The 60,154-nt window shown below is 34.3% G+C and overlaps 1 protein-coding gene, 2 long non-coding RNA genes and 1 pseudogene across 3 annotated transcripts; all 4 read right to left on the minus strand.

Moving 5' to 3' along the window:
- Positions 1-16,973: 16,973 nt before the first annotated feature.
- Positions 16,974-18,184, minus strand: LOC120260335. The gene is made up of 3 exons (XR_005536385.1): positions 18,143-18,184; positions 17,752-17,916; positions 16,974-17,123 (listed from the first exon to the last, which is right to left on the minus strand). It is a non-coding gene; the product is annotated as an uncharacterized LOC120260335 (long non-coding RNA).
- A 2,237-nt stretch (positions 18,185-20,421) lies between these two features.
- LOC120262436 lies at positions 20,422-21,171 on the minus strand. The gene is made up of 2 exons (XR_005536777.1): positions 21,051-21,171; positions 20,422-20,954 (listed from the first exon to the last, which is right to left on the minus strand). It is a non-coding gene; the product is annotated as an uncharacterized LOC120262436 (long non-coding RNA).
- Positions 21,172-24,534: 3,363 nt separating this feature from the next.
- LOC120260633 (uncharacterized protein At2g34160-like) lies at positions 24,535-26,552 on the minus strand. Its single transcript, XM_039268162.1, has 5 exons — positions 26,352-26,552; positions 26,020-26,068; positions 25,162-25,224; positions 24,922-24,986; positions 24,535-24,841 (listed from the first exon to the last, which is right to left on the minus strand). Exons 1-5 carry the CDS (start codon positions 26,466-26,468, stop codon positions 24,746-24,748), a joined length of 390 nt encoding a protein of 129 aa, XP_039124096.1. The 5' UTR covers positions 26,469-26,552; the 3' UTR covers positions 24,535-24,745.
- Positions 26,553-49,161: 22,609 nt separating this feature from the next.
- LOC120261914 lies at positions 49,162-53,453 on the minus strand (annotated as a pseudogene).
- Positions 53,454-60,154: the final 6,701 nt, after the last annotated feature.

Below are 60,154 nucleotides of genomic sequence, written 5' to 3' on the forward strand. Positions count from 1 at the left end.
CAGTTACGTATTGCTGATTTTTTTTGTCTTATTTATTAGATTTAATGATATTGTCAACTATAAATATAAATTTTATGAGACTTATGCATTATTTTCACATATGCATCAATTTTAAAACAAGCGTTGCATCTCATAACTAGCGTATCTGCAACAGTTTTAAAAATTCTGTCGCCTTACATAACCACAAGGTTGTCAGGGCGCGGCCCAGTGCATTGATCCGGACAAAGGCAAGGGTCAAGGAGCCAATAGGCTCGGCCACGGCTCAAACCGGGATCAATAAGTAAAGTTATTTACATATATATATGATACCTTATAAAATAAAAATATAAACTCTATTTTTAATAAATAAAAAGCATAGTGACTCAATTTGATATTTAAAATTTTAATTTTATATAATCATTAATTATCTAAAACTATAAAATATAAATGAAAATATAAAACATCGTGTATCTACTCTCAGGATTGACAAAAAAAAAATTTAAAATAAAAATAAAATAATTTCTCATGAATCGTGAATCTCAAAAGTGTCTTTCCCCCGTTGTTTCACCCTCACAAAAGCCTCTCTTTTCACCCGTTGTTTCACTTCTCCTACGGCCCGTCGTTGACCACTCCTGTGTTAATGTCACCTCTCTATCACCTATAGAGGTCGCCCGCTTTCGGTTCTTATCCGGGTTTTAAAATGTCCCAGTTGAAGAGGATGAGCGGATCGCCCTCATGGCTTCGCCGGGTCGACTGGCATGGAACTAGTGCAGTGCAGGGCCGGTCCTGATCTTGATGACCTGATCGTAACACATAAGAAGCTATTGTCAAAAATCACTACATGAACTCCTAAGTATATAGTGTGGTTATTAAGAATCAACGTAGACAGGATGGCATATGCACGTTACGTCATCGTTGCATCTAACATTTTCGACAATTGTATAAACCGGCATGTGACATATATATCTTAATATGTAGCAGCGTTTTGTAGCAACGTAATTGAGTCAGTGTATTACTTACTTGAAAAATTGCTTTCTGCAACTAGAGATGACAAAATCCCTAGATCTGACACGTGGTTTCGACCCGATACACCTTAACGGAGCTTATAATGAAAATTAGGAGGCGGGCAGGTTTAGTAATACCTTCCCTGCCACCCCTCTATTGTATATATACCCCTATATATTAATATATACATATAATGTTAAAATTGCTCATTTTATAAATCAAAATAAATAAAATTATATTTACTAGTTATGTATTTTGATTAAATTTATCTATTAATGTTTTAATTACAAAAAATACATTACTTGAAAAATAACATGAATAAAATTACATTCTTGTAAAGGCGGGGCGTGCGGACGAGTGTAAAAATCCGTGAGTTGGTTATGGTATTGAAAATTTTTAAAAATAGTGGGCAGCGAGCAGGCATGGGTGGCAGGCGGGGCGCCTGCCCTCATTGCTATTCCTACCACAACGCATATAAAATCGCTACAAAATCTAGTTATAATATATAGCCTATTATAGTAATTTTTAATTTTTATAATCATTGAGGATAACTCTGCATAAATGCAGTTACGTAATAATGTCACGTGTTATGTAACTTAAAATGGTACACTTGTAAATCCCATGCTGCAGACAGAAGTATGGAGTTAGCTTCTCTCATCATTGCAAGCTTGTGAATACTTCCAATAGTGATTCATGGAAGGCCTTTTTGAATCCCATTGTTGAACTCTAATAACCTGGGGGTCAATGGGTGAATAGGATGATGCATGGAGTAGTGGAGAAGCAATGAGGGTGATCCTCCCAAATGGCAACCCTCACTGCAGAGCGCAGTAAAAAATAACGCCAATGGGTTACAACAAGGATTTGTTTTTCAAATTCACGCCATGCTACAGCTCTATTAGGAAGCATTCATGAAGTCGTTATAATCTTTGGGGTTGTTATTTCCCTGAGTCTTGATGGATGTTGTGAGTGGCTGGATGATTGGATGAGGACTAGAGCGATGCCAAGGAAATGTTTGAAGGAATATATATAAAGAGACATTTCTCAATGGAAGCTCAACTCACTACAGAAAAAGAAGCTAAAATTGGACAATTTAGAAATAATTGGCACAGGAAAAACGTGATAAATTAATTTGGCACAACATTTGATATAGAACTAACAAATTGTGTTAAAATATATAATTTTTTTAAAATATATTTCTCGTCAAATACCATGTCAAATATATAAATTTAATAATTTTACAAAACAGTACAAATGTAGTACCAAATGTAGTACCAAATGTATTTTTTTAAAATAATTTATTAATATCATCACTATGCCATGCCAAAAGTACAAATTTAATAATTTTATAAAACAATGCCAAATGCATTGACAAATATTTTTTTTAAAAAAATAATTTATTAATAAACTGAAAAATACCATGCCAAAAACACAAATATAATAATATATTAATGTTGTGTCAAATACAGTGCCAAAAATACAAATATAATAATATATTAACACCGTGTCAAATGCGATGCCAAAAATATAAATATAATAATATATTAAGACGATGCTAAATATCATACCAAAAATATAAATATAATAATATATTAATATGTTGTTAAATACCATGCTAAAAGTGCAAATATAAAAATATATTAACACTGTGTCAAAAATATAAATATAAAAATATATTAACACTGTATAAAAAAGGGTGCTAAAAATATAAATATAATAATATATTAATACCATATTAAAACACAAATATTTAATATTTTATAATCAATTTTCAAATATTTTATTTTTCAAAACCCTAATATCTCCTTCCCGCACCTCGGGCTTCTCTTCCTCAACTCCACCCTACTCTATCCTTCTATCGTCCGCCGCATCTCCTCCCAGATCCCCCAACACGACCTCTTTATTTTCAGCGTCGAACGTCGCAGCATCTACATCCGAACTGTACTCCCCTTCCTCTCTTCCTCCGCCTCCTTCCCCTTCCACAATGTTTTTCACGTCTCCAACCTAAAGAAATGTAGAGGTGACCCTTTGCTTCAACAAGCTCCATTACCAGATGTCTTCATGGGTCGCGATCACTTTTTACAACCCGTCAGTATTCTTAACACCGCTCATATCCTTCAACAAGGGTAGTCCACACCACGAGCCTTAGTTCAGGTGGGAGAACCAACTGACGTCTAATGCAACATGGGAAGATTTGCGCTCCTTACGACAGGAATTTCCTCATCTACACCTTGAAGACAAGGTGGTTCTTGTAGGGCAGGCGAACGATGCAGAAACACCCGACAAAAGTGCGCCAACATCAAGCCTCGTGACTGCAAACTCACGTGGCACAGTAGCGCTAGTGGGAGCGTGATCAATGTTCGAGGCAGAGACCACACAAGTTCCATGACTTTATAATGGACTCGATCAATCGGCTCATAATTTACATATTATAATGTTCTATCTAAGAGACAAATGGTAGTGGAATGCCGGTGGCGGGCTATGTATGGCATGAATGTTATAACCATCTTATTATATGCCAATGAATTGCATGGGAGCTCAGGGCATGATGAAGCAACCCTTCTTCTTAATTCTCTACTCTCTCTCCCTCTATCCCACTCTCTCGATTCAGATCTCCAAGATCACAACGTCCCAGCAGCCTCAAGGACAAGCGAGAGCACGACCGGTTTGGGTCTTCAATTGGAGATTGGCGAGTGATATGAATGTTGTTTAAATTTAGGTTTAAATTTTGCGAATGGTTTTGTGGGATTTTAGTTCCAGTCAATGTTAAATTTGAGATTAGCTTGGTCTCATCGAAATTTGGAAAACCTGTCAGTAGCCTTTGAAATATTGTCGCTAATGTTCTCAAGTCTTTGTTGCTGATTTTTGTTGATAGGCTTTCTCTCAATTTTAAAACTGTTCAATATTGTACTTCTATTTGTGTTTAGGATGCCTGTTAAGTGTTAGTGTGAGTTTACGTTTGAGATTAGTTTGGTCTTGTGAAGATTGGACAACTGTGGCAGCCTTTTAATTTTGCAGCAACTTTTATGTTCTTAAGAGCCCTGGGTGAGATATTGATCCATTGCAACCCAAAAATGTGTTTTTCTGGTTTCAAATTGTACAGTGATAATGTATATGTAACCCTACAAAGAGTTATGAGTAATTGCAATAGAGAGGTTAAATTTAGTGTGCTACTCAAGTCTTTTCGTAGTAAGAATGACAAATGTGAATTTTATGTATGTGTGGAGCTGATAACTCACTTGCATAGCTTTTAGGTTATGAAAGTTACACTGATTTTGGTTTTTTTTCTTCTTTTTCAAGTCTTAGGTTATAGGCTTGTGCCTTTGTTTCCTATAAATTGTGTTCAATTTTAAATATTCTTGATATTCTCAAAAGTTCTGCTGATTGTTATAGGTGCTAAGTTTTATGAAAACAGAGGACTTTGTCCTGAAACAGTCAAGCAGTCAGCATACTTATTCAAAAGTTTCTTTACAGCTATAAAGACTCCTTTACAGTTGTACAACAGAGATATATAATTGTACAAACTTATTGTAAAAATGTGTATTGAATCAAATGAACATTTTGCAGCTTTCTCTCATAAAATTTCTTTGTTGTTTCTATGATCAGCTTCATCAGATTTCAGATTAGCACAAAAATCAACATGGTATCAGAGCGTGTTTGTTGATTTTCAGGTTTCATTCTTATTTCCATCAATTCCTGGTTTTCTTTTCTTTGTTCTCCTTGCAGTTTTCTTGAGTTCTAATGGCTGGAACAAGCCAAGAAATGACTGCAAGGTCTAGTGGATCGATCATGGATCCCTCTAGCCCTCTTTACTTGAATCCTTCGATAATCCGCACCGTTCTTGCTTTCTAAGTGCTTTGATGGAACTGGATTTGGACCATGGAGGCGTGCCATGGTGATTGCCTTATCGGCAAAGAATAAATTAGGTTTTGTAGATGGATCATGTGCAAAACCTAATTCAGACTCAGGCGAGCTCCAACGCATTGGATTCGATGCAATAATATGGTCATATCCTGGCTGCTAAATTCCTTGGCAAAAGAGATATCCGAAAGTGTGCTTTATTCGAATACTGCCTCAGAAATATGGAAAGAACTGGAGGAGAGGTATGGACAATCAAATGGTGCTCAGTTGTATGAAATTGAGAAGGAATTATCTCAAGTTTCTCAAGGAGCGAATAGTATAGCTACTTACTATACTAAGATCAAGAAACTATGGGATAGGATTCAGTCTTTGAGATCCTTACCATCTTGTTCTTGTGGAAAAATCTCGTGGATTGGCGGTAAGTTTCGAGGAAGAACATGAGGCTAATACAGTTCTTAATGGGGTTGAATGAACAATATAGTTACTGTCGTGGAATTTTTCTGATGATGAAGCCATTGCCTTCAGTGACCCAAGTTTACTCACTCCTAATTCAAGAAGAGAAACAAAGAGAGATCTAATCAGCCTCTATGGCAGTTGGGAATTCTTATAATGCTGAATGGGGAATTATCTTTCAAAAAAAGGAAAAACAAGATGCAAGAAGGACTAATATGTTTTTGTGACTCACTGCAAGAAACCGGACATGTGAGAGATAAGTGTTTCAAACCGCATGGATATCCTACTAATTACAAGAATGTAAGGGAGAAGAAAAATTGTAGCTCAAGTACAAACAGAGGTTTCAAGTCCTAATCCATCAAGCCAAATCTCTGAAGTCACACACATTCCTGAGCTAACCAAGGCGCAGATGATACCACATTGCTGCATTTGCTAAATCAGAAAATGGAGATAGGACCATCTACTGGAGTCTCAAATATTTCAGCTGAAACTTCTACTGGAGCCTCCATCAATTTTGCGGGTATGATTACTGAAATCTCTTCTAATTCATGCTCTCTCAGTAATACTTGTTTGCAACCTCTTCCTATACACACAACTTGGATATTAGACACAGGAGCAACTGACCACATTTGTCACGACATTAAATTCTTCCTCAGTCACAATTCTTTACAAAAACCTTTCCATATAACCTTACCCAATGGAAATACAGTAGAAGTCAATCAAATTGGGACTGTGAAAATTGGAGCCAATCTATTGTTGAAAGATGTTCTGTTTGTACCTAGTTTTCATTACAACCTTGTTTCCATTGGAAAACTTACCAAACAAATGAATTGCAAAGTATACTTCACACATGATTATTGTTTCTGCGAGGGCCCTTACGTGAAGATGCTACGATGCAATTGGTAGACTTCACAAAAGGACTCTATCTCGCAAGAGAATGTGTTTTGTCCTCTTCCTGGTTCAAATGGAACTTTGTTCTCCTTGTCTCTCAATTCTGGTCCAGGTCATAGGAGTTGTAATTTAGTCTCTGTAATGACATGGCATAATAGACTTGGTCATTTGCCTTTGTATAAATTGCAACAATTGTCTTTTGTTAATTGCAATGATGAAACTTCTTTCTCTTCATTGTGTACTATTTGCCCTCAAGCTAGACAACATAAAAGGCCTTTTCCTCAAAGTCATATACACACAAGTTCAATATTTGAACTAATTCACATAGACACATGGGGACCTTACCATACTTCTACATATCAAAGGGTACAAATATTTCTTAACTATAGTAGATGACTATAGCGTAGGGCAACATGGACACATCTTTTGAGCTCAAAGAGTAATGCCTTAACAATTTTGAAAAGCCTTCATACAAATGAGCTGAGACACAATTTTGGTTTTGAAGGTTAAAACAATAAGATCAGACAATGCATTAGAATTAGGTTCTAGCCTAGAAGCTAAAACTTACTTTGCAGACAAAGGAATTTTACACCAAACAACTTGTGTTTACACCCTCACAACGGAATGGAGTTGTAGAGAGAAAGCACAAGCATTTATTAGAGACCTCTCGAGCACTCTTGTTTCAATCAAAAATTACCTATGAGATATTGGGGTGAATGTGTTCTAACAGCAACTTACCTCATAAACAGATTTCCTTCAAAAAAATCATAGGTAATAAAAACTCCTTATGAAAATTCTATTTGGTGCTAAACCTAATTACTCACATCTAAAAGGTGTTTGGTTGCCTCCGCTATATGTCACCGTAGGTAAGAATTTAGATAAATTGCAACCTAGAGTCTGTCCCTCATGTGTTTGTAGGCTACCCTTTTGGTAAGAAAGGGTACTTGCTTCTTGATCTCAAAAAGTCATGAAATACATGTTTCTAGGAATGTTGTATTCCATGAAGATATATTTCCTTTTGATAAGTCTACTTATTCAGATGACATTGTCCTTCCAGTTTCCTCTTCAGAAACCTTCATTCCCACAGATTCCATTACTCATTCTCAAAAATGAAATTCCACAAAACTCATCACTGTCCCTATTCTCGAGTTAGTTCCTATGATTAGGAGGAGTTCAAGGCCACATTCTCAACCTTCTTACTTGCAGGATTACATTTGTTCAAATGTGGCAGGATGCAAAGATAACATTTCTGCAAATTCATTTTTTTCCCACATTGTCCTCACACCTTAACAAATGCTTGTCCTACTCAAAACCATCTTTTGTTTTAATATCCCTGTCCACCAAAAAGCCAAAGGTTGCTCACAACTATTACTGAGGCATATGAGCCAACATCATACAAAGAAGCGATATTATTCTTGCATGGAAAGAAGCAATGCAAAAGGAATTCAGTGCTTTAGAAGCAAATAAAACTTGGGAGATAGTGAAATTACCTCCAGGAAAGAAGCCAATAAGCTGCAAATGGGTGTACAAAATCAAACATAAAGCTGATGGCACAATAGAAAGGTTTAAAGCCAGGTTAGTGGTAAAGGGGTTTACACAAAAACAAGGCATTGATTTCACTGAAACTTTTTCACCAGCTTGTAAAGATTACAACAGGTGAGATGTCTCGATTGCAGAGCAATCAAAAGAGGCTGACCACTTTCTCAACTAGATGTGAATAATGCTTTTTACATGGAGATTTAAATGAAGAAATTTATATGAAGATACCCGAGAGGGACTACATGTTACTGATTCACAAGTTGTTTGCAAAGTTTGAACAAATCCTTATATGGTGCTGAAACAAGCTTCAAGGCAATGGTACTCTAAACTTTCAAAATGCCTTAAGATCAAGGGGATATAAAAATTCCAAGAATGACTACTCTTTATTCTATAAAAGGACAGAGAACTCGGTAGTATTTCTAGCAGTTTATGTTGATGATGTCCTTGTAATGGGAACAGACACAAGTGAAATAGATTCGCTGAAGAATTTTTTGAATGCTCAATTTAAGATTAAAGATCTAGGTGAGCTTCATTATTTTCTGGGAATAGAAGCAATCAAGGAGCCTGGTGGAATGATCTTGACTCAAAGAAAGTATGCTTTGGATCTTATCAAGGAGTTCAAATGTGAGTTACAAACTACTTTTCTTAGCCCTTTACCAGCAGGAGTAAAATTGAGTGCAAATGAAGGAAAACTCATTAATGATCCAAGTGTATACAGACGTTTGGTTGGAAAACTAAACTATTTGTCTCACACTAGACTTGATATAGCATATGCAGTGCAATATTTAAGCCAATTTATGTCATCTCCAAGGCAACCCCATATGGAAGCAGCTTTGCATACACTAAGGTACATCAATCATAACCCAACCTCGTGGGACTCTTGATGAATTCTCGAACCGATTTCAACTCGACCGCATATTGTGACTCTGATTGGGCTTCATGCCCCAACACTAGACACTCAGTGAGTGGTTTCTACATCTCACTTGGGAACAGTCCTTTATCTTGGAAGTCTAAAAAATAGCATACAGTGGCACTTTCTTCAATAGAGGCTGAATATCGCCTCCTGAGAAGAATATGTGCAGAAATAGCATGGTTGACAAGGTTACTTAATGAATTAACTGTGATCAATGTCATCCCAGTTGCAGTGAAATGTGATAATCAAGCTGCAATACATATAGCCAAGAATCCAGTTTTTCATGAGAGAACCAAACATATTGAGCTTGATTGTCATTATGTGAGGGAACAATTACAAGCAGGGGTAATAAGTGTTCATTATGTTCCTACTCAAAGGCAACTAGCTGATGTGTTCACGAAAAGCTTATCAGGACCTCAACACCAACTGCAGATTTCCAAGTTGGGGGTGTCCAATCCATCTTCACACCTTCCAACTTGAGGGGGGGTGTTATAGGTGCAAAGTTTTATGTTATAGGTGCTAAGTTTTATGAAAACAGAGGACTTTGTCCTGAAACAGTCAAGCAGTCAGCATGCTTATTCAAAAGTTTCTTTACAGCTATAAAGACTCCTTTACAGTTGTACAACAGAGATATATAATTGTACAAACTTATTGTAAAAATGTGTATTGAATCAAATGAACATTTTGCAGCTTTCTCTCATAAAATTTCTTTGCTGTTTCTATGATCAGCTTCATCAGATTTCAGATTAGCACAAAAATCAACACTGACTAATACCATAATTTGACAAACTGTCATATATCCCTCTGATGTATGGGTTTTTTTTTGTAGGTTCCTGCATATTTAGATGGCTATGTGAAGGTCTACCAGTCATTGGACCCATTAGAATTGAACTAGTGGCAATTGTAGGTTTGTCAATTGTAAATCTTATGAAGTGAAACTTTATCTTTCCTTTTTGGTCTTGAGCCTTCAATTTTATAGATACTTTCTGGAGGAAAATTTGTGTAAACTGCATATCCACTCAAATCTCTTAGAGCATTGATCTCGAGCCTAGAATTGTTTATATTCTTTCCGATTGGAATATTTACATAACTTCAATAGCAGAGCAATGGAAGAACTATTGAGTTCCTTCTTTAATCTTTAGGGCAATGAACTATGATTCCTATTATCTTAAATTGCTATTTTATTTCCTGAGAATAACTCGGCGATGCCCAAATTTTCTAGAGAAGGAAAAAAAATTGGTTTCATTCATATCTCTTAGAACATTGGTCATTTATGACTCATTGCTTTGATGAAAGGTATTTTTCAGTCAAGCTGGGGAAAGACCCACTTCGGCTTGAGTGATACTTGTGAAATGATAATTTAACCGAAGAGAGTTAAGATCCTGAAGAACAAGTTTCTTATTTAAAGAAACCTTCAAAACTCATTCACTTGACCAGGAAAAATCACACAAGCTCAAAGGAAGCAGAAAATCAGTAAAACATAAATCAGCTTCACTGAAATAAAGATACTAGTTTTTGTATAACTCTGTTCCTTCTGAAAATCAACACAAAGAATTGAGATCATGAACAACAACTTTCTTATAAAAAGTTAGGATCAAAACTCACTCAGTCAAGCAAGAAAAATCATACAAGAAGAGACTTCACAGAGAAACATAATCAGAAAAAACCAAGGTTGTCAGACCCGGCCCGGGTAATGACCCGGCTAACCCCAGGGGTCAGGGGTCAATGGGTTCAACCGGGTCGAACCGGGGTTGAACCGGGGTCAATAATTAAATGTAAAAAAATATTATAATAATTAATAATAAGCAAATATAATACTAAATCCATAATTATATTATAAAAACCTACTCAAATTTGATATTTAAATTGATAAATGACCTTATATACAGTAGAGTTTTCTAATTTTGTCATTTATTTTTACATTTTTTTAAATATTTACAAATTTAATATATTAATATATAATTATCAAATTTCTCTCGTGTTATTTATTTATTTATTTGTTTATTGGTTGATTTTTGTTAAAAATAAATAAGAAAATTTAATTCACTAATTTTTTTATATCTCAATTGAGTTTTTTTTATTTTGTTTTTAAATTTTTCTTATATTTTTTTATTTAATTAGAATACTTTTAATTTTATATTTTTTTATAATAAAAATTACACTCATTTATTGTTTTTATTTTTCTCAATAAATTAAATTTTTTTAGAAAAGTATTTACATAATACATTAATATATTTTTATTTTTTTAAATGTTAATTTTTGTTGGTATATATATATATTGTAATTCTATTTATTGATTATAAATTATAAATTAATATTAATAAATATACACGATTTTGTGGTTTTTAATGAGAAAATAATAATAAATTATTAAATATTGTAAAAAAAAATTAAACATTGTGACCCGATTGATCCGGCTGGGTCAACCGGTTCCCGGTTGAACCGCCCGGGTCGCCGGGTTAACACGGGGTTTTTTAATACCCGGGTCAATGGGGTATACCCGGGCCGGCCACATGGCCGGTTCCCGGTTTTTCCGGTTGAACAGGCCGGGCCGGTCCGAGTCTGACAACATTGGAAAAAAACTCATAGAACTTAAAAAAACAATTAAACCATCCTTTTATCAAATTTCGGTGACTGAAAAGAAACAGGTTAGTCATAACCCACGCGTCTGAACCGGATCAACTTGACCGTCTAAGCCTCTTTGCCTCGAACTTAAGCCAAAACCTTGATCAGACAATCCTGGCCATTGATCAGACTGATTCATCTCTTCTCTAGACTGCCTCAAACTTACTCTCCATCCATGATCATATCAAACTCGGCCACTGATTTTTTTTCAGCCATATCTGCTAACGATTTAATTGAAATTTAAACACTTGAAAAGACACAAACACCCTTTAAATCAAAAGTTATACCACCAGGACAATTCCAGCTTCTTCTCTGCATCTCTTCAATTCTTCGATCATAACCAACATGAAATGGAATCAAAATGATTTTGGTGGTACTAAAGAGAATGGATGAGAGAGATGATTCTTTGGAGTTACAAATATATAGTTTTGATACGTATGCACAATACTTACAATTTGGTAAATAACTCTTTGCAGGCAGAGTTTCAAAATGTGATCGATTCAGTCTCCAGATTTGGAAAGCCATCATGCATGTCTACTTCCATTGCATGGAGTCCACGCAGAGGTGAAAGCCAGCAGTCGAGTTTTGTCCTGGGTTACAACTCTTTTCTTTCACAGTTCAACACACCCAAGGTTTGTTGGGTTATTCCATGCATTCGTCTTTCCACAACTTTGTTCTTATATGGTCCAATAATAGTATTCTAGTCCAATATAATGCTAAAACAAGAAGGCCCGGAAACTAACTTATTGTTTATTTGAGTGATTTTTCTCTCTAGTGTGACGGGAACCATTTTTCATTGCTGGCATCTGAACTTGAAGTAGTCTTTACTTAATCATATAACCTATTCTTCCCCCAAGGTCAAATAATGATATTATCTTAGACTTCTAATTTTACAAAATAACATGAAGTCAATTATCTTAAATTTATTGAATACAAAGGGTTTTTTTTTATCATTAGAAAATAATTTTTTTTATTAATAATAAAATTTGTGAAATTAGATTTCTTTTTTCATAAACCATGATATAATGAAGCAAAGAAGATAACAGATAGCTAATATAGAACTTTATAAAGGGACATGTTTGTATTGAAGTGAAGTCCTACCACTGAGACCAAAAAAACAAAGGGTCCTTAATAAACCTAATTTTTTCTTTGAAAGCTATAGTTTGAGTCAACAGGAGACAATAAGCTACTCTTTTGGGTCAAAGGATCTCATCTTCAAGATTGATATATATATACATATATATATATATAGCCTTTGTTTAAGCTGGTTCATTTAGCCTAGTTAAAGTTAAACCGCGTTGGAATCAAGTTAGGTGGTCAAGAGAGTATACACACATTCAAATCTACTATTTTGCAATGCGTTTTATAGACTTTAAGACGAACTCACTCTAACTTATAAAATAATACTTTGTTCAAGGGTATGAAGTTAATCAATAATGCTAAGCAAGCCAAATATTGTTTATGTTAAATAATTCATAGAATATTTTAACAGAGAATAGGGCAAATAGATGTTATATTTTAATGATACTTAAATGTTTTTCTGACCGAGTTTCATTGTTTTTATTTAAAATAGACATTTAATTGTTATTATATTTATTTTTTTAAAAAAATAGACATGAAATTATTTTTTTGCTAAAGAGAAAAAATTGACTTCTAAGTTTACAACATAACATGAAGTTAATTGTCTTAAATTTATTGAATACAAAGAGTCTTTTTGTTATCATTAGAAAAGAATTTTTTTATTAATAATAAAATTTGTGAAATTAGATTTTTTTTTTAATAAACCATTTTGTCCTCTCTAGTGTAAATTTCTTGAATGCTTGTAAGAGTTTAGGTTTGAATACTCTAAACTATGATTACAAAATTGGAATTTTATGCATAATTTAGTATTTTTTGTTGTTATATATCATGAAATGCACGCAAGACATGGACATGCATGAACATGACTGATTTTATTATCCCAACAAGATAAATTTTGTCAGTCATGAATACTGCAGATAACTTCATGCAGGTTCTGTTTTAGCCTTGGATTGCAACTGTGCTTGTGTTCTGTGATTGTGTTGTTATGGGTAGTACTGTAGTAAAATATCATGATATTCTTCAAGATTATTGTTTGTGGTGTTGTCTCATTTAATTTTTTTTCTTTTATCACTTTAACATAGGCACTTAAATGTTTTTCTGACCGATTGTTATGTTCACATTTTTTTCATCACCCATTTGTTTTGTTAGCTAATATCCACGTTTTAACACAACCATATGTTTTGATTCATTATTAATCTAACACTGAATTTAACTGATGTGTCAATTAATCTTACCATATCTCTTTGTCAGGTGAAACCATGCATCAGCCACTCATAATAATTTATCATTTTAAGACTGATGTGTCAATTAATCTTACCTGATCTCTTTGTCAGTTGAAACAATGCATCAGCCAGATCTCTACACGAAGGAGTGGGGTAAGACTTAACATGGATGGGTTTGCTTGAAGATTGCTCCAAACATACCAGCAAAGAATTTCATGCATTGACTAGTGTTGGTTATGATTGAAGAATTGAAGAGATGCAGAGAAGTTGAAATTGTCCTCGTGGTATAACTTTTGATTTAAAGGGTATGTGTGTCTTTTCAAGTGTTTAAATTTCAGTTAAATCCGTTAGCAGATGGCTGGAAAGAAACCAACGGCTGAGATTGATTTGATCATGGATGGAGAGTAAGTTCGAGGCAGTCTAGAGAAGAGATGGATCAGTTTGATCAATGGCCAAGATTGTTTGATCAAGAGTTTGGCATAAGTTCAAGGCAAAATAGTTGACTGGATGAAGAGCGGTGGAGTTGATCTGGTTCAGACGCGTGGGTTATGACTAACCTGTTTCTTTTCAGTCACTGAATTTTGTATAAAGGATGGTATACTAGTTTTTTCCAGTTGTGTGAGTTTTTTCTGATTATGTTTTTCTGTGAAGTCTCATCTTGTATGATTTTTCCTGCTTGACTGAGTGAGTTTTGATCCTAACTTTGTATAAGAAAGTTGTTGTTAATGATCTCAACTCTTTGTGTGTTGATTTTCAGAAGGAACAGAGTTATACAAAAACTGGTATCTTTATTTTAGTAAAGTTGATCTATGTTTTACTGATTTTCTGGTTCCTTGGAGCTTGTGTGATTTTTCCTGGTCAAGTGAATGAGTTTTGAAGGTATCTTTCAATAAGAAACTTGTTCTTCAGGATCTTAACTCTCTTCGGTTAAATTATCAACTAGGTTAGATGAAAATAGAGCCAAATGGCAAGTTTATAAATATGCACATTTGTTTACTCTATGTTTATAGATCTTGAAACATGATCATATGAATTACTAATGATCACAATATACTGCAGCTAGCCCTGAAAGCAGGTGTATATTGTGATCAAGTGTCTAATGCTACTATGTGGGGAAACCATTCGACAAATCAGGTTTAACTTTAAAAATTTTTTTATAATTGTAATTACAAATGTATAGTGGAAACATAGAACAGATAAGCTCTAATCTTTCTAATATGGTCCTCTGTTTTTATTCCCATAGGTTCCTGATTTTTTAAACGCTAAAATTCGATGGCCGGCTCGTTATTATAAAGATGTTATAATGCTACTTTACTAGCAACGTGGAGGCGTGCTTATCAAAAATTGGGGTAGGTCTTCGGCTTCATCAACTGCTGTTTCAGTAGTCGGGTATTTTACGATCTACCGGATTAACCATTCTGTATTTTAAGATCTACCGAATGCCAAAATGAAATTAGCCCAAAAAAAAAAACAAGAAAATTAAATCTAAAATCATTGAGGCCTTTTAACAAATAAAATGATAAAATTAACCAAATAGATTATATTCTATTTAAAAAGGAAAAAAAATCAAAACATTGTGTTTTAATTGAGAATTGAAAAGCTGATCAAATATTAGATTTAAATTCAAGAAGATCCATCTAAACAAGGATCACAGAAAAACTAAACCAGTGTTACGTTGAAGAACAAGAATAAACCATAATGTCCGAGAAAAACAGTCAAGTCAAAAAAAATTAAGCTAACCTTGATCACAATAATTAAAGAATTAAAGAACTATATCAGTATGGAGATGAAGAAGAGGGTAAAGGGTATTGGGCTACTCACGAGGATGGGAATGATGATGCTGATGGAGATGATGCAGAGCCCTTGTCATGGGTTGGGGTCGATTGTGTTGGCAGGGCTACAGAAGAGGATGACAGAACTTGGACCTCTGTGGCTGGCGGCGCGGTGCAACTCTGGTTCTGGTGAAGGTTGACAGAACCTGCACCTCTGTGTTTTAAATGAGAATTAGAACACGTTTAAGAACAAGAATATACCAGAATATATGTTCAAGAAAAACAGTAAGTCAAAGAGAATTAAGCTAAACATCATCACAGTAATTAAAGAAATTAAAAAACTATATCAGTATTGAAGGAGATTCGCAGAAGAATGACCAAGAAAATTAGCATGCAAAACAAGGATTACTTAGCGGGTAAAGGGTGTTGGGCTACTCACGAGGATGGGATTGATGATGCTGATGGAGATGATGCAGAGCCCTTGTCATGGGTTGGGGTCGATTGTGTTGGCATGGCTACAGAAGAGGATGACAGAACTTGGACCTCGGGGTCAGGGCGGGCGTGGTGCAACTCTGGTTCTGGTGAAGGTTGACAGAACCTGCACCTCTGTGTTTTAAATGAGAATTAGAACACGTTTAAGAACAAGAATATACCATAATATATGTTCAAGAAAAAAAGCAAATGAAGTCAAAGAGAATTAAGCTAAACATCATCATATTAATTAAAGAATTAAAAAACTATATCAGTATTGAAGGAGATTCGCAGAAGAATGACCAAGAAAATTAGCATGCAAAACAAGGATTACTAAGCGGGTAAAGGGTGTTGGGCTACTCACGAGGATGGGATTGATGATGCTGATGGAGATGATGCAGAGCCCTTGTCATGGGTTGGGGTCGATTGTGTTGGCAGGGCTACAGAAGAGGATGACAGAACTTGGACCTCTGGGGCTGGCGGCGCGGTGCAACTATGGTTCTGGTGAAGGTTGACAGAACCAGCACCTCTGTGTTTTAAATGAGAATTAGAACACGTTTAAGAACAAGAATATACCAGAATATATGTTCAAGAAAAACAGTAAGTCAAAGAGAATTAAGCTAAACATCATCATATTAATTAAAGAATTAAAAAACTATATCAGTATTGAAGGAGATTCGCAGAAGAATGACCAAGAAAATTAGCATGCAAAACAAGGATTACTAAGCGGGTAAAGGGTGTTGGGCTACTCACGAGGATGGGATTGATGATGCTGATGGAGATGATGCAGAGCCCTTGTCATGGGTTGGGGTCGATTGTGTTGGCAGGGCTACAGAAGAGGATGACAGAACTTGGACCTCCGGGAAATGGCGGCGCGGTGCAACTCCGGGTTCCGTGAAGGTTGACGTAACCCGCACCTCCGTGTTTTTAAAATGAGAATTAGAACACGTTTAAGAACAAGAATATACCAGAATATATGTTCAAGAAAAACAGTAAGTCAAAGAGAATTAAGCTAAACATCATCATATTAATTAAAGAAATTAAAAAACTATATCAGTATTGAAGGAGATTCGCAGAAGAATGACCAAGAAAAATTAGCATGCAAAAACAAGGATTACTAAGCGGGTAAAGGGTGTTGGGACTACTCACGAGGATGGGATTGATGATGCTGATGGAGATGATGCAGAGCCCTTGTCATGGGTTGGGGTCGATTGTGTTGGCAGGGCTACAGAAGAGGATGACAGAACTTGGACCTCTGGGGCTGGCGGCGCGGTGCAACTATGGTTCTGGTGAAGGTTGACAGAACCAGCACCTCTGTGTTTTAAATGAGAATTAGAACACGTTTAAGAACAAGAATATACCAGAATATATGTTCAAGAAAAAACAAGAAGTCAAAGAGAATTTAAGCTAAACATCATCATATTAATTAAAGAAATTAAAAAAACTATATCAAGTATTGAAGGAGATTCGCAGAAGAATGACCAAGAAAAATTAGCATGCAAAAACAAGGATTACTTAGCGGGTAAAGGGTGTTGGGCTACTCACGAGGATGGGATTGATGATGCTGATGGAGATGATCATGAGCCCTTGTCATGGGTTGGGGGTCGATTGTGTTGGCGTGGGCTACAGTAAGAGGATGACGGGAACTTGGACCTCTGGGGTCGGGCGCGGTGCAACTATGGTTCCGTGAAGGTTGATGTAACCACGCACCTCCGTGTTTTTAAAATGAGAATTAGAACACGTTTAAGAACAAGAATATACCGTAATATATGTTCAAGAAAAAAACAAGAAGTCAAAGAGAATTAAGCTAAACATCATCATATTAATTAAAGAATTAAAAAAACTATATCGATGATTGAAGGAGATTCGCGAAGAATGACCAAGAAAAATTAGCATGCAAAACAAGGATTACTAAGCGGGTAAAAGGTGTTGGGCTACTCACGAGGATGGGATTGATGATGCTGATGGAGATGATACAGAGCCCTTGTCATGGGTTGGGGTCGATTGTGTTGGAAGGGCTACAGAAGAGGATGACAGAACTTGGACCTCTAGGGCTGGTGGCGCGGTGCAACTCTGGTTCTGGTGAAGGTTGACAGAACCAGCACCTCTGTGTTTTAAATGAGAATTAGAACACGTTTAAGAACAAGAATATACCAGAATATATGTTCAAGAAAAACAGTAAGTCAAAGAGAATTAAGCTAAACATCATCACAGTAATTAAAGAAAATTAAAAAACTATATCAGTATTGAAGGAGATTCGCAGAAGAATGACCAAGAAAATTAGCATGCAAAACAAGGATTACTTAGCGGGTAAAGGGTGTTGGGCTACTCACGAGGATGGGAATGATGATGCTGATGGAGATGATCGAGAGCCCTTTGTCATGGGTTGGGGTCGATTGTGTTGGCGGTGGCTACGTAAGAGGATGATGTAACTTGGACCTCTCAGGGGTGGCGGGCGCAGGTGCAACTCTGGTTCCGGTGAAGGTTGACGTAACCCCGCACCTCGTGTTTTTAAATGAGAATTAGAACACGCTTTAAGAACAAGAATATACCAGAATATATGTTCAAGAAAAACAGTAAGTCAAAGAGAATTAAGCTAAACATCATCATATTAATTAAAGAATTAAAAAACTATATCAGTATTGAAGGAGATTCGCAGAAGAATGACCAAGAAAATTAGCATGCAAAACAAGGATTACTAAGCGGGTAAAGGGTGGTGGACTACTCACGAGGATGGGATTGATGATGCTGATGGAGATGATGCAGAGCCCTTGTCATGGGTTGGGGTCGATTGTGTTGGCAGGGCTACAGAAGAGGATGGCAGAACTTGGACCTCTAGGGCTGGCGGCGCGGTGCAACTCTGGTTTTGGTGAAGGTTGACAGAACCAGCACCTCTGTGTTTTAAATGAGAATTAGAACACGTTTAAAAACAAGAATATACCAGAATATATGTTCAAGAAAAACAGTAAGTCATAGAGAATTAAGCTAAACATCATCACATTAATTAAAGAATTAAAAAACTATATCAGTATTGAAGGAGATTCGCAGAAGAATGACCAAGAAAATTAGCATGCAAAACAAGGATTACTAAGCGGGTAAAGGGTGTTGGACTACTCACGAGGATGGGATTGATGATGCTGATGGAGATGATGCAGAGCCCTTGTCATGGGTTGGGGTCGATTGTATTGGCAGGGCTACAGAAGAGGATGACAGAACTTGGACCTCTAGGGCTGGCGGCGCGGTGCAACATTTCGAGCAATGCTACTTTTCTTCACTATTTGGAAAGAACTTCTCCAGCAAATGGGTTGTGGCCGCCACTGCAATCCCCGCTGCCACTCCCTCTGCGATTCTCATCAATAGGATTTGTTTCTTGATTGAGAGAAGTAAACGAAAGTCAGCAAAATTAGAAAATAATCCATAATCAAATAAAAACAATAAGAACTTAAACAAATGTCAAACCATTTTGCCAAATTACTGGGGTTCACCAGCAGCAAGCGTTCAATCTTAATACCCTACAATAAAGAAACAAATATTCAGGTTAAAGAGATCAATATCAATAAAGCACGAAGATCGCATCAAGGAAGCTTACTTTTGCCCTTAAAGAGAGACGTTAATGACCACAGCCTTCAATCCATGCATGTATATATATATATATATATATATTTACTCCGACCTTGCGCCGTTTATTTTAATAAACGCCGCAAACTTCGGCCTTCTGGCACAATCAATTTGCCGGCGGTTTTTACTATAAACGCTGCAAATTAGCCCTACTACTACAATGAATTTTCCGGCGTTTTTGTGAAAAACGCCGCGAATCTGATCTTCTACTACGATCAATATGCCGGCGTTTTATTATGGTAAACGCCGCAAACGTGGTCCTGCTTCTACAGTCAACATGCCGGCATTTTGTGATGATAAACGCCGCAAGCGTGATCCTGCTACTACAATCAGCATGGCAGTGTTTTCTTAACTAGCGCCTCAAAACAGTGAGGTTTGCATCAGATCTCTTAATTAAATAAGTCATCAAAGAATGGAGGCTTGTCCATATTCAATACTGGAACAATAATTAATTTGTGTAAATAGTTAATGTTCCTTTGAACATTCGTAGATAGTATGACTATGATCTCCAAATGCAACAAAAGAAACAACTATCAAAGCCAATTACAGGAGTATTACTTATATATTAAAGATCTACTACTTAAGCTATTAGTTAATACCCTTTCAATCAGCTAATCATCTATTTCTTTTTTGCAGCAAAGCCCAACTTGTTTGGAATATTCTGAAAGCTAATTTGGGCCTTAGCATTTCATTTCCTGATAACATTAGCTCTGGTGCTTGGATCAGTGACTATAATCTCCCCATGTACTCTGTTTCCATTATTACTGCAACCATTTGGTTTCTGTTGAAACCCCGCTGTGATGCTATTTTCAAAAATGTCACTCCTGATTACTCTCTTATTGTTAATAGAGCTATTGCTCATGTTAAGGAATTCCTTCTGGAGAATGCTAAGCTTAGAGGAAGACGTTCTCCCCAACAATTTCTCCCAAACTGATGGCCTTTTCCTCTTCCCTGTAGCAAATTGGAATTGCACTAATAAGGTAAGTCATCTTGGTTTTTATCTCAAATGTTAACTACTCTATAATATATCTATTGCAGGCTGCTGTGTTTCCACTGTTGAGTCATGTGCTGCTGCTGAGATTCAAGCCTTGGATGCTGCCTTACGGGTAGCCACTGACAAACGCTTGAGCATTCGCTACATTTTCACGAGCTGCCAGGAGATCTTCCAAGTACTAAAGCTTAACAACAATCCAGTTACTTGGCGCCTCTCTCCTGCAATTACCAACGTCAAGCATCTTGTCGATAATGCGGGCAATCCCAAACTTATTGAAATTCCCAGAAGCTGGATAACCTTTGCCTTCACCCTTGCTGTCTTTGGAGCCAATCTACACGACTTCAATCTCTTCCTCTCCGGACGCGACCTCCCTCGATGGGTTATGAAGAGCTTTGCTGAAGAGGGATTTTCCTTTTAATTTTTGTTCTTTTGTTTTCCTTTCTTGGTTCCTTCTTCTGAGCCTTTCTCTTAGATCTTGTATTTCTCTAACTCTTTGCATCAGTTTTTCATCCAATAAATCAGCCCTTTGTGTTCTTTTTTTCCCAAAATGTAAATATTCCAGTTCCAGCAAGTTTAGTACAGAAAATAACAAAAAAGATATGAAATTTCAGTCCTTATGTCACTCTCACCAGGATTCTGAATCCTTTCAGATAAAATCACAAGCCAATTCCTATCAGGATCTTCATTTATTGGCTTGATGTGGGCTTATCTAGCATGTATTTAAAGAAAAGGAATTCAATCCATAGCAAAGGACCATGCACAATGGCTAGCATTTCAATTCCAATTCCACCTAACAATAAGAATGGATTTTATAGGCTCATTCGTATATGTGAAACAATAAAAATAAAGATTTTCCGAGAAGGTCCATTTCTTGAAGTACTTTCAAAGCTAGTTCATTTAGTTCGTACGTGTAAAAGATGAAAGCAAGAATTATACTAAGCGTAGGACCTAAGAGGAAGCATCAACCAACAAGATTTCATCAGGGAAAGACAAGCTCAAAGCACCAAATCAAGGAAAACTCAAAGTGGAAAGGAACAGGATACTCCGAAAGAAAGTGGGAGACGGATTTGCAGTGTTCACATGCCCAGAGTGATGCAATACCCATATATTACACCTTGGTGCATGCCCTATAACTGCACTAAGCCTCGTCCATTGCATTGATAGCAAGTCCCAATTGCACACATGATCCCAAAAGACCGGTCTTCTAGCCTGCGATAACACAAGAAGTACTTCTTGGCCACTCATATCATTTTTGGGTGCATTGACGATAGCTTCTTTCAACTGTCGAAATGCTGCAATGCTTTCTTCATCCCACTTGAAGATATTCTTCTTCAACAAATTTGTAAGCGGTATAGAGATAGCCTCATACCCTTTAATAAACCTCTTATAATAGCCCAATCCTCCACCATTTTAAAAGTTGGCCATGCTTGGATGAATTCTACCTTATGTTGATCCATCTCCACCCCTCCTTGTTGATTATGTGCCCAAGTAGTCTATCCGTCGAATTGCAAAAGATCACTTGCTCTTCTTCTCAAAGAACCGTTATTACCGCAGCACTGGCATAACTATATCCAAGTGCTCCAAGTGCTCTTCCCATGACCTGCTGTACATGAGAATATCATTTAAAAAAACTTACGCGAACCTCCTGAGATGTAGTCAAAACATGTCATTAATCAAGCTCTGGAAAGTTATCGGCGCATTGGTCAAGCCAAAGAGCATGACCATGAACTCGTAATGGCTGTCATGGGATATGAACGTTGTCTTGCCGATATCCTCATCCTTCATTCTGATCTACTGATACCCTTATTTTTAATCTAGTTTTGAGAAATAATCAGCCTCATGGAGTCACCTAATAGTTCTTCAATATGGGGAATGAGGAATTTATCCTTTATTGTTTTGTCATTCACAGAGACCGGTAATCTACAGATAACCGCCATACTTTATCTTTCTTCCTTACCAGCACTTCTAGAGATGAGAACGTGCTACTAATTGATCAAATGATCACTTTGCTCAACATATCTTTGATCAACCATGATATTTTTCTGGTATACGGTTTACCTATAAGGGCGTACATTGATTGGGTTCGTACCATCTTGTAGTGGGATGTGATGATCATGAGAACTGTGTGGGGGCAATTCTTGTCTCTCGTTGAATACTTCATCATATTTGGCAAGTGAAATCTCTAATTGATCTTTGACCCGAAATGCACTAAGTTCGTGATAGAGGATCGGTCTTTGCAAGTGGGTTATGGTGAGAGCTTTTTTGATTGTTGGGACTCAATCCTTAGCCTACCATTCTCAAATTGACTGTCAAATTGATGTTGTCAATCATTGCTTGGAACAGTATCTATACTGCATAAGTGGAGATAAGCTTCGAGAGTGGACGAGGTTGTTACCACTTGCAGAATGGTGGTACACTACAAGCTTTTATTCCTCCATTAAGGCCAACCCTATGAAGTGGTATATGGACAAGGTCCTTCCATGCACATAGCCTATAGCAGAGGGAGTTCCAAGTTCAACATGCTGGACAGAAGCTTGTTGGTACTGGTGTCTATCTTAAAGTCACTCAAGGAGAACTTGGCGTAAGCTTAAAACCGAATGAAACAACTAGCTGACAAAGGAAGAGTCGACAAAGAATTCCAAGTGGGTGATTTAGTTTTCATCATATATTACAACCCTACAAGCAAAGTACAGTGGTGTCACCAGCGAACCATAAGATGGCAGCCCGTTTCTTTGATCCGTTTAATGTTGAGGACGGATAGGTAAGGTGGCATACCGGATTAAGCTACCAACCAAAGCCAAGATCCATAACGTATTCCATGTATCACAACTAAAACAAATAAAATCCCAACTTTTATCTTCCACCCTTCCTATTGTGCTGCAAGCGGTTGAGGAGCCCAATAGATGCCCTGAGGCAATTCTCGAGCACTAGTTAACCAAGCAATTAAATAGGGCGGACTTCAGGGTACTAGTCAAATGGGCAAGAGTACCAAGGGAGGAAGCCACCTGGGAATATTTTGATGATATGCAGAAACGGTATCTGGATTTTTCCATGAATCCTTCAAGACAAGGATTAAGCTAAGGGGGAGGGAGTGATACAATTAAAAAGTGGAGATGACTGAATTGCTCAAATATGATGGCTTGAGGGAGGAGGGCTCTTAATGTCTTTTGAAGCAATGAGTTTGGAAGATCGTTTTGTTCTTTAGAAATTGAGAAGGGAGCCAATGGGTGATCGACAACAAGAAGAAAAGCCGTGTGGTGGCACCCGAATGGGAGATCTGGTCTTAAGAACAATCCCGATTTGAGAAAAGAACAAGCTTTTGTATCTGAAACCCTATCTTATCTCTGAGAATTTCTCTGTTACATGTTGGGTAGTCACCAGGATAGTGTATAGTGTATCCTCTGGCTCCCTCATTGCAATCCTTTCGGGAGAATCTTATCTTATCTAAGCACTATATTGTCGGAGACGTTGTTTGGTCTGTAGTTTTAGTGCAGGGTTGCAGGACTAGCTAGTGGACTTGCATCACATGGCTGCAGATGCACATCAAAGTTTTGCTCTCATCCACCATCATCATCTGTCATGGCACTAGGCCTCCTTCCATTCAATCTCCGGTTCGTAACTAGGGTTTTTGTGGATATATCCAGGATCATCCTGTATACTTTAGCTCCCGCGACTGTCCCAGCCCTCATCTGTCCAGTGGGCTGATACTTGATAAACATCAACCAGTCTATTTTAAGAAAAACTAGCATCACGTGAAACGTCACAAGCGAAAAACATATGAACACCCTAATTTAACAGGGCTACTCATGTAATTTCATTAGTTGATTACAAAGTAAATTTAACCTTTTTACCGCTTCAAATACAAAAACACTTATGTTAGTTAATATTTAATTATGCATATGGTCCAAATTTCTACTGGATCAGGTAGGTAATCATTAAACAAATAATCAACACAGCGTCAGGTTTGACGCTGAATTTTGCCAAAATCTACAATGAACCCAAAAAAATTAACTTAGATTTTTTTTTTTTTTGGTAATTAGCACAGATACAACAAGAAAGCTGATTACATAATAAAACCAGCTAGAATATAAGTTGCAGCAAAGAAAAATATATGATATAAAAAAATAATAATTAAAACACACATACATCTTGATTTCACAGGACTCGCACCAACTTGGGGATATAATCAGAACATGAGATTAAATGAACTCAATGAAAGTAACTGTATCAACTCACTACAAATGCAGGCTAGGCTGATTCAACACAAATAATCAGTCAATATCAGAGACAAGACATATCTAATGCTAAGTAAAAATCCCAACCATCAATTTTGCTCCCCACCATTGGCCCCTTCCCTCTCCTCTGCAGCAGCAGCCATTAATTCATCAAAATTCTCCGTCTTCCCCAGCAATATCTCAATCTGAATAAATGTAATCATGCCAGTGTTCAGTGCATTTAACTAGTGTATCAGTATAGGTGTGTGACGAACATAAACCATACCTTAGCTTTTTGGATAGGCCGACCCCTCGACTCATCCTTCATATCGACAGTTGAGGTCATTATCTCTGCAACAAACATTATAATAATCATCTAGAATCAGATGCCAATTGGATTTTGTTTGGTTATCATTTAAATACATGGATAATCCTTCAATTATTTAACAATGAAATGGATGTGTACACCAACAGTTGTTTACTTAAAAATTGAATTGTATGCGAGATTAAAAGCTATGGATCTTACTCTTCTCTACAGCAAGCCCATTGTTCTTCAAGATCTCAGCTATAGTCACAACAGTTGCAATAGCTGGATAAAACACAACAAAATAAGTACAAAAAAAATAAATATATTATACAATTAACAACGTATCTAAGAAGATACAAGATTAAAATAACAATTAAAATCACATGCCATGTTTTGTTAGGCACAATCCACCTAATTAAAATTAGCAAGTTCGTATGTGACAAAAGAGTAACCATTAGTACAAGAGAACAAGAAATAGTAAACATCAAGCCAATACAGGTCCAAGCCAAACAGCGCTTTCCACATCCAGGCTCTATATTTCATAAATGTCCCACTAGATAAGAAAACTTCTCTACAACAAAAAGTGATCAATACTGCATAACATGGATAATATAATCCAAGTAGACAGCTTGCATGGAATCAGGCTGAACTATAATGACAGGGAACCTGAACAAAAATATTATATATGAAAAAAAACAGTATGCTTGCAAGTCTACTGAACTAGATCCATATACAACCATCATGATCCTAAAGGTACATTGAACACAGATCTCCTAGACACACCAAACCTAATTCCAAAGCAATCAAAACACAAAGTATGAGGTGCACTAGATCCCCAACAGTTTGAGATTCTAAAATTGACCATACATTAGTAACATGCTAACAGTACAATTTCTAAACATCACAATTAGCATAAAGGTGATATTTTAACAGTAATTGGATTGCTGAACAATCATAGATTTACCACCAATAGTAAACTAACTGAAACTGAAACGTTTCATCAACAAATCACTATGAAAATCAATTAAATCAAGCCCTCATAAACAAAATTGATCGAGAAAGGAGAAGAAAGGGTACCCATCCCAAGCGCAGATAGTTCCACTTCGTCGTGCTGCTGCATATACCTCTGCACATGAAAACACAGCATCGCATCACCATCATCATCAAATTAAGCAATCAAACAAGATAAGACTATAAAATCTAAATCTAAAGACTATAACAAGAACAATTTAGAACACCAGAACAGCAACAAAAACCCTAATTTAAACAAAAAAAAAATTAAAACCAACATCACAAAAGCTTAAACTTTAGGATTTCATTTTGGCATTGCTTTCAAGCAAAAGATATAGAAATCGTGGAACAAGAACTGATGAACAAGCCCTAGATTGATAACTCGAAGATGAGAGTACCTTGGCGAGATTAACGTAGAAGAAGAGGGGCTTCTTGGTGTTGGAGACCTGGATCCTGTTTTTCTTGTGAGAATCACTCACGCTGAGATTGTTCACACCTTCGGTGATCTCCTCCATGAATTGGAAACCCTAACCCTAACCCTAATTCGAACGGTCGCCGCAGAGAACTCGATCTGTCAGTGAAAGACACCCCAACCCACATGTTATAAGCCGCAGTTAAGATATGGGGAGTTAATCTAAGCTCACTACGACCGTTCGATCACTGTACCATTGAATCTAACGATCTAAATTGAAAATGGATATTTTGGATTTGTTTCGAACTTTGATTGGATTGGGAATTTAGGGCTTTTAAGTGCTTTCAAAATTACAAAATTAGAGTACTTGATAACATTATCAGAATATTGTCTTGTCTCAGCAGCAGAAACACTTTTTTTTTATTTAGATATTATTATTAATTATATTTAATATTAAATAAAAATTTCTCAATTTTAGAAAAATCATCAATTTAAGTTTTTATTTCGCTTAAGTGAGTTATAAGATAGGACTAAAAAAGGAATTATGAGATAGAGATAAATAATAACAAGATCATAATGGAAAAAGTATATAAAAAAAAAAATCTTGCCCAGATTTGTCATCGTTATAAAGCCATTAACGATATTAACTTAAATGGGTAAAATCGTCATTTCATTTAAAAACTAACTTATATGACATAAAAATATATTTATATTTTTTAAAGTTGATTTATCTCTTCCCAAATTCTACTAATTAAAAAACTTAAATTCAAAAAAAATCATTTTTTATACCATACGGTGATTTTTGCATGAATAACAATTTTGTCCTTATAAAAAAGTGAAAATTGCCAAAAACACCCTCTAAGTTTGCAATATGTACAAATTGTCCCTCTAAATTTGATTATTCATAAAAAACCCCTACTTTCGAATATAATGAATTTGAAAACCCCCCAACATGTAATAGAGTTAGTTTTGAATTTTTTGGACAAAATTTTCCCTTGCATGGGAAGTTGTGGCAAATGAGACCCTTTGCTGCAATAATTTTTCCTCTTCAAGAGGAAGCAGTTTTTTTTCTTGGTTAATCCCCAGAGAACACCATTATTGGTACCGGGTTTTCTTTTTTTCTTTGTTCATCTCTTCGCTTTTTTTCCTTTTTTTAAAGTTGTCGCTGCTCGGACATCTTCTCGTATGATCGACCATCGCCTCGAAGGAGAACTCCCCGCCAACTCTTTCGACGATTTCATTAGTTTGCGCCCAAGGTATTGAGGCGAGGTGGACGTCGTTGAAGATATTGTGCAGTTTCCTTTTGTTTTGATATTCTGTGGATTTCTTTCTGGTTTGATTTGTAAAGTAATCTTTGCTAGATCGACGATTGTGTCCGCACTCGTGGTAGTGAAGTAAGTTTTTTAAATGGTTAGTGCCAACAAAATGTTGTCGACATGCAATGACAAAACTTAAAAATGATCTAAAGCGGAAGGAAGGCCTACTAAACTGTCATGATGGCCCTGAGGTGAAACGGATACGCTCGTACAATCCGAATACCTACTAAAATTATTTCTGTTTAAACAGAAACTGGATAAATTTAAACAGAGACATAACATTTTAAACAAAAACTTGATAAATTTAAACAGAAACATTTTTGTTTAAACAAAAAACTGTATAATTTTAAATGGAAACAGTACATGACAAGGATAGCTGAGAAAAAACATAAGTTTTAAGCGAAAACTGAGATAATTAATCAATAGTTAACTTGTACAACTATGTTTCTGTTTAAATATTATCGTTTCGTTTTAAATTTGCATTTATTCATGGAAACGATTTTCATAAATAACGAGCAAAATGTACAATAATATGCGATAGTTTGTGGCAAACATATGTAACGAATATAAGTTGTCCTCTATGCTTAGTTGGCGACAGTTTCTTTCCAAGATCTACGATTGTGTCCTCACTCGTGGTAGTAAAGTGAGTTTTTTAAATGGTTAGCGCCTACAAAACGTTGTCTGACATGCAATGACAAAACTTCAAATTGATCTAACGAGTAAGGAAGGCCTACTAAACTGTCATGATGGCTCTGAGGTGGAACGGATACGCTCGTACAATCCGAATACCTACTAAAATCATTTCTGTTTAAACAGAAACTTGATAAATTTAAACAGAGACATAACATTTTAAACAGAAACTTGATAAATTTAAATGGAAACATTTCTTTTTAAACAAAAAAACCAAAAAGAACGTAAAAATGTATGCAAAATGGTTAACATGATGTGATTGGGCAGTTGTTTTCTCACCATTTTTAAGGGCAAGGATGGAATTTCATAACATAGAATCAGTCCTAGTAACCTGCAGGGGGCAAATAGGAAGTAAAACAATAAAGGAAGGACTGTCTGAGGTATTCAAAACTCACAGGGGCTGTTTGAAAAGTTTTAAAATTGTTGAGGGGTAAACAGTAATTTTTCCTATAAAAAACAACATATATAACATCGTTGATTGTTTTTTACAACCGGTAAAATCACACATCATATAATTGAAAAAAAACACATTCTTTATTTTGTTTGTTTGTTTTTTTTTTCCAAGAAAACAGGAAAAAAAACATCAAGAAACAAACGAAACAATAATAATAGAAGGTAATCATCCGAGTTTAAACTCTCTTGGACAAAATAAAAGGGGTGAATGGTCGGGGAAAAAAGTTGAACTGTTAATGTCCAACGTGAGATAATAATGCATCTATTTATAACTTTACAAAAATAAATGGGGAATTGAATTTACATAAAGGAAAACGTGTGTGCCTGGGCTAACATTGCAGGCTTTATGAAAGTTTTTTTAAAAAATTTTCTCTTCAATTTTAATAATGCATGAATTGTGGAGTAGAAGAATAACTGAAACTAAACTCATGTATTTTTAGTGTTTATAAATGTGAATCAAGTATTAAAAAAAATATACACTTAATTTTTCAAGCTTAGATGTTCAGATATCATATATATATATATATATATATATATATATATATACATATACGGCTGAAGTCTACATCCAATTCAATATAATTGGAAGCAACCACTATATCAAGGTTCTATTGATTACAATATATATACCTACATACAGTGACGATGAAGGGGGTGCTTAACTCAACGAACTAAAAACAAATTTTGAAAGTTCTCTCTAAAAAAAATTGATATATATATATATATATATATAAATTGGTCAAATGACATGTCATTATTATTTAATCCATCTAATTTAACAAAATAAAATAAGGGCTATAGACATACAATTATAATTTTTTTTAATCGGCAAAATTAAAAGTCAAACAAATAAACAATATATTTTTATAAATAATTTAAAAAAATATATTTTTTTATATGATATATCATAGTTTATAAAAGTTGGGGTCAAATAATAAATTTTAACAAAAATTTCCCAAAAATATAATTTTTATATTGTATAAATTAATTTGTAAAAAAATGCTAAATAATAGATTTAAAAATTTAAATTTTTTTATTAAAAAATATTAATTGGTTAAATAATAAAATATTTATAAATATTTTATTGTCAAAATATTATTTTTTTAGACAATAGTATTAAATTGGAAAAGATTGACATTTTTAAAACTATAAGAGAGAGTATTAAATTGGAAAATATTGACATTTTTAAAAAACTATAAGAGAGAGAGAGAGAGTATTAAATTGGAAAATATTGACATTTTTAAAAAACTATAGAGAGAGAGAGAGAGAGAGAGAGTATTAAATTGGAAAATATTGACATTTTTTAGAAACTATTAGAGAGAGAGAGAGAGAGAGAGAGAGAGAGAGAGAGAGAGAGAGATGGCGCTTGCCCATATGTGTGTGTGTATATATATACATATAGATACCATTAATTGGGTCAAAGGGGGTGCTCAAGCAGTTATAATTTTTTTAAAATCAACAAAGTAAAAAAGTTAAAAAAAATAAATAATATATTTTTATAAATAATTTTTTTAAAAAAAAATTATATGATATAGCATAGTTTATAAAAGTCAGGGGTCAAACAATAAATTTTAATAAAATTTTTCTAAACTTATAATTTTTATACTGTACTCCCTCCATTCTTTTTTATCTATCATAAACTCATGTTCCTTTTTATCTGTCATTTTTTAACATCAAAAAGCATTTATTATTTTTTTCCAAAGTTACCCTAACAATCTATTCAATTCTCTTCTTGAAATTTAATATGAGAAATAAATGTGAAGATATAAATTAGAAAGTAATTTTAGAAAAATAACTAATTTTTTATTAAATTATGTAAAATAACCAACTTTCTTGGTATGTGAGATTCGGTTATTCACGACAGATAAAAAGGAATATAGGGAGTATATATTTTTTTTTTTTTTGACAAATTGGAGACAAGCACCTTTTTATTTTTATTGCATTGTGCTTGAGAGAGGTAAAAAAAACCAATAAACTATACTTTAGTTTCTTGTATAAATTAATTTGTAAAATACAAAGATATTAAATAATAGATTTAAAAAAATAATTTTTTTTATTACATAAACTATTTTGTAAAATATTAATGGGTCAAATAATAAAATATTTGTAAATATTTTTTTTTGTCAAAATAACTCCTTCCGCCCCTGCCTATAGATTAATAATACGAAATACATGTTCTCTAAATCCTAAGCCCTTACGTTAATAATATTTTTTTAAAAAATCAAAGAAGACATCACAATACAAAACATAAATCATATTATTTTTACTATAGCACAGCAAAAACATATTTGTCATTTTATTTTAACAGTGACAATGAAATAAGCAATTATTCGGGAAAACATAGATGCGATTAAATTCAAATATAAACAGAGTACACACAAAAATTATTTAAAATACAGAGACATCTCCGTAGGATTGTTTATTTTAAAGCATGCATAGACCAATCTACCGAAAAGTACCAACACTATTTCGAATACCACACAAATGCATCAAAGAAGACTAGCGTGAATGCAATTTTGCATAGCACATATATATTGGACGGGACCAGCTGGTCTCATATGCTGGTATACTCAAATCAAACTCCTTCTCATTTTTAATTTTTTAGTCCCACATTGTGTTTTTAAGAAAGTTGTTAGAGATCTCTTGACTATAAATATATGTCCAACCATGAACTCAAATCACACACTTGCTTATTTTCTTCTCTCACATTCTCTTTCCCCCAGGTGTGTTTTTTGCGTATCTAGAAAACCCAAATATTCATGTTCTTATTCTGAAGTTCTTTGCTTGAATCTTGCGGGTGTGTTTGAGATATCTTACCGCCGAACGTGCTAAACTACGAGAGTTCTTCCTTCCTGGATTAGCGTATCCTGCGCTTGGAGTGAGGTCGGAAAATCCTGCACGAGAGAACCCAATTAAGCGTTAGGGCAATGCTTATGCACGCCTACCCAGGCTGGAAATTTCTAACTATTATCTGTTAGTTTGAGTTCTATTTTGAATTCAACTTCGTGATGATATTGATTAAAATTAAATTCAAACTAAATAAAGTGGTCCATAACTTATCTGGTGGAATCCTAATTTAACTCTAATTGGCACTTTGAATTGTGATCTAACTCAAACCTTTGAATTGAGTTAATCCTTTGATGGAAAGGATTATATATAGACAGCACCAGGGGTCCCTAATCTATCGTTCTTGAAAATACCTAGCTCCATCAGTGGGAGAGGACGGGATAGATTGGAAGAGTCTCTGGTTAGTTCAAGCGTGGACTCAAGGCTCTCGCCGTCTTCAACAAATTGCTATGGCTGGAGGTAAGTGATCCTGCTTCCGCATATAATATACGACATAGATGTCGTAATTAAGTCTGATAAAACCTAACATTATCTATACATACTATTAAAATAGATGTATAATCTACTCCGAGAGCGTTTTAAGGAATAATTTAAATTTTTTATGATATTTAAATTTTTATGTACATTACTTATAATGTTTAATAATTGAAAAACATTAATTATACCTAATTATTTATGTAATAAATGTTCATAAGACTTTTGAAATCCAAGGTATAAAATTAGTTTCTATAATATGAGTTATTTAATTTTATATATATATATATATATATATATGATATTATATCAAAATTTTTTACAAAACTGTAAAAACTCCGATGCAAAGCCTATAAAAATGCCTAGTTTAAATTATTACTGTAGTTTATGCTTGATTGCATCTTATATTTCTACAGTCTTCGTTTGTAGTAACTTTGCAAAAACCATCAATTAACAAGTTCATTATCTTCCAACATAAACTCTATCAATCAAACCAACCATAAACATCACCAGTCAAATCATTTAATAGAATCTAACCATCAAATGAAAATTTTAAATTATAACAAGTATGCAAATCAGTCGATCTTATCCCTTAACACACTAGTGCAGGAAACTAATATTAAAGACATACAACAGTAATATCTTAATTGAGCAATAGAAATCTGAAAATAAAAAACACAAAAAAATTTTTTTTTTGAAAACCCAAAAATAAAAAGACTTAATCATAAAACTAATGTAAATATATAAAAATAAATACAAGCGCCCATTATTCAAAAGAAAACAATCCCCTTGACTATGGTCCTTGAATGTATCTTCTCGAGTTCCAAAACACACTGAATTGACCCTTAATTGAGTCTCTCTCATTTATTCTGCTTTTGCTCTAAACAAGAAGGCCAAGAAAATAGTAGAACAGTTGAAAGGAAAAGAGCTATCGTTAGTAGGGATGGCAACGGGTAGGGTATGGATAGGGTATGCCAAAACCCTTACCCGTACCCGTAACCCCTACCCCATATCCATACCCTTCAGGGTAAAAAAAATTATACCCTTACTCTTACCCGCAGGGTACGGGTATACCCGCAGGGTACCCGCTTACCCGTTGTTACCCATTGTTCAAATTATCGAATTAAATTTAAATAATAATAAAAATAAATTAATTATACATTATATTACAATCTTTAAACACATGTCCATAAATTCAAAATTACAAGTTGATATATATTTGTTTATCTTAAATTATATAATCACATAAAAATGACATTTATTTAGAACTCAATGGTAACTCTACCTTTTGTTTTGTTCATGTTTAACTATCTTGGTTTTTATTTTAAATTTTTTCATATATCTACTATTTATATTTTATATAGCTTCAAATTTTATAAATATCTAGTAAGATTTTGAATATAAAAAATATTATAAGTAATTCTCATAAGTTATATCCAATTGATTTTTTATTAGTATCTTATTTTTCAGGATGTTTTTATAATTTATAGAATAAATTATTATAACATTATTTTTTTATATTTGTTTATTTTTAAATTTAATTATGATTTTTTTAATATATATCTAAAAATTCAATTTTTGATAATATTATCAAATATAAATATAGAAATTAAATAAAAATTTAAAAATAATATATTAAGAGAAAATTTGAAGTATTATTTTCAAATTAATCATCATGAAAAATAGATATTGAGTAAATGTTTAGTTTAATAAAAAAATTATATATATATATATATATATATATATGAAAGGGTAAGTGCACGGTACGGGTTTTCACCCGTACTCTCTTCAACGAGGTAAGGGTAAGGAGTACGGGTAGGGGTAGGGGCATACCCTCACTCCCGATCCGCATCTGCTCAAAAAACTAACGGGTATCCCTTATCCCAGTTTGCCAGTACCCGGGTCAAAGAGGGTAATCCCTCTTTGACCGGGCATGTAGCACTGGGTATACCTCGCCGAGTAGGGTATAAATTGCCATCTCTAATCGTTAGTAGTTACCAACAACAAAATTTTTTTTTTTTTAAAAAACCGGTTAAAAAATAACAACCTAATTTAAAAAAAAAAAGTCAATTCTCTTTTGTCTCTTTACTTGTTTTTTTATTTGGAATAAAAGCGTGATTCATCAAATTTTTAAAAAAGGTAGATAGCTGGGTTTGTTTTCACGTAAAAGAAAAAAAAATTGTGTGAAGCTACCTATTTCAAGCTATCAGTTTTTCAAACAACTTCTACTTGAGTGCCAACATTTTGCTGTCCATGTTAGCTTTTAAAATAAATATATATTTTAAATCAAATTGTCATTTGAAAAGGCCATTTGCAAAAAAATAAAAAAAAAATACAGTTTTTGTTAGGTGCCTAAATTCAGTGGAACAACATAGCACAAACTCTTTTGTGTCTTACTTGATTTGCAAATGAGCTTGGAGTGCAACACAAGAAATTATTTCATCACATCACAAATTATTAAAAATTATTAAAAATTATGTACCACTAAAACTACGGTACAATTTTTTTAACTACCAGGATAATAAAATAAAAAATTTATATATTCTGAATAAAGTATGGATGCGATTGAATCGATAAAAATAGTGGAAATTGTCAAAAACACCTTGTAAGTTTGCAATATCGCTAAAAACACCCCTGCTAGTTTTTGCACTCCTCAAAAACCCCTTCCTTTTGAATACAATGATTTTTTAAACCCCCCAAACATCTAATAGTGATTGATAGAGTTAATTTGGAATTTTTTGGACGAAATTGTCCCTTGCGTGGGAAGTTATGGCAAGTGTGACAGGGTTTGACTATAATGCCCTTTGGGTACAATGAGTTTCTATTTGAAAAATGAAGCTTCTATTTAAAAATATGAGGTATGAGGTTCTGCTTTAAAAAAATGAGTTTCCTGCTTTAAAAAAATGAGTTTTCTATTTAAAAAAATGAGTTTTTTTGTTTAAAAAAATTGAGTTTTTCTGCTTAAGAAATGAGTTTTCTGCTTAAGAAAAAGAGGTTTCGCTTTAAAAAAATGAGGCCTCTGCTTAAGAAATGAGTTTTCTGCTTAAGAAATGAGGGTTTTGTTTAAAAAAATGAGGTCTCTGTTTAAGAAATGAGTTTTTGTGGTGTATTTATCACCCCCAAAAATCTCTTTATCGTAGCTTGATCGGGCCAGATGAGACAAAACATGCGGCTCACAATCACAGTCACGTTGCATGAAAAATGGGATTTCATGTTCAGAGAAAAAGGTGCAACCTTTCGATGCATTCGCTCGACGACGAGGAGCATGCGGTCTTCCCCGAGGTCAACGACGAAGAAGATGAAAGAGATGAGGTCGACGACGGTGGAAGACGATGAAGACGAAGACGAAGACGGCGAGATCGAACCCTTATCGGGCGCCGCTTCCTCCCTCCGCTCCTCGCCACCGACTTAGGCACCATGGATCCAAAACCCCGAATGATCCCTAACCCCTAACCCTATTGCTATCCATGTTGCGGTCTCCGCAATGAGAATGGTTCCGCTCAAGTTCACCCTGCCTTATCCGACGCCGCCACCAAGACCTCACCACTCCGACCACCGAGGAACGTCGCCAACCGGATCGCCAACGCCAATAAAGATTTCTCCTTTAAGACCCCACACGAGCATGCCACCTTCGAGATCGCTCGCCAGATCCGGAGCTCGAAAGACTCAAGCTGCTCGCACGAGATCGATGACGATGAGATACTCAATGTCCCTACTCAATGAGGTCTCGCTTTAAAAAAATAAGCTCTCTGCTTAAGAAATGAGTTCTCTGCTTAAGAAATGAGTTCTCTGCTTTATATGCTTGTTTGTCTTTGTTTAACTATCGATGTTTCGCTTTTAATATATTGCGCTTTACGCTTTAAAAAAAGTGCTTAAATATCGTTGTTTCTATTTAAATATGTACGAGTGCAACCTTTCGATGCCTTCGCCGACGACGAGGAGCATGCGGTCTTCCCCGAGGTCGACTGACGTAAGAAGATGAAAAGAGATGAGGTCGACGACGTGGGAAGACGATGAAGATGAAGACGTAAGACGGCGAGATCGAACCCCTCACTCGGCACCGCTTCCTCCCTCCGCTCCTCGCCACCGACTTAGGCACCATGGATCCAAACCCCGAATGATCCCTAACCCTAACCCTATTGCTATCCATGTTGCGGTCTCCGCAATGAGAATGGTTCCGTTTCAAGTTCAAACCTGCGTCTTATCCGACGCCGCCACCGAAGACCTCACCACTCCGACCACCGAGGAACGTCGCCAACCGGATCGCCAACGCCAATAAAGATTTCTCCTTTAAGACCCCACACGAGCATGCCACCTTCGAGATCGCTCGCCAGATCTGGAGCTCAGCACTCAAGCGTCACGCGAGATCGACGACGATGAGATACTCAATGTCCCTACTCAATGAGGTCTCTGCTTTAAAAAAATAAGCTCTCGCTTTAAGAAATGAGTTCTCTGCTTAAGAAATGAGTTCTCTGCTTATATGCTTGTTTGTCTTTGTTTAACTATCGATGTTTCGCTTTAATATATTGCGCTTTACGCTTAAAAAAAGTGCTTAAATATCGTTGTTTCTATTTAAATATGTACGAGTGCAACCTTTCGATGCCTTCGCCGACGACGAGGAGCATGCGGTCTTCCCCGAGGTCGACGACGAAGAAGATGAAAGAGATGAGGTCGACTGACGTGGGAAGACGATGAAGATGAAGACGAAGACGGCGAGATCGAACCCTCATCGGCACCGCTTCCTCCCTCCGCTCCTCGTCACCGACTTAGGCACCATGGATCCAAAACCCCGAATGATCCCTAACCCTAACCCTATTGCTATCCATGTTGCGGTCTCCGCAATCGAGAATGGTTCCGCTCAAGTTCGACTCGCTCTTATCCGACGTCGCCACCGAAGACCTCACCACTCCGACCACCGAGGAACGTCGCCAACCGGATCGCCAACGCCAATAAAGATTTCTCCTTTAAGACCCCACACGAGCATGCCACCTTCGAGATCGCTCGCCGATCCGGAGCTCAGAGACTCAAGCGCTCACGCGAGATCGACGACGATGAGATACTCAACGTCCCTACTCAATGAGGTCTCTGCTTAAAAAAATAAGCTCTCTGCTTTAAGAAATGAGTTCTCTGCTTTATATGCTTGTTTGTCTTTGTTTAACTATCGATGTTTCGCTTTAATATATTGCGCTTACGCTTTAAAAAAAGTGCTTAAATATCGTTGTTTCTATTTAAATATGTACGAGTGACCAAGATTAATTGGTTTTTATATCCGTGGATTAATTTATCATGTAAATATTTGTTTTTTTCTCGCTTTAAATATTAATGTTTTTTTGTTTAAAAAAATGAGTTTTATGTTTAAAAAAATGAGGTTTCGCTTTAAGAAATGAGTTTTTCTGCTTTAAGAAATGAGGTTTCTGCTTAAGAAATGAACTCTCCGTTTAAGAAATGAGTTCTATGTTTAAAAAAATGAGCTCTCTGTTTAAGAAATGAGTACATGCAAAAAGGAATGCAACAAAGAATGAAAAAAATGTATGCAAAAATGTTTAAGGGCAATGATGGAATTTCATAATGCAGGGGGTAAAAAGGAAGTGAAACAATAAAGGAAGGGTTGTCTGAGGTATGCAAAACTCACAGGGGCTGTTTGGGAAGTTTTGAAATTATCGAGGGGTAAACAGTAATTTTCCCATAAAAAAATAAATAATCTATAATTATATCTCACAAAAACCTAGTGCACAGCATGATGATAATTATCCACTGTAATAAATGTAATTCAGCCCCAAGAATTAATAATTTCTATGTTTTATAAATTCTTACATCTATCATAATACAATAATATCTCAAACTATTAAATTAAAAGTGGAATGAGTCTCTATATGCTAGTTAACCTAAACAATAAAACACTGCTAGTGCTATCCAAAAAGAATCTCACTTGTCTACTCTTGAAAAATGGGTGGTAGGGGATGAGCTTCTGACTTAGTAGATACTATATTTATACAATTATGTAGGTAATCATATAATAAAATATAATTTATAACATGCAATTAATTATATCAATTAAATTTTTATAACATGAAATATAAAAGGTTAATTAATAACATGCAATTGAACATGTCATTTCAATTCTCATATTAAGAAATATAAAGAATCAAATAATACACAAAATCAATCATACCCATTTAAATTCTAAAATTATTTAGTTATTCTCTATTGTCATTTGTTATTCTGTTTTATTTGTTTGGATCTTGCTCAGCTTAATGTCATGCCCTGAATCCGGCTCATCGGGACTTGATGCATCGACAAACGGCGGCATACCCACAAGGCCGAGACCAAATGGGCATAGAAGGCCTCAATATCTATCTTAGCAAACAATAAAACATAACAAAGTACCAAATTCACAAAAGCAAAGAATTCAAGGGATACGTTAACCAGGTTTACAACTATTGATTAGAGGAAAATTTAAAAATATAAGAGTCAAAATTTAAACAAATAAAAACTACAAGTTCACATGGAGAAGAACTGATTATATGCTAACCAACTAGTGTTCACTCAATAGTCACCGCTAAGCTATCCATCACACACTTACTCCTGATCTGAAAAAGATAAAACAACTATTTATGAGCTTGATAGTCTAGTAAGTACCCACTAAAAATACCGTAATCACATAAAAATTTTGTAAATTTCAAAATCATACTTAAGTATGATGTCGTACAATAATTAGTAGATATAAAACCCAGAAATCAGAATATTTTAAACAAATATAATTGATCAAAACGAGAGGCATATATGTCCCCCAAATAACTAATGCCAAAAAAAAATATCAGAATTCAAATATTTAAACTTGGTGACCCGAGTCAAAATTTCAGAGTTCATTTGTTTACCATTGGTGACCCGAGCCAGATTACCAGAAGCCGTTATTCTCCACCGATGGAATAGTGAGAAACTATAGTTTCTCAACAGGGTTACATATCGACACAGTCAGTAGTGTTTAACCCCCGATGACAAGGTTAGTGAAAAGTTAATTCAGGGACTACAAGTTTTTATGTCAGAAGTATGTCGGGTTCAAAATCGTGGTTAACTCAGAAATATTGAACACTACTGACTGTGTAATGAAAATATTTTCACTTATATCAAAATAAGCCAATAATAATATATGACAACAATAATTCAAATAAAACAATATAAAAAAGGGTTTTTTACTTGTATGCCCCTGTAAAGTCATGAATTTGCTTAAATACCCCCATAAAAATGATATTTGCTTATATACCCTTACAAATCAATTATATTGACTTATATGCCCTTATGGTTAAGTTGACTATTAATGGTGTTAAATCAATGGGTGAAATAAGGGTAAATTACCAAAATGGGTTTGCTTATATACCCCTCTAATTTTTTTTTCTTATTTTGTAGACTTTACTCATTTCATTTAACAAATGACCATTATAGGTCTGTTAATGTACCCATTAAATTTTTTTATTATATTTTATAGACTTTAAATTATTTAAATTATAGATAACCAATGTAATTTTTTTATATATGCTTTAATTATTTTTAAAAATTATTAAAAATCATGAATTTTTGTGTAAATTCATATTTTTAAGATTTTTACAAACATCTCTAAAAAATTTTACATTATCACATACTCTTTACAAACACAACCTAAAAATAGGTAAAAATTACGACATGTAACAATATATAACAAATAATTTCATACATCTACTCAAAATATAATCACATATGAAATTTATAAAAAAGAAATCCAATAATTTTTTTGAACATCCATCCAATATCAAGTTTTTAACCATTAAGTTCTCTAAAGGACATCAAATTTTTTGAACAAACAAGTTCCCCATAAAATTCTTTAAAACAAATTACATCCAACACCAACTTTTTTAACATCAACTAAATTAATACATATGTTCATTAATGCAAAAACACATTAAACTTCTAAAAAACAACAATCTCCAAATAACACAAATAACAACCTTAAACTCTATTCTCAACATCAACATGAAAAATGGAGATGTATTTGCAATTAGAACTTAAAAATAAATGAAATAATTATAGAAAAGACAACATAAAGGAAGAATGAAACTCATAAGCAATAACTAACAAAAAAATGAGAAAATGAAGATATACATGTTTTAAGTATCAATTGTAGAACATCCAATTCATTGGTTTTGATCCTCCCTTCTAATTTTTCTAGGCCTCCCACTTCTTTTTTCTGTTGGTGGCACATAAACATGGTATCCTCCCCTTGATCTTGATCTTCCCCTAACTAAAATATTTCTTTTGTTAAAAATGAGTATGACATGAATGTATTGAAGCCTCTAACTAAATATTCATTGCTTACCTGCAGGCTTGTTGAACACTAGATGATGAAGCATAGGTTACTCTTCTTTAACGTCGTTGATATCACATGCACCTTCTATCACCTCATGCGCATCTTCCAAATGATTCACAACGGCCTCTGATTCACACCGGCAGTGATCACATCGCTACCAAATAACACAAATAAAAGAGAACAAAGTGGGGGTGACGGGATCCATACCTAGTAACAAGTTACTGCCTGAAAACATCAGATCTCCTGAGAAAAATCCAGTAATCCGATAGTGTGGTGGAGAATCCGATTAGTACAGTAGTCATTGGTGTTTGACCCGCCGACGATGAACACGATTGGGAGGTCTTCGAGTAAGCTCCGGTGACGGCATTGATCATGCTGAGACCTTTGACGGTGAAGGTAATGGCACATGTGCAGATGCTACGGCGTCGGGCGTAGCCGGCGTTGAAATGGTCCAGTAAGGTTAGGTTGAAACCTCCGGGGACGGCGTAGACATCTCTGATACCGATTTGAAAGAGCCTGCGAGTGAGATGGCATGGCTTGAAGGGATTGGTGAGAAGGGAACCTCAAAAGATGGCGGGTGAATGGCTGAGAAGTTTGAGAATGTTTCTCAGATGGTTTAGGTTGAATGATGTTAAGGGTAATTTGGTACTTTTATTAAGTTGGGTTAAGTAGGAACTATGGTTAATTCCATAAACCCTAACGGTGGCTAACGCTAACTAACAGCAAGGATATATAAGTAAAAAAGTTAGTTTATGGGGGTATGCAAGCAAATAATATTTTTATGGGAGGTATTTAAGCAATTTCATGGTTTTGCAGGGGTATGCAAGCAATTTTCCCTATAAAAAAATCAACTATCAAAATGATTAACTAAAAAATATGTAATCCAGTAAAATTTTAAATGAAAAAAATAATAAACTTTTCCCCGGAAATTTTGGGAGTGCGGAAAATGAAAAAGTTTGTATATATTATATATATATAATTTATATGTAGGTAGTTACCTGTCAAACGCCTAAAAACTCTAACTCACACCAATCAACTTCTCTTGGGGATTCCTATATTAAGAAGAAACTCCATCAAATTTACTTACAATAAGAATTTAAAAATCAACCAAAGATATGCAAGAAGAATTTCATGACACACATGAAGCTACAAATGTCAAATGGCTAATAAACAACTCCACCATGCACTCGATGATAGAAAACGGCATAACTTTGTGAATTCCAATCCAAATCAGGAATTTCTATCTTCTAAGAAAACTAGACATCTATAGCTATAACATATTCAAATTTTACAATGATTTGAGATCTACAGAATTTAAACCATGAATTTGAGTAAACCTATTTCTACAAATCAAAAAATTTAGACATACCCTTCCTAACAAGAATATTTCACAGCATAAACCTTCAAATCAAATCAAACTTTAGGAGCATATAACTAACTCAAAATGGAATGACTTTCTAACTAAGAATGAGTCATGATTCCAAATCTAAGGCAATGAAATTGTCTAACCAATCTTCATGCTTTCTGTAGAAATGTCATTTGAGCACAAGCATAGTAATATGGTTATAACTCAAATATTACAGCGGCAAAAATTCTAAAATTTTGCAGATCCATAGATAATGTTGACTTCTACAAATTTTCCCATGTAATTCTATATCTAATTCAAACTCTAAAGTCATGAAAAATATCAATAACTCTTCAAGGTCCTCATAGAAATCTTATCCGAGGCACTTGAATTTAAAGGTTGTAACTTACATCATACACATACTGAAAATATAAAATTTTACAGTAAGCTAGTTAAGATTAAGATCTACAGATTTTGTTTTTTATTTCCTCCAATTTCAGCCTCTAAGTCTCCAAAGTTAAGGAGGGATCTCTTTTCTGAATCTTATTCTCAAATAAATCAAATCCTTCCCATAAGAAGCATGGATAACTCAAGCATTTCCTTCTAATCTAGACTAATATAAATTTTAAGATGATTAAAACAAAATTCGAGACCAAAGACTTTCTATAAGATTAACCTAACTATGAGAACAAGAAAGCCAAATCAAAGTTCTCACCAAACCTTAACCCCTAACTAGTATCACTTCACAAACAATCATAAGAAAGAGAAGAAAAGAATAAATCAAAACCCTATCTCAATCACTCGCAATTAAGTAGCCACGAAGGTGAGTTCCTCGTCTTCGTTACCAAAATGACATTATAACCAGAGAAGGATGCTAGGTCTCACTTTTCTTAAACAGGCAAAGAGCATGAGATCGTGGAAGGAGACGTGGCTAGAATTTTGGAATAGAATATCTGAAAACATAAAATATAAAAGCAACTTTCAGTAAGATTCGGACTGTGGTATTTATAATTTTGTTGGATTGTACATTCTACTTTCAAATAGGTTTTGAGGCCTTGCATGCCTATTGTCCTATGACCTATGGGTGTACGGCCGTTTGTCGATGCATCGAGTCTGGTAAATCGGGTCGAGGCGTGGCAGTATATCCAATGGTCTAATGGCCATCTCTCCCCATTCCTATGCTACACGTCTTAAGCTCATCAATCTTGGTATTGCAATCGTCACATATATGGACACAATACTTTACCACTCTATCGTCGATATATGGATAAGTGTTAGTACTCTATCATCACCTATATGGACATGTGATAATATGCTCACAACACATAACATCAATATCTAGGCCAAGCAAGATAACTAATCTAGGCAAGCACTAATCGTTTATCCTTTCTAATTATTTCATATCTCACATTTCAATATCAAATCAATTCCATTCTACCACATATATTCATTATTTTCTTTCAAACACATCTAAACCTCAAACAAAATTTTATATACTATTCATATGACAATACAAATTTTAGCATACCATCAATCCAAGAACAACAACATCATACTCAATATTTTCATAAAATACATGCACAAAGAAATTACTCAATCCATTAGACTCAATAGCATGTATGCACACACACACACATACATATATATTTCACATAGTTAAATACATTTACCTACAAGTATAAGTACTTCTCACCCAACGCTAAATCCAACTATGTTTACCCTCTACTTCATCCTTATCTTGCTCACATGTAGTCTGATCTTGAATGCCAATAATCCTCTAGATCCAATCTAACTTTCTTAGTTAAAAAAAAAAACGCCTATTTCACAGGATTAAATTAAGGGAGGAAAAGGAAAAATTTGGAACTTTTAGAAAGGAAAAGACCGAAGACTATATGAGGAAAATAAAAAGGATGGCTAAAGTTTGGAGGCTTGTATACATATATACATAAATATTTATTTATTCACATTAACCCTTATAATTTACTTTAATTCTATACAACCCTTTATTTCACACAAACCCCAACATTTATTTTTTTATCTTTTTTTATTTCAGCCATGTGACTTATTAATGACTATTTAAAATGTCGTTACTTAATAATTATATTATTTTAATGTAAATATGCCCAATAACAAATTTTAATTGAGGATTTAGTTAGGGTTTTTATTTTTGATGATGTTACACCTGACCTTTCCTTTTCCCTTTTGTTAAATTTAAAAACAATTTTCCAAACAAGCAAAGGATTCAACCCAACCTTTGTTAACCCTTCATTTTTTTTTTTTTCTTTTCACTTTCTCTTCCTAGCCCTAATCCAAACATAGAGAACCACTTTAAAGCACAATGGTTGATAGTGAGTGGGTAGACTCAAGTTCAAAAGTATGCACCCCTCTACTATAAGGTGTTGTTCACTCACTATTGGTATTGAATACTATATCCTAGTGTGGGTCTCATGCAGGAGGAATTATACTCTCCACCTCTCTAGGTTGCATAGCATGGGGGATTTATCATTATGTGGTTATAGTCTCTAATATATCATTTTAGGCGCACGTGATATATCTTCATTTCCTCGAGTGTTAGTCCACCCCACATTATAAATCTCTAGGAGCTAAGCAATCATAACCGATGCATCTCCATACCTACTTGTCTCTTTGACATCCTTAAATGGAGTGTTCTTATCACCAATTTGTGAAAAAAAGTTATAAGCGCTTTATGAGATTTCTCTATTCATTTCTTGCTAAATCTCCCCTTGTTGATCATCTACTAAGTAAGAATAATAAGAAATTACCAAAAGGCAAGGCAATCTTCGATATTTTAGATGGTTTGATTTTAAATACTACAAAAGTAATTTTATTAGTACCCATTATGTAAAAAAAGTTTAGGTTTGTAGGATATGCACATTGTCATATTATTAGTTGGGCATATATGTAAATGTAGCTGTTTTGGATTGTATATATAATTCTCCAAATATTTTCCATACACTTTTATCATTAAAATAAATAACAAATAGGGATTAGGTGTCAGTTTTATTTCTTCACATTCTTTGTTTATCAAACAAACACTTATATTTCCTCATCTTCTTCATTTATCAAATAGAAGTGTGAGTTGCACAAGAAACCTTCCAAGTGAAATTGAGAATGGTAAACCTTAAGTAGAAGCGGGGATTTTATGCACGTTTACTGCTTATCTTTTTTTCCTCATGTTCTTCATTTATTAAACAAAAAGTGAGAATTGCATAGTAAACCTTCACTTAAAAGGCCAATGACCATTTGGTCTATTGGCATCGGGTCCCTTACGTAGGGTGTTCGCCTCGAGTGTCGAGCGTGGCTTCCCGAGTTTGATCTCCATCTCGCGCAAGGTGAAGGCACGGTTCAGTGATGAGTGCGACTCCCCCACGTGTTCGTCTCTGAGTTCCGGCGCTTGTCGCCTTTCCTTAAAAAAAAAATAATAATAAAAAAACCTTCACTTAAAAGTGAAAATAATTAAACCTTCAAGTAAATAAAAGTAAGAATTTCGTTTGAGCATAAATCCACTACTTCTCTCCACCCATATTTATTTAATGATTCTCAAAGCATACTGAAGTTACTCAAATAAAAATAAAATTAAGCTAGTGAACTCTTGGTCCATTAATATCGAAACTTTTATGTAAAATATTTGTGTTCTAGTAAAAATATAGGTTTAAACTTGAGCTCATGCAAAATAAAGGCACAATTATATTGAAGTTTTAATTTTATGCTTGTACACATCCCCTGATGTGGCTTATCAATATTTTAATAATAATAATAATAATAATAATAATAATAATAATAATATTTCAATTTAATTTTTTTAATCACATGAAAAAATTATATACCTATATGGGTTGCAAAATGTCAAAGTCACCATCCAAATAGTAATTGGACTTTTTAAAAACCATAATATTGGTTTTCTTTCGAAAACAATATTCTTTTTTAAAAAATCACAAAGTAAAATCTTTTTGTTTCTTTAAACTTTTATAAATTATTATTATTTTTAAAAAAACTTCTATTTTTTTAACCACATTTATTTTGGAAAAATTATATTATTATTATTATTATTATTATTATTATTATTATTATTATGGTTGAATAACTTGCAGTTCAAAAAACAATAATTGCATTCAAGTACAAAATATTTTATAATATCTAAATTGTTTATATAAAGAACATAAATTATACCTAGTAGAATCAAGGTTTTCATTCATGTGCATATATTTACAAATTGTCAAAATGAAACCTTGATACTAGATAAAAACATCGAGCATAAATTTATCTATAGGAGCCTACACTATACGACAAATAGATTTTAAAAAAATAAAAATTAATTTGCATTTTATTAATAATAATAATAATATTCTTAAAATAAATGTGGTTTTAAAAAATATTATTATTTTTAATACAATGCCTTAAAAAAAATATGTATAACCCAATAATAATAATAATAATAATAATAATAATAATAATAATAATAATAATAATAATTTCCTTAAATAAATGTGGTTCAAAAATATATAAGTTTTTCTAAAAAAAATAATAATAATAATTTAAAAAGGTAAAAAAATAAATTCATTTTTGTGATTTTTTTTTTAAAAAAAAGAAAGGGTGTTATTGAGGCTTTTTTTTTAAAATATTGCTTTTTTTTAATTAATTACTAAAATAGGTATTTTTAAAATTATTTACCAAATTAGGCATTTTTATTTTTTTAATATTAAATTTTAAACTTTTTTAATAGATGTGGGTTCCACTGGTTTTTTAATATTAAAATTTTATTTTTTTTAAAAATCGGCAGGTCCCACTAGTTTTTTAATATTAAAATTTATTTTTTTAAAACTGAGATGGGTCCTACTAGTTTTTTTTAAATTAAAAACAATTTTACACTAAAACCCTTATCATTTCATAAAATTTTTTACAACTAGTTTTATTCTCACTTCTATTTTCACTAATCCCTAACGGATAAGAGTTTTTAGTAATATTTGGTTAAAAAAATTTAAAAAGATAAAAAAATTGTTGTGGTTAAAAATTTTTTTATATACATAAAAATTAAAATTATCTCCAATAATACATAAAAAAATTAAAAATTATCTCCAATATTAGAATAGTCAAAAGATGTAATTGTTAGGGAGTAGGTGGAGAGTATTATCGGGGGTTGATGGGATGAATTATTGGTGTGCAGTGGCCCTACCCCATTCACAAGAGCTATTAGATCAAATTCATCATAACCATCCATTCGTTAGGTGGAGGCCTAAAAATTATCTTATAGTAAAAGATGTAATTGTTAGGGTAGGTGGAGAGTATTATTGGGGGGTTGATGGGCTGAATTATTGGTGGCAAATGGCACCTACCTCATTCATAAGAGCTATTGGATCAAATTGATCATAACCATCTATTTGTTAGGTGGAGGCCTCATTCACTAATCCTAACAATTACATCTTTGACTATTCTAATATTGGAGATAATTTTAATTTTTATGTATTATTGGAGATAATTTTAATTTTTATGTATATAAAAAATTTTAACCACAACAATTTTTATCTTTTAAATTTTTAACCGAATATTACTAAAACCCTTATCTGTTAGGATTAGTGAAAGTAGAAGTGAGAATAAAAACTAGCTGTAAAAAAATTTTTACTGAAACGATAAGGGTTTTAGTACAGAAAATTGCTTTTTAATTTAAAAACCAAGTAGGACCCATCTCAGTTTTAAATAAATAAATTTTAATATTAAAAAACTAGTGGGACCTGCCGATTTTTAAAAAAAATAAAATTTTAATATTAAAAAACCAGTGGAACCCACAGCTATTAAAAAAGTTTAAAATTTAATATTAAAAAAATAAAAATGCCTAATTTAGTAAATAATTTTAAAAATACCTATTTTAGTAATTAATTAAAAAAAAAGCAATATTTTAAAAAAAAAGCCTGTTATTGAAAGTAAGTAAATATTTTGGTTTTTTAAAAAAATCCAGTTAGCAGCACAGCATTGACATGGCTTAGATTTGATATTTTGAAAAACTTATATGAGTGAATAAAGTTATCGTGAGATCATTTTGATTATTAAAAAAAAAAGCTTTAGATTGAGAAAACATCCATAATAAAATTAAAAAGAAAATTAAAATTAGTCTAATGATACCCAATGGAACTTTCTTACAAAAGAAAGAAAAGAAGCAGTTGATAATTATCAATTAAGAAATAACATGTTTGAGCTAATGGCTTGAGTTGAATTAGTGACACGACTGCTTTTCTAGACTCCCCGCAACTCCGCAAAGCCAGTTCTCATTGCCTTCCCACAAGAAAAACTTAATGTATCTTAAATAACTTCAACTTTCCAATGCCAATTATTTAACCATACCTCCAGGCCAAAATAAAGACAGCCATATTGTGGGTACGAATGAAAAATACGGTTCGTAACGCTTTTCAATGAAAATTATGGTTTGTAACGCCTTTCACAATGAGACTAATACCATTGGTCTATGAACCTTCGGTATCTCATAATTAATCATTTATTTCTAAACAAATAATAATGATTTATTTTAGATAATCGTAGCCATATACTTAATAAAATTCAATATATTAATCTTGGAAAACTTTTTAAAAAATAACTAAAAATGTTTTTACAAAAATATAAACTTATTAGTTTTCAGAGATTCGAAAACTTTACCAGCAATGAGTAACAAATAAATGATGATCCAAAATAAAAGACAGTAAAACAAATATTGCAAAATAATAATAATAATAATAATAATAATAATAAGTTCAGAGATTCGAAAACTTTACCAGCAATGAGTAACAAATAAATGATGATCCAAAATAAAAGACAGTAAAACAAATATTGCAAAATAATAATAATAATAATAATAATAATAATAATAAGTCCATTTCTATAAACTTAATAAAAAAATTTGAAAAACTAAGATCCAACACAAGATGATAAGAGAAGAATAATTATATTTTAAATTTGAATTGAATACCAGAAACATTTGTATGAATATAAATACACAAATATGCATACAAGTTGCAAATACCCAAGGGTCAAATCCCCAAATCCATCTCAAACCTGCTCAAATTTTAATTATAAATCTCAAACCCTACACAAACCCTATCAAGGTTTGTTAGCATATCCTATTATGAGTTAAATAGACCAATACCCATCAAATCCATGAAAATCACCATCTCAGAATGCATGTTGAGAATATCCAGCATGCTAAAAATGGCGTCTAACCAATAACAACCATGTTAGGGTACCATATCAAAATACACCATAAGATTAGTATTCCTGCAGAAATTAAACACACATCAGAAAGAACTGAAGATAAGTGCTCAGATTGAAAATTCCAATCACATTAGATGAAATAAGCTGGGCAAAATTAGAGAGCCAAAGATGATGTCATGCATCACAACAAAATATTATGTCTCCTGTTAAGTTGCACTGCCAGAATCATCTACAAAGCAAAAACCAGCAAGACCAGGCAACAAAAAATGACTCATGGCATAAGGCAACTAATATAGAGACCACTAACTTATACAGATGCATCCTAGAAACCTAGATGGTCAACGGAATATACGGTAATATGTACTTGATGTAAGCTGTGCAAAGAAGCAAACCATCATCATTCTAGTCCCAACCACTAGCAATGATCGTCCCATTGCCAAAGCTATAGTTTTGGGGTGGTTGGGGTTGGTAACTAGCGCCACCACTGCTGCCTCCGTTGTATGAATGTGAATATTGACTTCCACCTCTGCTTGAAACATCCCGACGATAGTCATGCCCCCCAAACCTCTCACCACCACCAGAGCGGCGGGCTTTACCCCCTCCATGAGAAGACCTTTGAGCACAACAAAGAAGCCAATCAGGAACCTCTTGGTTTGCTTCCTGCATGAGCTCCAACAGAGACTTCGCAAGGGGTTGATTCCCATCACTGAAGAATGCAGTAGCCAAACCAGACTTCCCCGCACGTCCTGTCCGCCCAATGCGGTGAACATAATCATCTATATCTTTAGGTAAATCAAAGTTAATAACATGACCAACATGGGGAATATCAAGACCACGTGCTGCAACATCAGTTGCCACCATGATTGGAGTGACACCACTTTTGAAGGACCTCAATGCTTGCTCCCGCTCCTTCAACAATACAAGCAGAACAATATTGATAGTCATGCACCAAAATCAAATAACAAAATAAAATTTACTCTAGCAGATTGATTTTGCAACTTGAAACTATTACCCCAACATAATTAAAGGCTGCTCCAAGTTAATGTATTGACGATATGTCATTTAACTTGAGATTAGGGTCCAATAAGACAATACACCACAGAGAGGGTTATCAAACAGTACAATAAATTATTTGAAGTGGCATTTCAAATGTGCCTAATTAAGTAATTATTTTTTAATTCCAACAACTCCTAGAATGTTCAGTGATTCAGTGAATGGTCAGTATGGCACTTCAATAAATTATTTGACGTGCCATTTCTTTTAATTATATCAGTGAAGTTTGAATAGGCCCATTATTTCAGTACTCGCCATTTGAATCTTACTTGTTCAGACAGTTTGAACAAGCATTTTGCTGCTGAAGTGTTTGATCATTAAAATTTGTATAATTTAAAATTTAACTCCAGTAAATTTCAAAACAGAATCAAAAGAAAATGATAAAATAGTTGATCAAGCCAACTCACTGGTTGAGTTCTGTCTCCATGAATAGCAGTGGCAGGAAATCCATTCATACATAACCAGTGTTCTAATGAATCAGCACCTCTTTTGGTTTCCACAAAAACTAACGTCAATGCTTGCTACCATATACATAAAAAAAAGAGCCATATTTAGTGTCAGATCATATTAAAGAAAAAGGAACCATAACTGAGAAATAGCAAGGCCCTTAAGTTTAGCAACATCACCTTGCCATAGATACCATTTGCTTGTTGAGCATGAAGAAGATCCATCAGATGGCTTCTCTTATCTATATCCCGAACATATTCAACCCTCTGAGATATTAAGTCCGTGCTAGAGCCAATCCCTTCCAACAGCTAGAAATATATAATTTGAAAGAAAATCCGAAGCTAATCTCTGCAACAAAAAAAATAACAATAAATAAAAATATCACCAAACAAAAATTTGAAAGCAACTATATTAAGCAAGATTAATGCATGCTAATAGGAACAAAGACATCTTGCACATTTTTAACTGATGAAACAACACCATCTTTTAATTATCTGAAGTAAATCAAATTAAGTTATATGCAACAAACAGAATTAACAAGCAATATATATATATATATATATATAACTAAGGAACTTATGGCACAAAATAATATTGCAATTGAACTACTAAAATCTCCAAGAAATCCAGCACAACAAATGAAAAAAATGGAAGGGCTGTGCTAGATAACCTGTATCTCATTTGGAAAAGTTGCACTAAAGAGCATTGTCTGCCTCATGCCTGGAGGAGGCATGCCCAGTTGTTCTACTATCTTACGAATCTGAGGCTCAAAACCCATGTCCAACATTCTATCAGCCTCATCTAATGCCAAATATTTAATTGCCTGAAGAGAAACTCTTGCTCTCTCAATCAGGTCCACTAGCCGCCCAGGTGTTGCAACAAGTATGTCAACACCTTTCTCTAAATCACGCAACTGCAAGAAGAGAAAATACACCCAGCATAAGGATAAAACAATGTTTGAATAATTTAACATACTACCAAAGAACAACACAGGCAACCAAAAAGGTGATCAAGAAATCTATGCAGAATGACAATAAGAAAAACAAAGATAATGAAGAAAAACTAGTCGATGAAAAAGTAATCAGTCAACAGCTCCATACAAGGACCTTTACCAAGTGAACAAAAAATCATCCACATTTTCCCAAAGTCCACTGGGGAAAACACCCAAGTTCCCTTTCACCAAGGCTAAGATAAAAGAACAGAGGACTTTCACTACAGACAGAGACAACATTTGCCAAAAATAAGTTCTTCCCTGTCATTGCTGATTAGAATCATCTTAATCGTTGTACAATCCTTCATCAGAAATAATTCTTAACTTCTCATAAGCAGAAATCAACATTAAATAAACAGGCAGACACATTTGACCTTTAAAAAACACCAAAAAAAAGTAAGAGTTGGGTCACTTAGGCCTCAGAATTACATTATACCTTCCACACCAGATTATAAAGGATAATACAAAACATAGAGCTCAATGTAACAAAAAGTTGTGAAACATACCTGATGATACATGGGAGCACCACCATAAGCCACAGCAACCTTAATCCCAGTCATATAAGAAAACTTCTTGACTTCCTCATGAATCTAAACCATACAAAAGCAATACACTCACAATGTGTATTATAAATCATATATAGAGATAACAATTAATTTTAGACAATGCGAACCTGAGATGAGAGCTCTCTCGTTGGGGAAAGTATAAGCGCTATTGGATAGGCCATTCGAGACTTGCGAACCGGTGGTCTTTGGTTCAGACCACAGTGCCTGAAGACACCGCTGATGATTGGGAAGCAGAATGCCGCTGTTTTCCCAGAGCCAGTCTGCGCGCAAGCCATGAGGTCCCTTCCGGCCAATGAAATGGGAATGGCGTAGCGCTGCACTGGGGTCGGCTTCACATACTTGCACCGCTTGATATTCTCATTCAAGGCATCACCAAGATCGATCTCTGCAAATGTGTTCACCGGCTGAGGCACGTCCGTGCCGCTAGTCTCCACCGGAATGTCATCATAAGCGTCAAAGTTGATTCCCGCACCATCAGAGAACCCCAATTCGGATAGCTTCTCAACGATCTCGAAAGGGCTTGGCTCAGGAATGCGGGAGCGGTGAGAACGAGAGGACCCGATGAAGTCACGGCCGGCTGATGAGATCGGGGAGTATTCCGGCGCGTCCGCCGACAATGGCTTGTTGCGGAGAGCTGGTGGGATGTAGGAAGGCCTCGTCGGACGTGGAGGAGCACTAGCAGCCACTACCACCTCCCCCACCATTTCATCAGCCCAAGATGCAGCCATCACGCAGGGAACAAGAGAAAACCACAGAAACCCTGGATTCAAAATCAAACAAACAACATTCTCAAAGCCTTAAAATCCGATTCCAGCTCCAAAAAACACCAAAAAAACAGGATCCAAACCCTGGAGACCTCTGCAAATCTCCGTCAACTCACAAAATCATACAAGAAAAATAGATTAATAAAAACAACAATTCCCAAAGATCAAACATTCAAACCGCACAAAAACAAACGCCAAAACCCCCGAAAACAAAACAACAAAACCAAAAAAGTCAAAACCAAAACCAAACAAGGTCCAGAAAAAACCTAGAAAAACGAAAACGCCGAAAACCCAAGAAAGAAAACCATCTTACCAACAAAAACCAGTACCAGCCACCTCGGATCACGAAACAAAACCCCAAATGCCAGCAAAACCACAACCCCGATCACAGAAAGAAGAGAAATCCTAGCTCTAGCTTCCCCAAATGGAGAAACCCTAGATGGAGATCGCTCTCTGAATCCATGCTTCGCTGGAGAAAAAGAGAGAGAGAGAGAGAGAGAGAGAGAGAGAGAGAGACCTAAAAATGGGAAAATAGCAGAGAAGGGATTCAAAAGGAGCAGGCCAAAACCTCGTGGAGCTCGAAAAAAACCTTGTGATTAAGACGGTTAGTTGGGGACTTTAGCGTAATTACATCAACCACTGAATGGTTTCCTCGGTAATATAAGAACATATGAGGGTATTCTTGTAAATATGTCCTTTCCATTTCCCGCGCGTGATAGAGATGGTGATACTGACGTAACAGCTGGTTTTTTTCCGGACTTTATATTTAACTAAAATTATCTCACTCGATAACTTGTCGATTATTTATTGCTTACTTTCCTTGACACGTGGCAATGTCACCAATAAGGTCGTTTTTTGTTTGAGGTTCTTGAAATTATATTGATTGTCAGTATTTTTTTTTTTACAAAAAAAATGTATACATATTTTACTATATTTTACATTTTGATTTAAAACATTAAAAAAATATATAAATTTGTATTAAAAGATGCATTTATAAATAATGATTATGTTTAAACATTACTACGGTATTTAAAGAAACGAACAAAAAAAATTATATATATATATTTAAGTGATGAGTAAAAACCTTATTATAAATCTATGTATTTATTTATTTGCTTTAATAAGTAAAAATATACTGTGGTCCAAGAAAATACAAAAAGGCAATAAACACAAACAACGTGGAGTTGGAAATTTTCTTTTATTATTAAAAAAACTTTAATAAACAATAATGATAGGTTAAACACTAATCAATAATTAAAATATGTAACCTTGATTATATAACTTTTATTCTATTTACTTATCATGATGTTGAATTTGCCTTGATCTGTTATAAAAGTTTTGCATCCCATTCAAATGTAAATTTCAAAATTCATTCCAATTACAATAGTAAAACTTTCTTTTATGTGTTTGTTGGAGAATAATTAGGAATAACTTATTCATCCCAGCTAAGATTGTAAGCAAATTAAGCTTGGTTATTAATGATGCTCTTATTTGGCTTGAAAATATACTTATAAACCAGATCATCATTTAAATAGGAGTGAAAATAAAAATAGAAATGAAAATGAAATATGAAATTGAATTGAATAAACATAGTTTATATATCTATTTCTAGAAAAACACCCTGTATATTATGAGTTTATATGGCAAATAATCACCTTAATTAAATTTTTAATAATTTATATATGTGTATATATATGTATAATGTGGCATGCGAGTCAAGTGTCTTAACACTTATCTATGACAAATGACAAAATTTTTATTATTATGTTATAATAAAAAATTTAAAATCTATTGATGAAAGGGTCATCTTTTGTCATCAATCAAAATCATGAGTTTTTCCATATAATCAAATTATTGGATAAAATAACATTTTTTACTGCATGTTTAGTAACACCATAATATCATAGAAATTTTATATTTTATTGGAAAATTTTATTACAAGCCATCTCAATTTTTTTTCTATTATAGGGATGATTCTCATGAAATTTTAAGTCCCACAAAAAATTTAAACAATTTCTTCATTAACCGTATGTTTGATTTGTGGAATGAGGATGGAAGTAGAGGTGGGCACGGGCTGTCCGCCAACCCGGCCCGGAACCGGCCCACCAAGTCACTGACCCGGCGGGCCGGTTTATTGACCCGTAACCGGCCCGTACTGTAGACGGGCCGGTTACGGGTTGAGCTTCTCCCAACCCGCCGGGCCAGGCCCATATAAGAAACAGGTTGCAACCCGGTTCCCAACCCGCCGGGTTGACCCCGCGGATTGGGATCCCGTTAGCCGTTGACCATTATTTAATATTTTTTTAAAAAAATTTTTCAATTTTTGAATTTTCAGAAATTCATATTGTTTTTTAAATTCTTATAAATTTCTATATATACCCCCACCCCCTATTATTTACTTTTTACCAATTCTTTTACTCTTTCCCAACTCTCTACTCTCATACTCTCTTAATCTCCTACTTTCATTCTCTCTTAATCTCACTCTCTCAAGACATATTATTTGGATTCTTGGAGTTTAATTATTTGAAGTCAACATTATCAATATTATTATTAAATTGACACATTAAAAAAAAATAAGAGAAAACAAAAATAATATGAGATATGAAATTAGGTTTTAAAAAGATATTATGGTAATTTCTCAAATTAATAAAGGGTATTTTGGCCTTTTCATATGCATTTAAAGTTTAAAATATTTGTTGAATAATTCCACCCCTCCAAAAGACCCTGATTTGGAGGGATGGGATGTGAGCGGTTTGGAGGGGTGAAGCACCCCTCCAAACTCCTCCTCCTTACTCCCTCAACCAAACAACCATCACTCCTCCTCACCCATTGCTACCCCTCCAAAATCCTCCAACCAAACAAGGGGTAAGGCTTATAACTCTATATGCTCATCTAAGTATTAATTCCAAAATAGGTAGACTAACTCTTTAACCACACTAAGAAAATAAATTATTATAAAAAATTCATATCACTGATGAGCAACTCATGAGATAATTTTATCCAATCATCGAATTTGATGATACATCCATAGCATGCCAACTCAACCACTTCGAATAGATTAAAATATAATATTGCATCACCTAAATCCTGATAACAAGATAGGGCACTGCAATGAAATGATAGGATTCTTCTAAGCAATCCATATCTACACAATGTACCCTTCTTGTATAGACTACCTTTCATGTATGGAGTATGACATTCAGTGATTCACATACAAAACATGGTCCAAAATGTAGTCAAGAATGTACACTGATAGAGTTTAATTAATATGGGTTAGGGTGTCTTTAATATAGGTTTCAAAAGTCAACAACTATTTGAATCATTTAACATAAAATTTAATCCCATGATTAAACAGTGAGTTTATTTAAAAAGTAATATTTTAAAACTTTTGAAATCTTTCTATAATGAAAGAATCCACATCACTTTGCAACAAACTTTAAAAACAATAATAAGCCATATGTATATATTTTTAGTTAGTTTGAAATGTTGCTCTTTGGACTTTTTTTAAAAAAAAATATAGTTTAAACATGAATATCAAGCTATATATATATTTAGTTAGTTTTAAAATTTTTTTAATAAAATCTGAGTTTATATTTGGATAATTATTTTAGGAATATTTTTTTTTTAAAACAAATAGTTTAAAAATAACCATATTATCTTTAATATTTTTATGTAAAAAACCTTAATAAAGAAAATTTTTATTATTAGTTTTTTTACGGAAAATTATTGTTTACCCCTCATGAATTTTAAATCTTCCCAAACAGCCCCTGAAAATTTTGAATATCCCGGGCATCCCTTTCGCTATTGCTTCACTTGCTTTTAGCCCCCTGCAAGACACCTAGGCATTGTCCATGTTGTGAAATTCCTTCTATGCCCTTGAAATTGGTGGGGAAAAAACCGCCCAATCACATCATGTCAAACCTTTTTGCATTATTTTTGCATTTGTTTTCTCAAACAAAGTTTGGAAGACTCATCACCTTGGATTGTTAGAGTTTTCAATTCCTTTCCATTTGGTCTGTTTGATTCGAGTTCTGTCGGTTGCCCAATAAGGTGAGAATTTCTTCCTTTAACTCACATTGCTCATCCTGCAAGAGAGAGTAACAATTTATAAAAATGTAGGTTTATTATGGAGGGTTTTTGTGCTATTGCTAGATACAACGGGGAGGGACGAGTGCTAGTGTTCACGGCGCTGACTTTTTGGGAATCAGTGTTAGCGGAGATATGTGAGCGATGGGGTCTAGATGGACATAAAACGGTTTATCCGATAGAAAACGAAATTGACTTCCAGCCTATGTGTCACATATACACCCTCTTCAAATGCATTGCAGTTGATCTAGTAGTTGAAACAGATGATGTCCCATTGTTGCATGCTACTTAAAATGATTTTTTCTCGTTGTAAAGTTCTTCTCCTTTATGATTTATTTTTACATAGTCGTAGAAGTTAATTATTGCCTAATTATCCCAGTATCCTCATTAAATCATATGTTTTTCCTTAAATAATCCAATTTCCGCTTAAACCATATGTTTCCGCATAAAACAAAGCAAGACAATAATAAGCTTTGCTTTGTTATCCATTTCCCATCCCAGTTCCCTTTTAAAATTGTCCAGTTTCTGTTTAAAGTTGTCCAGTTTCCCTTTAAAAATATCCTTTTCCGTTTAAGATTTTCATGTTTCCTTTTAAAATATTATTTTCCCATTTAAGTTATCTAGTTTACATCTAAACTTTTGGGTTTTCGCTTAAAATGTTGACGTTTTCCGCTTAAACTGAAGTCTTGCACGAATTCGGATTCTGTGAGCTTATCCGTTCTACCTCATGGCACCTCTGACGATGTGTCATGCCTTCCTTCCTTGTTAGATCAATCTGAGGTGTTGTCGTTGAATATCGGATAATGTTTTGTAAGTGTTGAACATTTCAGAGACGCACTTCATAATTTTGCTATCAAACAGAATTTCGATTTCAAATTCATAAAAGAATGAAAAACACTGGATGACTGTAGAATGCGCTGTTGTTGGTTATCCATGGCACCTTTATGTATCAAAAGAATATAATAAGAATACTTTTAGAATCAAGACAATGCACCCGGCATACACTTGCGGTGGTGGAAATGGATCGGTGTCGCATCCGAAAGCTTCCAAAAAATGGGTAAGCACATGAGTCATTCAGAAGCTCAAGGAACAACCCTTGTACAAGGCCATCGACATTCAGAAGGACATATTATGAGAACATGGTGTCCCACATTCCATACAAGAAAGCTTGGTTGGGTAAAGAGTATACTCGGATGATCCTCGACGGCAGCGGCATCTCCAGGTATGATTTGTTGCTTTGGTACATGGATAAGATGGTTGAGACAAACCCCGACAGTGTTGCGATTGTGGAAAGAGATAGTGAGCGTTTTAAATATGCATTCTTTTCTTTTTGTGTGTGTATCATTGAATTTAAGAGGGCTTGTAGGCCACTGTTGTTTCTCAATGGTACTAACCTCCTTGGAAAGTATTGGGGTACTCTATTGGGTGTCACAGGCAAAGATAGAAATAATAGTTTTTTCCACATCCCCTTCAGCATTGTAGACAATGAGACCCATACCAATTGGATGTGGTTCATTTTCGAAGTTAGGTGATGCTTTATACGATGTAGGAGATTATGAAGAGATAATTACATTTGTGTCAGACAGGTTTAAAGCCCTTGTGAACGCTATTGCAAAGGTCTTTTCCTTCTTCCCCACATGCATATTGCCTCTGACACTTGGAGGCCAATTTTATGAAAGCTAATGTTAGACTTGGGAAGGCATTGAAGGAGGAGTGATGGTCCATATACTTTCGTATTGCATGGGCATCCACGGCTAAAGAATTCGATGATACCGTGAATAAACTATAGGCCATATCACCCGAAGCCTATCACTGGTTGATTTATAAATCAAATATGTCACATTGGTCAAATTATCTGTTTAAATGTGAGCATTGGGGCGAGATGTATTCAAATATCGCAAAGTCGTTCAATGTATGGATCAAAGAAGCTCGGCATTTACCGGTAACGAAAATGGTCGACTCTATACGGTATTTGAATGTTGATTTTATTTAACGCTTAAAAATAATTTTAATCCTTTAAACTTGCTTGTTTCTAATTAAATAATGTTTTTTATGTTTAACTATAAAGGTAATTGCTTAATGTAGTTTGTTATCATTTAAAAATGTTTGTTTCCGTTTAAATTTCAGTGTCTTGACTTAACAGTGTTTAAGTATATGTGTTCTTTGTCATACAGTTTAAGCTAATGCGCATGTTATGCACCTGCCGTGAACAAGCAAACAAATGGGAGACCTACTTTTGCCCCAACATACATTCGAAGGTAGAGCTACTTGTTGAGGAAAGCCAAAATCTCCGTGTTAGTCGATGTGTCGATGATCGTTATGAAGTGATTGACTAGTGCAGCAACTCCATAGATCTATTGCGTAAAACTTGCTAATGTCGTAGATGGCAAGTTTATGGTATCCCGTGCAAACACGCTAGCGCCGCAATAATACAGATAGATGCTAACATTCATCGATTTATTAGCAGCTAGTTCACCATCGACAATTACAAATTAGCGTATAAGGAAGATATTTTCCCCATACCCGACCATGACAAGTCTATAGAGGATAATCAAGAACTACGTTTGTGTCTGTCTGTCATGAGAAAAACAACTTAGGCGTCCTAGACGGAAGAGGATCAAGTCGCAACCATCTGAGGTTCGCGAGTTACGTTGCAGCCGACAACCACGCGTCCGGTCACAATTGTCGATCTTGCAATGAAACTGTCACCGACTAGGCATTAGAAATAATCTTATTTACGTGTCATTCTTTGATCTTTAAACAATGATTTTGATATTTAACAGAGACACTGAAAGTTAAACAGAAACGCTTATTCTCAAATCTTAAAGGTTAACATAAAAAGTTAAACAGAGACATTGATTTTTAAACAGAAAAAACTGAAAGTTAAAAAGAAACACTGATATTTAAACAATAAAATTGAAAGTTAAACAAAGAAAGACAAGTATATAGACTTTAAACGAACACAAGTAAATTTACATGAGAAACCTTTCCATGTCAGTGGAAAACAATGAATAGAATTTAAATTATAACAAAAAAGTATTTTACATTTGAAAACAATATTAAGTCAACTCTGTTTCCTCCACCTAATCAAAGAATCGCATTTCTTAGTGATGTCGGCTGCGCTCTCTTCCATAAGTATGCGGGTAACATACTTTAATCTTAAAAATTGAACGTCCATTTGCGGTAGGCATAGCTTTT

This window comes from Dioscorea cayenensis, chromosome 5, assembly GCF_009730915.1.
Source record: "Dioscorea cayenensis subsp. rotundata cultivar TDr96_F1 chromosome 5, TDr96_F1_v2_PseudoChromosome.rev07_lg8_w22 25.fasta, whole genome shotgun sequence".
In the NCBI taxonomy this organism is placed as follows: Eukaryota; Viridiplantae; Streptophyta; class Magnoliopsida; order Dioscoreales; family Dioscoreaceae; genus Dioscorea; species Dioscorea cayenensis.

Bases quoted from the DNA above. Each gene is read 5' to 3' on its own strand.
- LOC120260633 (XM_039268162.1), bottom strand. From the start codon at position 26,468: ATGGAGGAGATCACCGAAGGTGTGAACAATCTCAGCGTGAGTGATTCT. The intron at 26,069-26,351 runs GTACTCTCATCT...TTTCATGTGCAG, and splicing joins TCTACGTTAATCTCGCCAAG to AGGTATATGCAGCAGCACGA. The intron at 24,842-24,921 runs GTATGGTTTATG...ACATTTATTCAG, and splicing joins GGCCTATCCAAAAAGCTAAG to ATTGAGATATTGCTGGGGAA.